Raw genomic sequence first — 72089 nt, 5'->3', positions numbered from 1 at the left:
CGAAAGCAAGATGTACGAAAATCACACCGTAGGCAAAAGCAAACCGGGGATCGACCAATGTTGCACGATCAACAAGTGACTCACGCTCTCAGGTGGCAATGAAAAATATAAGCTGTTGCAAAACATGCGGAAGTAAAACGGCAATAGCTCACTTAATGTATCACCCCGCCGAAACAACGAACCAGTGGTGTCCTGGGGCATAGGCGCTTTGAAGGGAAATTGCGCCTTATCCGTAACATCGCTTCCTTTTTCGCACCTAGTTGGTTTGTCGTGGCTGCAGCAATTCATAAGCAGGCTAAAGTCGATGAAATCCCGGAAACGACTCCTCTCACGTTCAAAACAGTCCCTGTAACGCATCCTTTCCCCGCGAGGAGGTACAGCCCTTTGCGGAGATAAGGCTCAAAGGCAACTTCCGGTATTGTCTTAAGTTCTACCCGAGTATAGGGACCAGAGTATAGTCTGGTTGGGTGGCGCCACCACTCGCCACTCCCTTCGTTACTGGAATGGGTCGCGCATTGGATTACGCATCCTTCCGTTGATTTTATCGTGTTTGCTTCGGTGATTTTCATGTTTAGGTGGTGTTGTGAGTGGATATATGCGGTGAAACGACGTCTACGCACGTGTGTTGAGTTCTTAGCTGCACTAACAGCTACGTATACTTTTCGGATGCTTCTGAAGTTTGGTATTGGGCTCATTGATATCGGCGCTTTTTGCGGCGCCGTACTGATGGTTCCACCCAGCGAATAAAATCATTATTATTAGTATTGATTTCTACGAACTTACTAGTCATCGGTTTAAATGACTGCGGTTTCTGTACAAGCCTTAATGGTTGGATACCTTGACACGTGTGCTTTTAAGGGAAATGCACTTACATACAAGATCGATCTCCGTGTGGCCGTGAAAACGTCGTGGCAGTTTACAATTTCTTTTCCTAACCGCGAGCTTGGTGTCTTTGGTTTCCGCGAGGGACAGCATGGGCCCCTGAGTCCTGACGCGGAACTCCCGCCTTTGTCGTGCTTATTTTATTGAGAGCCAAAGTAATTCACCCTCCCAACAGCCCAAGCTAAAAACACTCACCTCGTCTTTCCCGATTTCACCACTTTTGTGGAATAAAGGCTGGCATGAATAGACAGCTAAGGCGTTAAAAATGTGGCAGATGATCGGGTGACGTCAGCCTCTGTTTTTCAATGCGTAAGTATTCTTTGGCTAGTACCTCAACGCATACAGTGCCATGTTTTGTCAATACATTTATTGTCACAATATTAAATGAAAATCATTGAAACAAGCTACAAAAATATAACCGGACGAAACAAAAAACAAAAGTCACCATATTTGGATAGTGACTGCCAAATCACACGGCTACCGTGCGCTCCAGGAAACGCACAAAAATAAAATTATATTGAAAACAATAAGTCACGTTCCTGCATACCCACGCGTTCATACGTCTCTAAAAGCAAAAATATAAAAGTGCTGAGAACGAACTGCCTAAATCAACGTGTACTCTGGTCCCGCGCTCTCAAGCGATTAGCTGTCTAGATTTAGGCATTTAATGCCTCCTAGAAAGCGCATGGTTGGAGAAACGGAAAAACTGCGAAAGAACGTTTAAGCAGGAATAGACAACTCTCAATATGTCTGTATTTTGTAATGCCGTCGGCTTTGTTTGGTCTACAACTTGTGACAGCGGTTTCAATGCAGCGCAAGCGCCGCAGTTTTTGTTTATGCAGTTTAGAAGCAGCTTGGGGTCAAATGCGACCGCAGCATTCAGTTGTGAAACTAAGGGCAGATATTTGTCACAATCCTGTATATGGTCCTTTTGCCACGTGGCAATTGTTTCTAAAAAAACTATTACCCACTAGGCAGCAACCAAGTTCTATTACAGGCAGAAATGATAATAATTGTAATAATGGCTTTATTTTCACCCATTTGCTGATAGGGGATTCAAAAAGAGCGGGAACACGAGGTTGACGCGCTCCCTCCACACTAGCAAATACACAGGCGCCGAAAATCAAGAAATACGGAGCAATGCTTTTTCGCGTCAAGCAATAACTTTCTACTGTAATGCGGCACTTGTTCTTTAAACGATCGCCGAAGGCTGCTGTAAGCGTATTTGTGTCAAATTAGCCGTGTTTCTACCGTACGTAACGAAGTTCCGCAGCGTCATCCCTAAGCCTTTCTGTTTCGGGGTAAATCTCAGAAGGTGGCCCCCAACTTTGTCTTCCGTTCGTGCACGACGCCGTTTCTTCATCTACTTCGAAATGCCAACGGCGCAGCATACCTGGATCGGCGGCCAACACCGATTTTGCAGGAGCTGTCATATATTAAAAGGGCTAAGGCCCTTTCTGCGCTCTACTCTCTCAAACGCTCCCTGAAATCAGCTTCATCAGAGAAAAGCCGTAAGGTTTATTTTCAACAAGTACCGACGCCACGAATCTCCCACAGAGCTTCTCTCCCGTGCTGGCCTCCCAACTATCAGCAGTCGCGCTAGAATCCTGCGCCTAAAATTTCGATTTGTTCGTTTAAATGATGGACTGAGAATTGAAAAAAAAAACGCATTTCTTAACACCGTCTAATACCAGAATCACTAGAGCGAAACACAGCCGACATTTACCCGAAGATAGATTCCACACAGACACATTCAAGTTCATTTTTTGGAACGCGTTACCAGATAAAGAAGTTGCACGCAGAACCCTTGATGCTTTTATGAAGGCAGTATGAAGCCTGGCCCATGTCTGAGCAGTGCCCGTATAACTTATCTATTGTAGTTTTCAGTCTGTCATTTTTGTGTGCATGTGCATGTGCGTGTTCTTTATACCGTTCACCCGTTGTCATCTTTATCCCCCATGACGAATTTTGGTTCACAAAAATGGTATTTTGTGTAATCTTGAATAGTGTACTGCCGCAGCTTTCCTACATGGTTCTTATTTTTCATGTTTTACGTTTCCCTTCTGCGAATAGATTATTGTAAACGCGAAGTGCGCTTTGAATTTCTTTCTGGTATGTGTTATGTCATTGCTCTGTTTTAAACGCGAAGTGTGCTACGAAAAAGTTTAATTGACGTGTCCTATGTCATTGTTCTGAATGTATCACCCCATTCCTGCAAAAGCCTCCACGAAGAAGCTAGCAGTATGTTGAAAATAAATAAATAAATAAAAGAAATAATCCGATATGCGCCAAACTGCACGCAGGCAACAAAACTAGGGAAAAAATTGGCTCGAAGGAACACTCTCGCACTTCCAGCTCACCTTCCAGCATGGCACCTTGAGCATCGTCTGCGATTTTAATTGCTGAGTATTTGCGTAAATCACACACATGTCATACTCATAAAAATGGCCTTCCTCTCAAGCTTCACCGATCTGAATCCGTGGTTCTGGCCATCTACGATTTGCAAGCCCCACCACAGCAGAGCGACAAAAAGCCATGCACACGTACGCCACGCCGACCGCCGCCGGCATTCACTGACGAGCGGTTCGCCGCAAGTGGCGCTGCTCACTAAAGCGACGGTTGTGCCACACAACGGTCGTGTGGTCCCGACAGCGTATTTGCCTAAAGGAACGTCTTTGTCTACTCGCTACTCTCTTTCCCTCCTCCCCCTTCGACACAGATAACCTACGTTTGGCAGCGCGATGGTTAGAAGCAGTGCCCGCAACGCTCCGGATAGAAAATTGTTCGTGTTTTACAAACCGATATAGACTACTACAAACCATTGCCGATGGCAGACGATTATGGGAAATGCCACTTCCACCGGCCGCTGGGCAAGCTGGAACATAAATTTACCTGACAGAGTCGCCCAATGAGGCAACGACCCGCATGGGCTGTTGCTCGTGTGTTGTACAAACTGCTTTATAGAAATGACAACTAAAAAATACACTTAATATAAATTACAAACAAAAGCACGATTAAAAATTTTTCGCTATGAAGTTTTATCTCCAACCAAGCCATCTGTCTGCATAAGGTTTCGCCACGATGGCGTGGCGCCGATTTTCCTTCTTGGGACCACGGGCTAAAGACCATCATCAAATCTGGCAAGGCCAGGTGACTTCTTCCCTCTCGCCACCTTCCTTTTACCACAACAAGGTGGAAATTTGGGCTGGTTGGTACATTTTTTGATGAGCGAAAAACAGCGCGAAGAACGGGACAAGGAAGGACAAACGGATTCAGCGGTTCGTCCGTTTGTCCTTCCTTGTCCCGTTCTTCGCGCTGTTTTTCGCCTTTTACCAGTTTTGGCCTAAATAAAGTTCCTCCTTATCCTCCTCTTTCTCTCTCTGTCTCTATCTCTCCTGGACGACCCCGAGATGAAAAGGGCTGCAGGGTGTATCTGTCGTTGCGAGAGAAGATGTGTATGGGTCTGCGAAAGCAAATGGTCAATTTTGCTCTAATGCATGCTGCACAGTGTCGTTGGCTGCAAATGGTGATCTATATTTATTGCTGTTTGTGTCCCAACTTAACAGCTATCCACGATTATCCCCGACTATCCACGGTTAAACATGTATTCCCTATTCACAATGGGGAGCTTTCTGCCTGTCTTTTTAACATTCGTTTTGATTTCTTAATATTTACGAGTAATCCTTCACGACGGAAAATTCTCAGTGACTTTACAAAAGTCATTTTCTGCGGACGTCGTCTAGAAGGCAATATTCTTGGCTCCAATGGTGTCTGTATACTCGTAGGCACTGTTCCTGGAGATCAGTCTGTAAGGCATCCGGCTGGAAATGCCTGGTCTTTATTTGCAAGTCAGGCAGGGCTTTTTATTGCCACTGCATTCCTAAAGCGAAAGCTGTGCTAATTCTACCGATGACATCCTGTCACAAAAATTATCATTTTCCTATACACCGGTTGGTCTGCCGAAAAGCTTTGATAAGTTCTGTGGACCCACGGCGCGTAATGGAACATGGCTTCCACTGTGCTAAAATGGTCACTTGAAAATCGCGAAAAAGTTACGCTTCTAGCTAAATTGGACAACGGGCGTATTGATCATAAAAAAGCAGTACAACGGTATACCTTTGCCTCATAAACGAAGTATCGGTACACATTTAGATCGTTAGAGGATGCGTTTGGTTGGAGCGTGAAAAATTGTGGTTTGGGTTCATTCTTCATTTGCAATTTCGGTCTTTGAAAATTTGACGATCGATTGGGCGCACTTTCAGCAAAACTTTTGACGCACTTTTCAAGTATTTTTGATGTGAGAAAGCATTCGCGCTTCTCTCAATCTTCTTTAAGAAGGGATGGCAAAGTGTTTCAAATAACGTGTGCCTGCTTTCTCTCACACACGATGGCCGAATTGGCCAGTTTTTGCTGAGCACGAAGTCGCGGGTTCGAATCCCGGTCGCGGTGACCAGTTTTCGGACGAGTCGCGAAAAGCAAATACGCCCGTGTGTACGAGATTTCGGCGCACGTGAAACATCCCCAGGTGGTCAAAATTACCCCGGAGCCGTCCACTACACCGCGCCTCATCGCCTGCGTTGCGGCGGAGCGTTTAACCCTAAATCCATCAATTAGTCGGTTTTCTCAACTTGGCGCGCATAAGAAGATATTATCGCTTCAGCGTAGGCTAGATGGTCGTTGTTTACGTGCAATGCGGCACTACTGCTATACGGGTCAGGATCACCACTTGCGCCGAGATACCCAGAGAAATCGGCCTTTATTAGCTGGAGATACTCTCTGTTCAAGCTAATGTACGAGCGCAGTTCTGAATGCGCGTCATGGAGTGCTACGCAGGTAAGTCGGGTTGGGCCAGTTCTTTGTTTTCTAGGAAGAAAATATTTGTACGAATCTACATAATGAAAATAAAACCTGGGTGCACGGCGGACAGCGCGAAAAAATAGCAAAGCGTTTGCGCTGCCAAAAGCGGGTTGCAAAAAACCGCTGAAGCGTTAAAGCATACGTTCCTGCTTCATTGAAGCTTACAAAAATTCAATCCTCCTTGCACATCTACATTTTTAACGTAAATGTGTAAGCTGAAATGTGTAAGCCTTGCTTGACGGCAAGGCACAAAAGAAAACAGTAAAAAAAAAAACGAAGGACTGACAGCACTCTGTCAGCTTCAAATGTTCGATCCTAGAAATTCGTTATTTCGCGCTGTTTTGTTTTTCGATTATCAAAGTCAGCGAACTTGTACTGCACTCGATTTTTGCAAATACGTGTGACGTTTTCAGCGGACCTCTAACGTCATCATTGCGTGACAGGCTTTCCCGCTTCATCGACGCCTTGACGTATTCAAATCTTTGGATTGCAACACGAGCACTTTACTGGAACGGTTGCTTCGGTTGTGCAACGTTCGAGACAGTTTTAGCTTTTTTTGATGCAAACTTCAGTAGGGCATGCGTGCCCTTCGCGGCGTGACATCCATGTATTAAACAGAAGCATCCTCCCTGCAAGGCCATGAAAGAAACCAGTTCAAACTTTTCGGCTATACCCACTCGCAAGCATTAAGGCACCCATTGCCTGCCGGCTGCTGTGTTTTAATTCACTTTTGAAGCACGATATAGTCTTTGTTTGTCTAATTGAACGCGAAAATATTGGTCGGTCGGTTTGTCTGATGGTCCATTCAGCCTTCCGGCCAAAAGTGGATAGAATTTGTCAAAAAGATGTTTATATAGGCAGAATCGTTCCCCATTACTAACGATTCTGGTGCAGGTGGGCATGACGCCATCCTCAGCAAAAGGGGAAACCTTATTAGCACTGCAGGCAAAATACTACTTCTTAATCAGTAGTGTGGGCGTTATTTTACTTAAGAATATACGTTGGGTTAGTCTTTACAATAGCAAGTAAAACAACGCATTACAAATGGTTAGATTGCGCAGAAAGTCTCGTGCGAGGTAAAAGCAATCGCACAAAGAACGTACCTCCTACTGGTGGTGTTTCACGCCGAGCACGAAATAAAAGATAAATAAAAAATGGCAGTGTCTCCACTCTGTGGTTGACGGTGAGGGGGTGGAGTACGTGGACTCGAAATGACACCCAAGTTGCACCCCGACCGTCATTCGATTTTAACCATGACTTGCACCTCGACTATTCCCTAAATGAACTTGGAACTCACGGCTCAAACGGAATTTCGATTGATTTTCGCTTGATGGTGGTGTGCACACGGATGGACGCAGGCGGAGATTGGGAGGTCCTAAGGTACTCCGCACTATTACAGGTGAGGGAGTAAGCCGTTTGACTCTCGGGTACTAACTCACGGTCGTAGCCCAATGGGTAAGACGACTGACACTGACTCTGTCTGGTCTACCAGACACAGACTCGGATCCTGCCGGTGCCTGTGTGATTTTTGGCGATTGTAAATGCTACGCGCACAGACGCGGACGAATATTGTCCGGTCCTATAGGTACTCCCCACCTAAAGAAGATGCGTTTGTCTCTGCAGATGCCACACGAGCGCCGCGAAGGCGGGTAAATTTGATTGCATTGAATAACCTGCGTTCAGTTTATCACCACAGGAGCCAGTGCGGGAGGGGAAGGGCATGAGGATTTGTTGCGGACAGCTGAGAAGGGGCTGCGTTGCAAAGAAAGCTAACACACGAATACCGCCTTTCGACGGCATTTGCAGCGACGCAGGCAGATACCAGGTCATTTGTTTCGTCCTAGTTGGTAAACATTTTAACTGATCATTTCAAAAAATTGGCTGCATGTTTTGGCTCTTTGTATCCGTGTTTGTTATTTGAAGCTTTTACAACGTAACTAGTTGCGCTGGTTCCGAAAAAATGTTAAATGGCAGATGACACAGAAGTTTAGTGGTACTGTCATTTTCATTGTGGTGCTCAGTGGGTCCTTCTCAGCAGCGGTTGTTTCAAAGATAATGAGCCAGCAATGTATTATTCGAAGTTATCCTAAATCAGGAGTCGTGTAAACTACAAAGCATTGAAGCTGTATTTAAATGATACGTAAGAAGCATTTAATGAAAGGCGACAGTAAGCCAACTTCACTTGATACCACTGTATATCAGCGTAGAAATATTCACTTCGCGAGCAATGTTCGCAAAGTAAATTAGCTTGAAATCGTAAGCAGACATTTCTTGAAAACTCTCCAAAATTAAGTTTAGTGCCCATTTATCAGCTAACCCCTGGGTAGGAAGAACACTTCCGAAGTCCTACTTATAATGGTAAAGAAGGCTTCATTAAAGGTTGTGCTTAGAAAACAAGTGTGACCGTCTATGGTCACAGGGAATATTTGAGGAAGAGGAAAGAAAGTAAAATAAAACCAAAGTAAGGCTGGAGGAAAATGTGAAGTCTTTGTGGCAAGATTCTTTTTTTTTATACAAGTGGGCTGGTGTACCCGCGTGTGCGACCGATATAAAAAACTATGAGGTGGCTAAACACTGCTGTTGTCAATCGTCAATAATATTGCCGCCAATTCAAGTTCAAAATTTCTTTTAGCGAAAACCAATCTGTTACTACAGATAAATTGATGCAATTTGCATTGTTTCGCGCACGACACAGACGAAGAGAGATTGAGAAGGACAGAGCGAGAAACATTTTATTTTTGTTCTGAGCGAGCGCTGATCATTCTGCCCGACTAACAGAATTCCCGAAACCCCAGCCCTCCTCTTCTCTGTCGGTTACCTCTGTTCCCTCGCCACAGGCAAATTGCTGCTTCTGTAGACTTGAAGGGCCAAAAAAAGGAGCAAGTTGTCTTTTAATGGACTTTAAAAAACTATTTAGAAAATAACGACACTCCAGAAATGACAGACTAACTTCACCTCAGTTGCGTGTTTTTAAATCCGAAACATTGTATGACATTAGCCTGCCGGATTGTCTAAAATTACTTTATATTACTTACAAAACTTTCTTGCAGTAACTTTAAATTATAAAATATTGTACAGACAAACATTCCGCGGTAACAATTACACCATTAAGACTCACATGCATCTTTTCTGGTAGTGAGAATACTGTGTTCTTCAATGCTCTCGCGGACTTCTTTAGTAAATCTGTATTCAATAAGGACGGTCTCTTGTGCCGTTATGGAGCAAAGTTTAGTCCTACGTTGCCCTAGGTTCGCAGTCTATAACTACGTTCTGCTGGCCCGCTTTTCAGTTGCACTTAGAGAAAGACATCAACATGTTCTACGCCGAGCTTAGTGCGAAAAAAGATCAAATTGCAAAATTAATCCGGGAAGTGACCGGCTATAAGCTCGTAGCAATGTTTTCTTTGTCAATAGCTGTGGCGCCTGTACTAGATTATTTAGGCCATCAGCAGGCGGTGCTCATGTAGCTATTCTACTTCCTTTTTACGTTCCATTGCTGCTTTCTCGCCCCAGAAAGCTCTCTACCTACATATTCGGCATCAGACAAGAGCTTTTCAAGCGGCCATGTAACACCTTTCTTTAAACTTGTTTTTAAATCTCGAATGCTTTGACAACGTAGTCCAGAAACACATCCAGTGCTTAGAAAGGTGGTTTAGAAAGTACCTCTGCCTAAACTACTGCTAAATACCCATCAGATAATTTGGAAACTTGCTCAAAACATCTTTCCCTCCATCCCGAGTCTGGACGTTCCTTGAGCGCGGGAATTGAGTCATTACACGAACGTAGCGGCTATTGGCCGCTTTCTTTCTGTTGCAGCAATAAACACTTGCTATTGCCACTTTAGGAAAAAGCCACGAAGAAAAGCAGAATCGCAAGATTGACAGTTCTGCTGCTACGAGCAAATCCCGAAGTGCTACGACATGCCGTTCAAGGCGCTCGTTTTCACAACGCTTTTAGAGGCAAAGGAAAGAGGGAACGTGTTTATCGGAAGCGTTGCAGAGTGCATTTAAAAGGTTGTAATCATATGTCTAGTTAAGTTGTTGTGGTGTTAAACCTCATTCAGGAACCGCTTGTTGTGCTTTGTGACATACATTTTAATGACTCTATCACAACCACAATAACTTCAATGCGGAGAGTCATGTCAATCATCATCATCAAATCAAACACACAGTTAAAGCGATATGGTAGACGACAATGACGCTTGTAAGGGGCATTTGCAAGCATGTAAGTGCCGTTTAGACCCAGGGAAATATTGTGCGGCAAAAATATCAAGCTAGGACTGAGAATTCTAGCTTGGCGAGATTGTACCTTGAGTACAACACAACACAGAAGATCAGAGTACAGCTTGTGCCTAGTGGTGCTTAAAAAGTGGATGGTTCTTGCTTCTCTCGTACAACGAGAACATTGAAGAGCGTGCCTGAACTAACTCTGTCACGAGTGTTCCACTCTTTCCTTTCTCCTTATTTCGCCGGACGAACTGGGTCTTCAATTATATACAAATTTTCATAGATAGCTGCCGTTTCCTTAACCGCGGTGTTTATAAAAATATATGTGGCATGGCGGGCTTTTATCTCTGAATACGTTACAAGGTACCAACGAGAAAAAGGCAAGACTGGGCATAAAATAAAAAAAAAACCATGCAATTTGTACATAGTCAACGAGAAAAAGGCAAGACTGGGGACCAAATATAAACCTGTACAATTTTTATCTAGCCAACGAGAAAAGGAAAAGACTGGGTATCAAATACAAAAACCTTTTCAATTTATATAGCCACAGAAAAAAAGGCAAGGCTGGTTACCAAATTAAAAAACTATTCATTTTTTAATATAGTACTAGAAAAACCAAGGCAGCGCGAGATCAGTCACCTGTACGTTCAGCGAGATTATACACCATAAATACTGCGCTGAGTGAAATTGGAACATACCACCCCATCTACCAAAAGGATATAAACGGTATTAACATTAGAATGTTCCACCGATCATCGTTGCCACAATACTGAGAACTGGCAACTCCGGAAGAAACTTCTGTCTCAGTGGAACCCGTGCTGCCTGAAGACATGAATGTGCCTGTCACACCAGCATACCGTGTGTGTCTTGCACTCATGCATTCTTTCACCCATATGTGCATAATTCTAAAAGGAAGCCTGTCATGGTGCAGGGTGCGCAAGAACAGCGAAAGATGCAAATTCGGCGACGTCATTATGGAAGCGTAAAAACGGAACGCACAACGGAAGTCAGTGCCCAACGAGCTTCTGTTTACGCTTCGGGACAATATGTTGCTCTCTCGCAACGTCCACCTTAATTAGGGTATTCCTGCAAGAAGATGATAGAGAAAAAGGTTCTGCTACGGGAGAGGTTTTCACTGTGCTCCACAGGGCATTACCATAACGTGCTTGAGTGCGCCCACGAACGACGCGTTTTGTGTAGAGGCCGAAAACAGCCTTGGGAAATGCAGTACCCGGGTTGACATCGCCTCAAAGGCGATGCTGAATTATTTTATGTTTATTTTAGAGCTGTAAATTTGACTTATCTCAAGCTTTGGGGGTGTAAAAAAGCGCTCAGGTAGCGTCTAGTGACCACACCGAAGTCATAAATGGGGCTTCGATATATTTGGGGGTGGGCGGTTGCCTCACCGGGGCTGTCAGTCACGCCGCAGTGTGTGGAAACGAAACAATTAAGAGCCCCGAACGTTCTGTAAATCACAGAGAAATCTGGAAACACTGGCATTTTAGTTTCTCGTCGCTGGGAGCGGACGCCTGACCGCAAGCTCAGCAGCACGAGGCCTTAGCCACTGAGCAACCATGGCGGCAACAAAAGTCTTCGGAATGTCAGCAGCGGACTTGTTCCAGCTCGAATCCCATCCATGCGTTATTGCTTCAAACTTAGCACTGAGAAGTGGAGATGAGAAAAATGCTGGACCAGGAAATGTGAGGAGAAGTGAAGAGGAGGCAAGGAGTCCATGAGCAGCTCGGGAGTGCGGTCCTAAAGAAAAAAACGCTTCCCTCGGAAACAAACCTGGGTACACCCGCTATCACCGCTCATGGGCCGCTCAGCACCTCTTTTGGGTTCGTAGCGCAAGCAGAGGCTTTAAACTTTGACTGAGTTGAGGTGGACTTTGGCTTCGGACTTTGCAGTTTGGATTTTGGTCTTTAGGATGGTGGATTGTGGACTTTCATTGCACTCAGTGTGCATGAAGAAAGAAACCTTCGCTTTTTAACCACCTTTGTCTTAAGAAAGAAAATACCAATGAAAACCCGATTTAAAGCTAATGAACATCAGCAGCTCCGCCGTTTTCTCAATGTTTGCATGTCAATTGCGAAAGTGGCGGAATTTTCGTTTGGTCTTTGGTCTACAGTTTTGTTCGCGTTTGCGGAGCCATCTAAGATTTTCACACTGATGAGAGCCCGAAACCGCCTTTAAACGACCACGCAATGCTTGTGATAAACTATTTCACTCTTTTCTTACTGCCTGAAAGCAATGCAAAAGCAGTCATAATTGCAGCACAAAGCGGCACTGCGGGATTTGCTCAGGGCTATTTATGGCATTTGTCGCTGCAACTCAAAGAAAGCCGAGCAATCGCAGTAGTAAAAGTCCAGTGATGCCACTCAAGAGCGCAAACAATGCCTAGACGGATATAAAATGAAAAATACTTTTAGCAACTTTGCGCCTATAATGGTGGACGTAGAGGGGTAATTTGGCCTGGCTACTTTGGGACCACTCAGTCAAGTAATAGATACGATTGTTGACTAGGTTCTGAACTCATTCCAGATTTTGAAAAGAATGTGCACCCCTGTCTCTTCATATCCCGAAAGCGATTGCGCCATTATTAAAACGAACAGTCGAAAACGGAGACATATTTGCACGTTTAAACCTGCGATATTCCGTGTTGACAGATGTTTGAGAACAAAAGAATATCGACATCGAGAAATGAAAGAGTTGTGGAGGAGCGCGATAAGCCGTATTACAGGTAATCCTGCCCTGGCGGTCGTAGTTAGGTTTTGATTACTCTACAATATAAATACGTGCTCAGTTTTCGCGCTCTTATTGTTTAGTGTTCGCAGTTTCATACCGTGCTATGCCAGCCGCTCATAGCGGAGCCTGAATTTGGCGAACGCTGTTGTTTTCCCGTGCCTGGCCGCTTCTACAGAACAAAAACACCCTGGAGTCTCCTTACTGACAATCCACAGAGAAGGCGAATCACAGCGATGCAACCGGTAAAATATTCCGCTGCCAACACCTAGCGTGAGCTCTGGCTGACAAATTATATTCTGCGTGGTGGCATCGCGCAATGCAAGCACGGCAATTTGCATTGCACGATGCCACCACGCAAATCACATTAATGCGTCATATCATGCGTGGGCCCTCTTCGCAAGTGCGAGATTTGCTCCCGCGGACGCCGGTATTGGACGTTCAGGTGCGTTGAGATAAAGCAGATCCACAGACAATTTTTAAGGCGAAAGCTTTGTTAGTGAAAGCGATGACGTCCTGTCAAAAAGCTAATGCTTTCCCCAAAACAGGTTCGTATACTGAAAAGCTCTGATCAGATCTCTGGACACAAGGCGCGTGAGGCAAACTGGGCTGCAATTGCGTCGAAATGGTCACCTGAAAATCGCGAAAAAGGAACGGTTCTAGACAAGACAATGATACACACATTGATCATGAAAAAGCAACCCACGTCTCGGTACGCGTTTAGATCCTTTGAAGATGCGTTTACATAGTGCGCTAAAAATCGTTGCATGGGTTTGTTTTTGGTTTGCGATTTGGGTCTTTGAATGTTTGACGATCGATTGGACGTTCTTTCAGTGCAGGTGGGACGCACTTTTAGCTTGTGCGCTTCCGTCAAATTTCTTTGGGGAAAGATGGAGGAGGGAGGAATAAATGTTTATTCCACAAGCCCTGGTGCTGTTGTTAGGGCTCCCGCCTGGCGAGGGGCGTCCCTAGTCCGGGATGCCCTCGCATTGGTTGGCAGTCCAGGCCCTATTCACCAGTATGCGCTGGGTCCCAGGGTCCGGACTTTTCAGGCAGGCCACCCACTACTCGAAAGAGGGGCAAGTATTGGGGGTTAGGCCTAGGGTTTTTTGTACTGCCGTACTTGGTGGTATAGCGTGCCGGGCGAGGGACACAAATTACAGGTGGCCGGGTATATGGTGGGGTAGATCGCGTGAAGAAGGGTTCAATGAGGGTAGGAGGTAGTTTGCATTCTTCTCAGGCTGCTGGCTTCATGTCACGATAACTGGGGATGTGGAGCCTTGAATATTCTTCTGCTTTGGCGATAGTTTGCAAATTTTTTTATTGTATCGTTAACACTCAGCAGCATCTTGGTTTTCGCCACAAGTAGGCGGGTGTGCCTGCTTGAGTAGACCGAACAGCATGCTATAGATTACTAGCCTGCCGTGCGAGCGCGAGGATTGTAACCGCAGTAGAGCTAGGCAAGGGTGTTCCTGTATTATCGAGAAACTTTCAGGGTTTTGTCCAAGGTGGCGTTAAAAGGACCGTGATGCCTGAACCACTGCAACACGTTCGTGTAAAATCGTTGATACATTTAATGCGAATACATCTACCTCGAATCTGTCTATGGCTTGTTTGTGAAAATTTGTCCGTCCGAGGACAGAGTCGCGTCTACAACAATGTTTCACTTCGCGGGAAAGCCAAATTGCTTGTAATGGCCTTGTAGCTCTCAATGTCAATCTCAATCTATAAAAATAAAAACTTTTGAAATAGCGAAAGTTCCCCTCGTTCTCTTTAGCCGCGCAACCAGCCGACAGCACCAAGCGCAGCGCCCCTGCTCGGCCACCCGCCAGCTCCGGCCATGGTCGCCGTGGCCCACAAAATTTTGACAGAGACTGTACCTTCAAAACGCTAGAGGTGCCTGACGTAGTTTTTAGTTAGACAAAAACAATCGCTGTAGCGACGCAGCTAAACCAATAATTTGTTCCGTTGTTCTTGCGGTAGCGCCTGATTCACGTCGAAGGGATGCGGAAACTTCAAGGTGTCTTCGGGTGTGTGTTCAAAGTCGGCGACTGTGATCAAGTCACTTGCTTCTTGCGTTTTTTTGAGGAACCCTATTGCCGCGCCCTTGTTTAATTGCTGGTACTCTTCGGTGAAATTAGTGACGAAAACGTGGGAATGGTGTTCCCTGAAGCGCGCAATGCCTCTTTCAACAGAAACACCGCGGTCCAGAAGCAACCTTTGATAACTCTCTACGATAGCGTCGACGTCAGGTGCAGCATTTTCACTGTAGACTGTGATCATCAATCTTGCGAGGGGTGGCAGGGTGACATGATCATCGGCAATCTTTAGAGCAGGAAAATGTTCGGGGTTCGGTTCCGCCGTCATGGAGTGATCGGGGGAAAAAGTTATTGACTTGGTCTGCATATCGATTATTGCACTGTTGTCAACCAAAAAGTCCATTCCAAGAATTACGTCGCGGGAGCAGTTGGGCGAAATGACGAACGCAGCAGGGTACGTGGTGCCGTTTATGGTGACGCTTGAGTGTGCCCGTTTCACTGGGCGTTGCAAGATGGCCTCCTGCTGTGCGTATGGGCGGACCGTCCCATCTGGTCGTAACTTTCTTCAGCTTAGACGTGAATGATCCGCTCATGACTGAGTAGTCGGCTCCCGTGTCTATGGGGGCAACTACATCAAAGTCGTCGATGGACATAAGGACGTCGGACGCCACCTTCCTCGAGTTCTGGGTGCGTCGTGGCGCCGTATTTCGGCTTGTGCGTCTTGACGGTTTGGCATTATGCGTCGTCGGTATCGTTGTTCTCTCAACGGCAGGCTTGGTCATGTCGCGTACGCGTCGTGCCGTGTCGTTGTCGTCGTGTTCGGGAGTCACGTCCGGGTTATATCGGGCCGTCGGGCTGAGGGCAAGTCGTGAATCATGGTCTTCGGCGAGTCGTTGCGTCGTTGGAGGGTTTTCATTTTACCGAAGTTGTACAACTTCACATCCAGGAGTTGCTTCTTCTAGTTTCCCCCGCGTAGGCTGGGGGACCTTCCACGTGCGAACTGAGCATTGCTACAGCGGTTGGGTGACTGGTATCGGTAGGGCGACGGCGAACGGTTGAAACGGGCTGGTCCACGGCTGGTGGTGCACAGGTATTCTTCGATCTTAGATGTGTGCTGGCCAGGTCGGGGGCGTGGTGCGTCGACGGAGAATGCTTGCAAACCGAGCCTCTTGTAGATGCAGCGACGGTAGATGTGGTCGGCCTCTCCGCAGTGGTAGCACAGCGGACGATTGTCGCGCGTTCGCCACACCTCGGTCTTCCTTGGGGCGGGGGGTTGCACCGCAGGTGGTCGGGCCGACGACACGGGACGACGGTACGGAGCCTCGTCACGATAGGGCGCAGGTGGGCGAGGGCGATGGAGAGCAGCCGAGTAGGCGGGTTGCACCGCAGGTGGTCGGGCCGACGACATGGGACGACGGTACGGAGCCTCGTCACGATAGGGCGCAGGTGGGCGAGGGCGATGGACAGCAGCAGCGTAGGTCATCGCTTGCAGTTCGCGGGGTGCGTCTGGCATCGTTGAAGTTCCCAGCGCTGGCTGCACTTCTTCTTTAATGACGTCGGTACGAGAAGCGACTTGTGGTTGCGGCGGCGTTGGGAGAAGTTTCCGGAGCTCCTCCCTCACTATTGCGCGGATAGTCTCGCGTAGGCTATCTGCCGAAATCCATATACTGTCGACGTAGTTCGCATCGGCCGTGCCGACAAAGTTGCGATCGTACTGCTTAGCACGCATTTTGATGGCCTTTTCAATTGTGCTGGTTTCGGTCACGAATTTGGCGAAGGTTTTGGGCGGATTGCGGACTATGTATGGGTTTGTTTATTAGCTTGTTTGTTCACCGCCCGGCCACGCTCGGCTCTGTTAGTTGTGTCCCAAGCGAAGCGCGTCGTCCATTCTTTATTTTTATGCTGCCCGGTTATCTCATTGTTCTCGAACCAGATCCGTGCTGAATCTTCAAGGTTGAAGAACTCTTGCTTCAGTGTCTCCGCGTCGTCCCATCGGTTAAACAGCCTGACCCGTTAGACTTGCTCCAACCAGTCTTCGGGATCCTCCGAAGGTGACCCATGGAATGATGCGGGCTCCCTGGGTTGCTGGAGAACCAGGGCAGGATTGGTAGCGCAGGTCATGCTGCCAACGTTGATGATGGTGGTGATAACGACGTCTTCTTTTTCAACTTTATCTGGAAGCAGTCCAAACTCCGGCTGAAGACCTTGCTGTCGGCGGCTGACACGAGTGAGGCTTGCTTGTGGGCTTGACGAGGGCTTAGGGTGCATTTACCCAGCACCTCCACCAGATGTCACGAAGTCAAAGACGACTCAGTTGTCTTCAAGGAAAACAAGTTTATTAGAGCGAACTTGTGCTCCCCTAACAACTCAAAGAATACACAGGCGGTGAAGCAGCTGTCAATAAAGAGACGTGTGCAGGCAACTCCGGCGATTTGAATGCCGCCGCGTCTGCTCTGCGGGCTTTTATCTTTCGGCGCAAGCTTTTCTGGAACCGTCGATTTACATCCAGAACATTGTAGATCAAAGAAGATAATTCTGGGCTAGTGACGTTATGGCGAAAAAGTCTGCTTATCGGAATGTAATAGGCCGTGCGGCATAAAAATAAAGAATGGACAACGCGCTTCGCTTGGGACACAGACAACAGAGGCGAGCGTGGCCGGTGAGTAAACAAACAATAAACAAACCCATGCAAGGTTCGCGGCAATTTTTTTCCCCTACTTGGACAATGTCTATCTTGTCTGGTCATCACCCTTCACACGTGGAAGGGCGCAGAATTTGTCGTGATTTTTACAAGATCCTGGTCTGCCCTCCCATGCAAATTTTTGCCGTAATATATTTCCGGGACGACTGTATTTTGCGGTGAGTAAATCGTGGGCAGTGTGAACATCAACCTCGGTGAAATTACGCTACGAAGAAGCACCTGTGCTATGAGGTGCACCATAGGGGGTTGTAGAGGGAGGTGTAGAGGGAAGTGGGGGTGTAGAGTTTAGATAAGAATACGCGACCAGACTGTGAAACTGTGAGTGCATTGCTTGCATAAAGCAACACATTGTATCTTCTCCTGCGCCAGCCATTCTCTTCTTTTTGTATTGCTTTTCATTTTGAGGGTTTTACACGCCGAAACGCGCGCGTTGATTTGGTTATTAAAAATATTACAGGCAGTTGCGAGTACTATGTCGTATCACGCGCCCTCTTAAGTGCGGAGCGTTATAGAGGCCCTTGATGTCGTCCGTCGAATGTCGTTTGGCCGTGACGCTTCCATGCTGACACCCAAACTTGTCAAGAGAGAGCGCCACAGCTGGTCGGACTCAGCAAGACTATGTAGTCCGCGAACCTAAAATGGCTCAAGTGTTCTGGTTTACTATTAATCCTTCGTTTTCCCCGTCAAGCTTTCTAAATATCCCCTCCACACTGGTTGTGAAAAGTTAGGGCCAGGTGGTATCTCCCTGCTTTATTCTTTATTGGATCGGAGATTTATCGCTTTACTTGCCGAGGATTATCCTGAGCGTGCATTCCTTATATATGTAATGAGAAAGTCTTAGGTAGGTCTCCTCTATTCCCTGGTATTTTAATGTTTCTGGCAAGGCTTCGCTGAATACATAATCAAACGATTTCTTTTAATCGATAAATGTCATGTACAGGGGTTTAGTGTTCTCCGCGAATTTTTCGATCACATGATTGACGATATGCATGTTATCCATGGTTGAGCAACCTTACTTAAAACCCAGCCTGGTCTCTCTGTTGTTGACAGTCCAGGCTGTCCCGTATGCGACTAGCTATTACTTCGGTAAAAAGCTCACCCAAAATTGAAAGTAGACTGATGGGTCTTTATTCTTGAGTTACTTGTTATCTCTTTTCTGTTAAATCATAATAAGGGCTGCATTCTTCCAGGCTATGGGTACTTTGAGACTTTAGGCATTTCGAAAAAAACTCCGCAATCTTTTCCAGTACAATATGCACTTCACACAATATCCACAATATCTATTTCCCTTCGGCTAGCTTGCATCGTATGCTGACGTGCCGTATGATGCCGCAACCAACCGCCCCCCCCCCCCCTCCCCGCCCTTTCAAACACCTTCCACAGAATTCAGGGAAGCAGCACTGAGCTGTTCTGCCGCGGAGACTTCGGATTGAAAGAAAATTTTAAGCTCATATATTTGTGTGTGCGCTCTTGAATTACTGTACGGACGTGCAGACATGTTATAATTGTGGTACATATATTCATATCTGACAACTGAGATATTTAGTCTGTTTTTTGTACGGTAAATTTAGACTTGGACGGCGCGGCATGATTGCTTTGATCCGTTGCGCAAAGGTATGACGATGTCGTTGTCGTTGTCAGCATAACTGTCACCATTGTATTCTCTAGGAAGTGCACGCTCCCATAGTTCTTCACCAGATGATACGCCCAATCACGACCCCTAATTCGTGGGTGGGCTGGGCACTGTTTTCCTTCACAGCGGCCTTGCACAATTAGTGTGAACCACGATATACACTGATATTGGTACTTCGAAGTGGGCCTTTAGATCCTCCATTAAAAAGTGCCGACATGCCCCTTTAATATTCTAGAAATATATATTCCACCATCCCTGATATTCCAATTTCCCCCTCTGCCCAACCGGTTTACACTTCCCCAATAAAGGGCTTTACTATTACAACATCATCGTAAATCGTCGTTTGCACCATCGCTGGGCCGCATAGCTTTCGCTGCATTCGCCATAAACGAAGGGTTGAAAAGCCGACAGTTGTTTAACTTCAGGAGTTAGCTTACGCGACGTTCCCAAAGTAGCTGGTTTGACAGCTTCACAGGCATAAACTCAAAACCGTCTCACGGGTAGTACCAAGGGGCCTTTGAGTTACCGCCCCTAATAACTACGCATGAAAATTACCCTTCATGAAACCGCGATCGTCACAAACCACAGGAAGTTTCTTTCTTCTTGCCTTAAAGCGGCAGGAATGAACCGGGACGCAGACATACGAAGATAAAATTACAGTAAGACGCGAACAAAAGATAGTGTTCTCCGTACATGCCCAACATACATTTTTGATGAGTAGGACGAGATGCGATATGAAGGAAAGACGGTATTTGGACCGAGTTAGTGTGCTTTGCTCCATACAGTTCTTAGTGTTCTTGCAGTAGCTGCCCATTCGGTGCAGCCGGAATACTTCCGTTTTCCGCAAGTGCTGAAACCGCATCGCGTACGAGGCTTTGAACCTGAGCACCACCTAATCCTGGAACTGGCCTTGGGAAGATCCACTGAGTTGCTCTTGCATCCCTGAAAGAAGCATTAAACATGCTTATCTAACCTTGAATCAATGCCACTGCTAATAAATATTTTTTAGAAGATGTCATCAAAGCTGGGATTTCCGCGTGCTACAGTGCAGGACACTATTTTTCCTAGGGGCCACTGTATTTTACGAAGAGAGGCGTCTTGTCCGCTGCTGGGAGTTTTCTAGCCCGCAGTACTAACGGATGAGTGCTGACTCTCTTTGATTTTGATACGATGTGGTATCGCTTAGGCGGAACAATTGCTGGCGCTTTTATACCAGAATAAGTGCGCCTCAACAAACAAAACGCTGCTGCTACTACTGTTACTACTAGCAACCAGAATTCTCCTAAATCGCTTATGTAAACAGTGCGGCGTTTTGTCGTCTCGAATGTTTGTTTGCATAAAATGCTGAGGGGTCCTCATGCGCGGAAAATGAAAGAGGCCAATGTGGTCATCATATTTGGGAAGCGCGTCTGCGTCTTTGTCCCCATCAATCAGGCTTTTCTTGAATGCGCCTCATCTGATATTCAAATATTCGCCTTCGCGGCTCAGTGGAAAATTTCGCTACGTGATATTGCTGCATTTTAGTATATTTTCCCCAAGGGCATTGCCGTCCGCGTCGTGTTCTCTTCATGCAATAGCGGCACCTTTTACGGCATTCGGGAACGCTTCCAGGACGCCGTTATTTGCCTTGCAGGAAAAGTGGCACCTGTCAAATGCCTTTATATGTTTCGATCGGTCTTTGGGGGCTTATTCACCTTGAATTCGTAAAACCTGCCATAAACGAAATTGCCGGTTTCATGGCTGAATATAGGTTCAACGATAAGCATACCTACAAAGACGCAAGGTGGAATTTGCCACGACTCGTACACTGGACAAGGTGGAATTTGCCACAACTCGTACACTGGACATACACTCACCAGTGTAAGAGCTGTTCAGGACTGCGGCCGTCCTTTTTTTGTTATTGTTTCGGGGCGGAGCATTGTATTTGGCCTGGATAACTCTGATTTTATTTTCGTATGCATTGAGAGAATGCGGCGGTGGTCCGGGGTAGAGACGTTTATACAATTATTCCTGCTAATGTTGGTGGTGACGTGAAAACTGTGTGGCGATACGTGTGACGTAATGTTAGGGAACCTCCACATTTGGGTGTAGTTCCCTTTTTCTGGGAAGTTGTAATCTTTCTTCCCGCTCCGTATATGTTACTCCTTTTGACTCTCGTCTATCATCAATAGCTCATATGCTATTACAATTTCTTGCTCAGAAGGGTTCAGTATTTTCTCTGCCCTTCTAGCTGTTATGCACGACTAAGTGCTTTATTTTTGTCGCACATAAAAGCATCTCCAGCTTCCTAATCTACTGTGGGAGTCACGAAACGTGAGCACTGCCTTGTGCAATGGGTTCTTACGGCATCTGCCTCCCGCACCCGCGAAACCTGTCGATAGGATTATATTTCTAAAGCCCGCCAGCTGCGAAAGGCAAGAAGAAAGCAACGAAAATCCCGCGCTATCTCCGCTAACGTGAAACCTGGTGAGGGTCAAAGCACCCAGTGTATAGGCGCATTCAAATAATTTAAGTCTCTCCCTTGCCATTCGGTGCGCGCTGTTTGCGGGCCGGAGAATCAGTGGTGGGAGAAGCAATCGCGCGCTTGCTGAGGTGGTGACGCCCTCTCTTGGGTTTAAGAGGATTTGATAAATTTGCATTCCCCATCTGCCCTTGTTTTGGGGAGTGGCAGGGGTCAACGCGAGCACATTGCAATGCCCACGCCTTGTCCTGGGGGCTCGTCCTTGGTGATCAATGAGGCCCCGGCACCAGGTAAGTGTGGTTTCTCTTGCTTTGGCCGACCACCCGACCAGAACAGGGCTAGCGTCGAGTGCCAGTGGGTATTTGAGTGTAACACAAACCCGTGTGCAAAAAGCTTCTTGTGCTTGGCGATTGCCGAAGCCGACAGGTAGCGTTCCACAAATCTTTGAATCATGTTAGTTAATTTTGAACCGGTTTTATTCATGATACACTTTTCGTTTAGTACGCGTTCCGTTCTAACGCGAGATGTTGGACAACGAGTGTCCGGGTGCTTTAGCACCATGACTACATGAGACGACCACTACAGGAGATGATGACAGCCCTAGCCCTTGAGGGGCTTCGCCATTTACAAAGAAACGAAAAATCGGGGGTTTGTAGCGCCTTGTAGGATACGGAACAACGCGTCCTGTTGTCTTTATAGAGGGTGTTGGCTCATCAATGGCAATCCGACGGTAACAAATGCTGCAGAAGGCTCGAAAATCAAGTATGTTTTGTGTATGAGCGGCATCGGCATGTAGCTTGTTATGGTGCGGTATGCGCTGAGAATGTGGTTGAACCAAACCGCTGGGTTTATTCTTCATATACATTATGAGTCACTTTCCCGGCTTTACAAAGCCTTTAAGCGGTACTGGGATTTCCTAAGTCCAACCTCGATCATGAGAGGAAGGATGACATCAGTTCTCCGGCAGGGCAAGAACCTCACAATTCGTTTGGTCATAAAATATTTGTCGTTCCCAACACCTTTCTATGTCGACCTACAAGCCGGCAAAAATGTGACGGAATCACATGGTTCTTCTTACAAATGATGTCTCGACTTAAACATCATTTCATTACAGCCTCTGGGAATTCATGCAATTTTTTTCTTTGTGATTTCTTTATCTGAACGTTTTGCATGCGATGTTCGCTTTCTCATTTTAATCTAGTTCGACAAGGAATCTCTATTTAATGAAAATAATAATTTAAGTGAACATTCAGACTCTTCCTGATGTCCTTTGCAGTCCACCTAAAACGCACTCAATTCAGTTCAGTAAAACTTCATTGAGGTAGGGGAAGGGATTAAAGGGAGAAACTTGTGTGGAGTCCTCTTTCCAGGGCTCCAGAAGCTGGTGCCCCGGCCCAGGCCCTGTCGATCAGCTGGCGCTCGTCTTCCAAGGCCTCGCTGGCCAGAGTCGCCTCCCACTTTTCTAGCGAATGAGGTGTATTTTCTCTGTTTGCGATATAACTGGGCAATTCCATATGGTGTGGAAAAGGGTGGCTTTTTCATTGCATTGATAACAGTCCTCACTAAATCTGTCTGGGAAGATAAGCGCCAGCCTTGATTTGTGAGGGAATGTGTTAGTTTGTATTCTCCTCGGTGTTTGTGCATCGTGGGCGTTTAGTGCCATGTGAGGAGCGGGTAGCGTTCTCCTTTCAAGTGTTTTTCTTTTAACACGTTCTCAGTAGGATTCGTATAGTGGAAGGGCGTAGCAGTGGTCCTCGTCGCGGACCGGGCTCCTAACTCTACACAAGCCGAGGCGATTGCCGTAGCGCTCACCGCCTCGGACCCGAAGTCAAGGACAATAATCACGGACTCTCGCCGAGCCTGTGAAAGCTATTTAGCGGGCACGGTACCACCCTTCGCCTACAGAATTTTAAAACGAGTGGTGCGGTTCGTAGACCCCGCACCTAAAGAAATTGTGTGGTATCCGGGGCATCAGGGTCTGAGAGGTAACGAGGCCGCGCACGCGGCTGCCCGAGCGCTCACCCACCGGGCGCCTCACCCATGCTCTCCCGGCTCGGAGATTAGCAAACCACTTCTGCGGTTTAGAGAAATCGTAAAACATCACTGCGATAACCGCCGGCTTTACCCAGCCCCTGCAAAGCGTCTGAGCAAGGCCGATGAGCGAATACTGCGGCGTCTGCAGACGAACACATTTATGTGCCCTGCAGTAGCAAAGCATTTCGACCCTAAAACAGATGGGCGGTGCCTGCACTGTCCGACACCTTCCACATGGTGTGGGCATGCCAGCGCAACCGTGCGTTATCCCACAACCCTTCCCCTACCAGAGAGGCATGGGAGGCAGCCCTGCTCTATTGCTCGGGGCTGGAGTCTCAAAGGGCTCTAGTTCGACGGGCGAGAGTGGCGGCCTTGACCAATGGGGTCCCGGAATAGGGACTGCACCTGTGCGGAGGGCCACAGGCCCTAACTCTCTTTTATTCTGATCAAAATGAAGTTTCACTCCTCCTCCTCCTCGTCGCCGCGGTTCGTAAGACTTCTCGCAAGCGAGCCAGCGCTCTCGTTACCTTCCAAGCCTTCGTGCGCAGGGCACCATGTAATGTTGTGTACACGGTTCAGCTCCCTTGGGATGATATGTTTAGAGCCAACGGGTATTACTCCAGCAGTGATGTTTTTGATGGCTCTTGTCGAGTCCGTTATGATGTTTAAGCTCCTGTCATTTGCTTCTCCCCATCTGATAGCCATCAGAACAGCACTGGTTTCGGTTTCATCAGTGTCCTGTTTTCTAAGGGTGGCGTAGTCTATGGGGGAGCCTTTGAAGTCGACAACTGCTGCAATGGAAGAGCCCTGTGGCCCCTTACTTGCGTCAAGGAACGCCAGTTTTCTCTTACGATGATGATTATCGTGGGTGAAGTGAAGAAAAACAGATGGCACCACCGCCTCGACAGTTGTCGTCCATGCGCGATCTCGGCTTGCAGAGCAGGTCCCCCACCCTGTATATGCACCGATAAACTACCACACCTCCGCGGGGGGCCTTGGAGTACGTACGCTTACCGCGGCGAGTGGCGTTGTGAGCGACACTCTCTCCTCCCCACTTCACACTCCCTCCGGGAGGTGGTTGCCAGCGTGTTGAAATCAGCTCCACTGTATTAGCAGATTTTACAGGAGTCGAACTCGCGTTCATTTTTTAAGTCATTAAATTTTTTTTACATTTTTAGTCGACGTCTTGTTTTTATTAGCCTTAAGCACCGATGGTGCATGCTCTAAATTCGTACCGACACTAGTTATTGGAAGTGCTTCGATCCCCTGGGCTAGCCGGGGTGCACTTCAAAACGAAGCTTTCTTACCCTCATGAATAGGCAAAGAAAGTTTAAAATAACCCTGCCCTTAATGCTTGCCTGGATAAATGAATGTTGCCCATCTGGCAAAATTTCCACGGAAGCGCAGCTCGCCCATGCGATCACTGGAGAATAAGCCTCGTTATTCATTTTGCACGCTCTTTAGGTAAGCAGAAATGTTTCGAAGCTTTATCTTAGCTTTCACGTCAGTGCATGCCTCCCGCTAGCGAACGAGGAAGCAACAGTCAGCTGTTGGATTTTCATGGCCCTTTAGCAAGGCACGTGTTACATGTTTTTGAGTGGAAATGGTTGCAACAGCTCCTTGCGGATCAAGTACGGTTCCAGTGGGCAAGGCCGCCGGAAGAGCACGTACATGTGTCGAAACAATGTCGGCCGCCACCGTTGCGATAATTAAGGGCCTTCAGGAAAGTTAAAATTGATAAGTGCTTGCGAGTTAGCAATAACGTCAAAGTAACGCGTTCCCAATAGCTGAAAATAACACACCGGTAATCAATAAGCCGCCAGCATGCGAACTTTTATGCGCCCAGCACCGACCCACACCTCCAGACCCTTTTCCCCTTCCCCCTAACCACTAACGAGACGATGGGATGGCCGTGCGGGGCGCGATGTAAACTCGTGGGTCGGTGCACGCGACCTACTTTGAAGCCACATATAAGCACAATAAACTACGAGACCTCGGTTGGTCAGCTTTGAGTACGCACATACCGTGACGCCTGGCGGTGTGAGGGGCCCCATCCGTTGCGTTAAATGGTCGCCAGGGGCCCGACGTCAGATCCACTGTTTCAGCAGGTTTCATGGGCATAGAACTGGCTGTAATTTGTTCATTTTTACTGAGCAGTGAAGTTACCTTGTCATAAATGTCGAGGCTGTCGGGGATAAAGTTTACTGATTTAGCTTGCGTTTTACGTCTTTTTTGCTTAAGGGAATCCACCTTTACATAAAACACACTTGTGTGGTTTAATAAGATTTGAACCCCGATCTCCACGGTAGCCGTCCGGTGTACTACCACTACCCGACGCGGTGGCTCAGTGCCTAAGGCACTGTGCTGCTGAGCCCAGTGACGCGGATTGGATTCCCATTCGCGGTGGGTGCTTTTCTTATGGAGGCAAAAAGCAAAAAAGCCGGTGTGTCCAAAATTTAGCCCGCGTTATAGATCCCAAGGTGGCGGCGCCCTCCACTACGGCGCGCCTTGTTGGCCAGGGTGAGTTTCGGCGGTTCAAATCCACAATCACAATCAACCGATGCACCACGAAAGCGCAATCTGTGCACGTTGGCGGTGCTAGAACAAAAGTTCTCACAGTTGTCGTTCCTTTCTTGGCATATACCAACTTGTGGAATCAGCCAGAATCCGGACATTTAGGCAGTTGACGTGCGCGCTTCAAAAATTCACAAAACTATGAACTGCACACTCTAATGTTGTAGAATAGCGGGCGCTGAGTGACACCTGAACAGGGAGACAGGTGAGTAGGATAAGGGAAGCTGTGGCGTGTGGCAGTCTGCTTGCGGACGCTATTTCCACCGTAAGAAGAAGAATTGAAACCGATAAAGGAGGGTCAAATTTGGTGTGGCAATGAAGTATCCGGTCGAAGTAATTAGTGGCAAAACAATGAAGCAATCAAACAAAAAACTACACACAAATACCGTGTAGCCGTAACGACGTTGTTAATAACCGTCACCAATCTTTCTTCTTCAATGAACGTAAGCATTCTTAAGTGCCTGAGGAATTTTGTGTTGTTTCTTGTGGGCATGGGCTGACCGCAGAAGTGTGCTCAAGCCTCATGGTCTGGGTTGTAGAAATAACACAGGTGACTTAGTACAATTCGCAGTACTGAATATTCTACGCATCATGAATACCTTGTTTTGCAAACGGGAGTTCCGGAAGTGGACGCCTAGGAGTCCGAATGGGGAACATAAAATGAAATAGGCTTCATTGTATGCGATAACCCTGGCGTCGTGCGGGATGTGGAAGTGCTCGGAAGAGATAGATGTAGTGACCACCGTAAGGTTAGATCTAGAATTAGGCTAGATTTGAGGAGGGACCGTACCAACCTACTAAGAAAGAAGCCGATCAATGAGCTCAGAGTAAGGCGGAAAGTTGAGGAATTTAGGATCACGCTGCGGAACCCATATTCAGCTCCAACCGAGGAAGCATCGTTTTCGACACAGGAAGCGAGCGGAAAGCTTGTACGCATTTATCGCAGAGTGTGCAGTAGAAGTCGGGGGTACGATGGCTAGACTGGATACTGGTAAACGTTCCCAGGAGACGAAATATATAATTAGGAAACGGCAAATCATGACATTCTCCACCCCAGCAGACAGAATAGAACTACCGGAGCTTTCAATGGTGCTCAATAAGCGTAAGAAAGCAGACATACGGAAGTATAATATGGAGAGGATTGAGTAGGCTGCAAAATACGGAGGCAGCCTGAAAGCAGCGAGTAGGCGTCTAAGCATGGGGGAAAATCAGATGTATGCACTTATACACAAGCAAGGCAATGCCATCACAAATAGAGATAAGATAGTTATACTAGTCGAGGAGTTCTATAGACGTCTGTAGAGTAGCTGCGCTTTCCCGGATAATACCCTACGAGAGAAGTAGTTCATAGAGCTTGACATCGCACCAGTAACGACAGAAGAAGTAAGGAAGGCTTTGAAAGAAATGCAAGGGGGCAAAGCACCTGGGGAGGATCAGATAACAGCAGACCTCTTGAAGGATGGAGGGCAAATCGTACTAGAGAAACTGGCAAACCTGTATACGCAATGCCTAGTGACCGCGAGTGTGCAGGTTTTTGGAAGAACGCGAACATCATCCTAATCCATTACAAAGGTGACATGAAGCACTTGAAAAATTTCTACCACTTTAAATTTCAGTTAACCTAATGAACAAGCAGGGTTGCGCAAAGGCTTTTCAGCAATGGACCACATTCACACGATCAACCAGGTGATAGAGAAATGCGCGGAATATACTTAAACCTTATTTATTGAATTCATTGATGATGAGAAACCATTTGACTCTGTCGAAACCTCCGCAGTCATTCAGGCATTGCGGACTCAAGCTGTAGATGAGCATTACGCACGAATCCTAGAGGATATTTAAAATTGACCCACAGCTACCATCGTCCCACATAAAGAGAGAAGTAAAATACTTATATGGAAGGTCGTCAGACGGGGAGCCAAAATCTCTGCGATGTTATTTGCAGCATGTTTACGAGAGGTATTCAGGACATCGGATTGGCATCGGGTGGGCGTAAGTGGTAATGGAGAATACCTGAGTAACCTCAGCTTTTCTAATGACGTTGTCTTGCTAAGTAACTTGGGGAACAAATTGCAAAGCGTGATAATCGCACCGGACAAGCAGAGTAGAATCATGGGGCTGAAAATGAATATGCAGAAAACTCAAGTAATGCTTGATAACCTTGGGAGAGCAGAGCGCTTTGAGATAGGTGGCGAGGCACTAGAATTGGTGAGCGAATATATTTACTTAAGCCAAGTAGTGACTTCGCATCCCAACCTTAGTCAGATATAATTAGAAGGATAAAAATGGGGTGGAATGCACTCGGTAGGCGTTCTCTGGTAGGGAATGGCAGCCAACCAGTGTTCGTGAAAAAGAAAGTGTATGGCGCCTACATATTACCGGTACTCACCTACTGGGCAGAAACTTGGAGGCTCACTAAGAGGGTTCAACTTAAATTACGACGAACCAGCGAGCAATGGAACGTAAGATGATAGGTATAACATAAAATACAAGAAGAGGGCGGAGTGGGTTTGGAAACAAACGCGTGTTAAGGAAATATTAGCTGAAATAGAGAAAAATAAATGGACGTGGGCAGGCATGTAAAGGGAAGGTAAGATAACCATTGGTCACTAAGGGTAACAGAGTGGATCCCTAGAGAAGGCAAGCTAGAAAGGGTGGCAGAAGTTTAGATGGGCAGATGAGATCCGGATGTTTGCGGGGATAAATTGGCTGCTGTTAGCACAGAACCGAGATAAATGGGGATCTATGGGGGAGGCCTTTGCCCTGCAGTGGGCGTAGATAGGATGATGATGATGATCATGTTGTCTCTTAAGCGTCATGGTATAAAGAAAGAATAATTAAGAAGTGGTGTGCAGCAGGAAGTTAGACCACCGCTGTGGACGAAGAAGCATACACTGCCGTTTAGACAGGGTGCTCGGGATCGTCTGGCCATCCATTTTATCACCGCCTTATCTATCGTGGTTTGCTGCATTTGCCGCTGCTGCGGACCAATGTATCTAAAAATAAAGTTTTCTCTTCTTCAGCTACTGATATAGCCAGTGGAACCTGTCTTGTAACTCGCGTTTATCTTCCAGAACGTAATAAAAGGGACACCAAGAAACCTCGGTCCGAATGTTTGAAAAGACTTAAGACACTGCATGTCCGCTTCGGTATGGTTGTTAATGCTCTCTTGCATAAGAACGCTACTCCTTTGATCATAAAACAAAGAAAACTAACTGGTTAGAAAACAGACCGGAATGAGCAATTTCCAGATATTCGGTGCTATCGAGAGATGAGACACCGCCGACACCACGAAACCGAGTAATAAACAGCGCAGCCGATGACTAACGAGAAAAATTACGCACACAATGAGAGCAAAACGTCATCAGTGGTGGTATTTAGTCCTAAATAATGCCACACAAACTAGCCGAAAAATGCAGTTAGTCATTCTAAACAAACACCCTCTTATACAAAAAAAAAGACCGAGAAACACCAGGCTACAAATTGACCCGAAGAACTCGATTGGCACATTTTGAACTCTGAAACACTCTTTAGAACGCGAAAAGGAAGTGATGGTAAATCAGGCTTCCTCATTTGAATAGCATGGGAAGAGGGGTTCCCAGCACATATAACAACCAACAAAAAAATAAAGGTTTTCTTCGGCAACCTTGACATGTTACCCATTCTAAAAGCCACGATGACTCATTTCTTGAGTCGCGTGTTCACCGTCATTGTTTTTCCTTGCGAACCTTACCACCTATACCCGCTCATTTCATTCGGGAACCCAAATATTAGGGAGGCGAGAGACCACACTTAAACGAGATGACGTATGGGGTCGACACGAGAACTTGATTGCGCCGCAAAGGCAGACGATTTATCTGGGACAAGAACTACTGCCTACGTATTTCTTTTTTTGTGCGTGTGGGTTCGTTTTATTTTACAGTTGGCTCTTTATAACGAACACGCCCTTCACTGGTACAGCCAGTATATCTTGCCAGCGGATGAAAACCAGTGTGTCAGTAAAGCCTTTATACAACGAAGGAAATTCCGGGCAGTGCATTCGCCGCTGGGCTGAACATTAAAAATACTACCTGGAGAGAACAGCTGAGTTATACCCAGCATTGTGTGAATGAAGTAAAAGAACTGAAATAACACATCTAAACCCCTTTTCTGTTTTCACGTATCTTGGAATTTTGGCATTCTTAAGGTGTCTGGTTGTGAATTGTATTTAGGTCGCTTGGTTGCCACATTTATGTTGTATAGTTTGCCGCGAAGAAAAGTGACACAGAGGTCGCTTGTGGCGCCAGCTGTGTGTGAAAGCTGGTATATGGAAGATTCATCAGTAGGCGAAAGAAGAACAATCATTCCCACAGCGCTAACAGAAGAGCACGCAGAATGAAATAAAAAGGCTGGATTGTTTTGCTTTTTCACTATAAGGATCAGGGCGTAGCAAGAGTAAATGCCTGGTAATGGTGAGTCTTCGAAGCGCAGTCTGTCTGCCCGCTCGTGCGACTGATCTTCAGCTATCGCTCAAGATTTCCGTCGTTACTGGGTAGCTCGTGAATTGAAATCAAAATGTTGTGGTTGTGCAGCGACTTTTCGGTTCAGTGTAGGATGTATTTGAACCAGAGTGGATTGTAAAGTGATGAACAAGAAGTGGGTCAAGGTTGAGGAGCACAAACTGCAAAAAATATGTATATATATATATTGAGTAGTCTGTCTCGAACGTTTTCTTTGTTAGCAAAAAATCGACTTGCCGTCCTACTCGTCTTCCTCGCAACGAATTGTGGCGTCACAGAGTGTGAAATCTGAAAACCGATTGTACAATTTTCCACAAAGTGTTCTTGAAAACGCATCCAGAGAGATATGCGCGCACATTCAAAATAAACGTTTCCCGTAATATGTCTGAGCGCACATCTTTTTAAACACAGAGCACAGATTTTGACCCCTTGAAGTAGCCTCCTTCGAAAGCCCAAACCGGCAGGAATATTTGCGTTTTATTTCTTCTGGTTTTGTTTCCTTTGGGGAGCGATCCAGTATAAAAAGTAATGTGGCGGAGACAGAGCGAATTGTTGATATCGTGTAATGAGTTGAAACCACGCAGATACAGCCAACTAATCCGGTTTTATAAAAAACGCGAATACAATGACGCATCTATGAGAGCAAAGGGCGAATTATTCTATGACAATTTTTAAACATAGAAGTTCAGCCTGAATATTTAAACCTTTTTGTTAGGTATGTCTTTAAAATTAACATTTTCGTAATAAGGCAAAAAAATGCCCCCCTGTTTCTCTTTTGCTTCTGTTTGTTTTGCTCTGGTTTGTTACCTCAACTCAATTTGAACTCTAACAGATGGAAGCAGATGGTTATTGGAGATTGTTAAAATTTGTTTTCGACCGTGCTTGAGAATATTTAGAAAAAATGTAACTTTTGAGATTATTCCTGTCATTTCATATTGTTTCTAATAGCAACGAGGAAGATCTTTATATTTTCTATGATTGTACATCGACCTCGACTTTTAAGTGAATACAAACTGCAGATTCCTAAGAATGGTCATTGGAAAGCCTTATCTCCATAGTGAAATACATTTCCTTCATCGTAGCTGCAGTGAGCGCAAAAAAGTGAGCGTTATTTTAGACGAAAGCTACATGCCCTGCAGTTTGTAGCCACAACGTCTTTGTGTGGTTGCAAAATTCCTCACAAACGACCACTTGATTCATGCTACTAGCGATTACGTAGAAGAATAATTCGGCGTTTCTGGTACTTACGGGCCGTTGATTTTTTGGAGCTCATAGCAGGCTTCTTTATTAAAGCCGTATTCACCCTCTCTGGCACGGGGTACCCAGTATACGATACGGTTTTTTAAGGGAGTTTGCAACGCGTCAGATGAACAGTTTGACTGTTTACTTTGCGTCTGGAAACACTGTGAAAGTTATCGTTATCACCAGCACAGACCGGCACTGCGTGAATGGCTTGTTGCAGCAGATGCGCCTTTCGTTTCTGACTTCCTTTTTTTCTTTTTTTAAGTGGCTATCGACTGCGCTTGCTGCAACCGAAGAAAAGGGTCAGTCGCCGCCACACCACTGTAAGCATGTAATTACAGCGGTCGAAGAACACAAACACCAGGAAAGAAATAAAACCTGTTTGAGGAAGTTTTTTAATTCTTTTGATGGATATAGAGACGTCATTGTTAGCTGAGGCACTTTGCGACACCCTAATCTAAGTACTGGATGCTTTGTTCGACTACGTTTTGTAAGCACGTAATATTTCAAAAAAAGAAAGTAAAGAAACTGCTGCAGGGTAGCTTTAACGCCGACATCACGTTTGTCTTCTTGCGCGCCTAACAAAAGTGTCAAGTTAAGCCTCCTAGCTAGTCTATTGCAAAGCTTCGGGCACTGCTTTACAGGTAATACAATGAGTGCCTTTGGTGCCATGGTGTTTTATTTACAACTACCTAAATAAACAATCACGAATGTTTTGATTGGAGCAGGATTCTTAGCTTTAAAGGCGAGACGTAGCTTCTGATGGTTATTTTATACAAGGTTATTTTTATACATTCGAGAATATATTTGCGCTTTCACAAAACGAACCCGTCGGGTTTTCCAAAGCACGGCTTCCTCTTGCAACTGATTCAATTTTCGCCAGACCCAGGCAGGAACTATGTTTGCGTAACTTGCTGTGGAAGCTCCCAAATTCCATTGCACGCTTCCCATGTCCTTCAAACCTTCTCGCTGCTTAGAAGTAAGCAATTCATGTTCTGAAAAGCTCTGATTCGGCTGCTTTTGCAGCTCGACACGCGCGCCGGCAGAGCAACGGTTACCTTGTTATGTCATCGCGAAAAGTAATCTTGTTATCGTGCTGAGTAAATATATGTGTTGGAAGTGAGAAGGAATAAAAATTCTAGGGACGCCACCGGGCGCAGTGACGGGGCAACACAGCGAACACATACACACAAAAATTAATTACAGAGAAACACTCGCGAACGCCTGTGCCTTGCGATGTTCGGAAATGAACATGGCAGCATTGTAAGCTGATAAGAAAAAAACAAAGTTGTTGCTTCTAAGGTGCCCGTGTAATTTTAGGTTTCTGTCTTCGAGCAGATCCCATGTATTACCATTGAATTTTTATCAGCAAATTCTCGTGCAGATCACGTTCGAGCATTTGCACCGAGTCTCCGCACTTTCTTGAAACTAGCGGCACTCAGTGAGGTCAGGGAAAGGGGATACTACAGAAACGGGCGTTCTTTTACTCTGACTGGGGAGGGCACATTCTGTTAGGGACCGTATAAACTCGCTTAGTTTCGTTGCTTTTTTTGGTCGTTGATATTCGTATTTGTTAACCCGATTCATTGTGCGAGCTCAGTAATGCGCTATCATTTCGCACGATTTTACTAGGAGCTTCCCGCGTAAGGACGTTTTTATGTAATTGTGACCGCTGAACAGACTTATCGGCGGTTTTATCGGCCTTTTTGAAGGCATTCGCGTAAACGTTTGCGCGAATATGGTTGCATCCATTTGTAGACTGAGACAGAGTGTTATTGCTGCGGCAAGAATAAATGTAATATAAGATAAACCTGAGGTATGTGGTAAATGCTTATTGTGAAAGACTTCCCGGGTAACATTATGCGGAGCGGAGTTGGGCCACAAAAAATCACAACGTAGATGCACGTAAATGCTGACCTTGTCTTTGCATTGGACGAACGAATTAGGCCATCTAGCCGCCTCGGTTATAATGAAGCAAGCCATTGTGTTGTTTAAAGCGAAGCTTTTATGCCTCACTGATGGCGATGTAGTTACGCCCAATCGCACTGCAGGAAAGCCTCCTTTACACAAAGGGCTTCCACCAGGATACGCCAGTCATACCGAAGCCAAACAATGGGCGGTCTTTAAGCACAGAACCAGATACGGTACATCACTGCAAGACATATACGCCTTGAATATAAAATGGCTGATGCTGACGAACCTTTCATTATCTCCTTGGGGTCACTGAGTGTTTCGTTTGGGTTTGTTACGCGGGCGTTGGCTTTAAACGTAGGCAGTTTGGATTTTGGGCTTTGACAGCGTGGATTTCGGACTTTTAGTTGACAGACTGCATAAACAAAACTTTGCCGGTTTATTATCTTTCCCTTCACAAAATTCAGGGAAGCTTGCACTGACGCGGAAGACTTGAATTGCGAAGACGTTGTAGGTGATCATTCACAAACAAAGCTGAGTTTTAGTGTCGTTCTGATGTTGCGGGTGATGTTGGCGGCAGGACATTTCAATGACCTTACGTTGAACAAGGCCATACTGAGGTCGTCGTTCTGCTGGACGTTTTCGTACGCCACTCTGCCAGGGCGACGTATGGTGCTAGCGGATGCTTTGCTCGCCGAGTCTCTCGAAGGGCGGCTGTTCCACGGCCGTTCGAACTATCCCAGGCCGGGCCACGTTGAGTCAGTGATCACCAACAGCAGCTCCGGCATTCAAGCCGCGGCTCTTCTACGACACTGAGCGCATGCGCACCACGACACGACGACGAATGCACGAGGGATGTACGGTATGACGTGTCTTTCTCGTTCCGAGAAAGTGTTGCATGATAGGGCGAACGCTTCAGCCTTTTTATGGGCAATGCTGCCAATCTGCCAAAGTGGCCATGCTTGGCTTGAAGAACGAGCGCTGGAACGCGCGGCGAAGACTGTTTTCTTGGAGGGCCAATGTTGTCCAATCTCCCAGAGTGAACATGCTTAGCTTGAACGTGGGCTCGAGACATGCGTGCACGATCGCTCGAATTCTCTTGGTATTTTTAAATGGGGACACCATACCCAAACGATTTCTTCAACAGCTTCGCCGTTAAAAGGGGTTTTATTTTCTTAGTGTCACAGTAAAACTGAGTAAAAATTTACAACGAAGCGTAGGTCAGAAAAACGACTTCGAGGAGAACCGAGTAAGACGGCATGGCGTTCCACTGGTAAATGAGAATTTAGTGATACAACACAATACACACGTAGTGAAGAAAAGTTTTAACACCCAGTCGAAAAACACAACAGGAATTTCTGTCGCACAACAGAAATTTCTGTCGCACAACAGAAATTTCTGTCGCACAACAGAAATTTCTGTTGGGACTACAGGATAGTCTGTCGTGCGACAGGAATTTCTGTAGTACAACTACAGAAAATCTGTCGTAAGACAGGCATTTCTGTCGCACGACAGGAATTTCTGTAGTACAACTACAGAAAATCTGTCGTACGACAGGCATTTCTGTCGGGACTACAGGATGGTCTGTCGTGCGACAAGAATTTCTGTAGTACAACTACAGAAAATCTGTCGTACGGCAGGCATTTCTGTCGCACAACAGGAATTTCTGTTGGGAATGCAGGATGGTCTGTTGTGAGACAGGAATCTCTGTAGTATGACGACAGAAGGTCTGTCGTACGACAGAAATTTATGTAGTACAACAGACATATCTGTCAAGCGACAGACATTCTGTAGTCCTACTACAAAAACCTTTGTAGTAGAACTACAAAATGTCTGTCGCATGAGACATTTCTGTTGTACTACAGAAATTTCTGTTGTGCAACACGCTGTAGGCACTACGCAAATTTCTGTTGCACCACAGACTGTCCTTCAGCCACCACATTCAGCATTCCGTAATTACTATTATTATCTGCCATTTATGCGACAGAGCATTTTGTACTCCCTTTTTTGTAGTGTGAAAGAGAATTTTAGGATATTGCATAGTGCCAACAAAATATGATAGTGGATTAGATTGCATAGTGCCAACAACAAATTGGATAGTGCCAACAAAATAAAAATTATTTTTTTGGTGTAACAGCAACATAAGAGGACAGTACAAGCCTCTCCATGACAAAAAGAACCCAATGCATGGCATTTGTCCATACTCGATCCTCCCAGTAAATTGCCATAATATAAATCAAGAGAAAAATAGCACTTTTGGAAACTGACTGTTTTATTCATTACTGTGCTGATTGAAGTCGAGCTTGATGAATGAGTGAATCGTTGGCATTTGTATGCTCAGCAGTTATTCAGCGTAGCGCTTCGCTGCCCTTACCACGTCAAAGAACCAATGGTCACGGCCGTCTTTTTGTGTGATCACACCATAAACATGGAACACAGCAGCAGACGATAGCGTGGCGGTGATAACGCAACAAAGCTTGCATTGAAGCAGAGAGCTCAACTACATTACTAAAAGCAATTGAAAGAAAGAAATATATACGGTAAAAAAGATTGTCTCTAGCTCAACAAATTTTGCTACCTCTTGTACCGTTACTTCATCGCTTTGCGGTGTTGATGCCAATTTTAACCTGAAGAAATGTTTCCCTTACCAGCCTGAGTTTGTGCGGTGTTGATGCCAATTTTAACCTGAAGAAATGTTTCCCTTACCAGCCTGAGTTTGTTTTTATATCTTTTGTGTATAGTACCTTGGTTGTGATCTTTGAGTGAAGATTCAAATTTCACTACATGTTGTCATTGCTATACGTGCATTATGTCACTGATTGCTTAGGTTGTGCTCCTACAAAAAACATGGTGAATTCACTGTGAATTTGTGCAGTCGAGAATAGGGCCTCCAGTTGCACTCTGGAACCAGTTTTCAGTCTGTTGTTTGATAGACAATATTTTGGTTGTGATCCCAAAAGAGGCTGAAAAATAGTTTGCGGGGTTTTCTGGCAGCAACCTGAAAAATAGGTAGCTGTACGTATTTACAAGAGAAAATACCACAGCTTCATGGCGTCTTGCTTTATAAATACTCAAGTTGGCCATATTTGAGTGAAGCATACTTTTGGGACCACTATACTTTTTTAAATTAGGGAACTAAATTTTGTATAAAAACGAATGTATACAAAAAAGCACACAGTACCCAAACGAGTACCAGTGACAAAAAGTGTGTTATTTGCCCAATTTGTTTCTTTCTAGAAATAATGTACGTAGAAACACTTTTTACGAGTGTACTTAATCACCTTATTTTGGCTGTTTACTCCTCAAATGCTCCACTCAAAATTACAACCTACCGTCAAAGAAACACCACAAAGCAAAGGAGGATAGAGTTTATTTTGATTGCAAGAAAATAAGCTGTATTCATATGATCGATGACAAGACTTGCAATACGCTTGGCTAAAATTATGCACATAAACAAAACAAATATCAGCCCATTAATAAAACCAGGAGGGAAAGTAGACCCCATCAATGTCACATACATCAACAATTACGTCACAAAAGTTCACTTACAGAACCAAGCACAATACTAGTGCTTGAAATTGCCGGCATTTGGCTAAGCAAAGGAAAAACACAAAATAACTTTGGTCCCAAGTTCCTTTAAAAAAAGCTCATCAGTTGCAGACATTTCAAAATAGTCGCACTGGGGCTAAACAGTAGAGGACTATAAAACTGCTCACAAACATTTTGTTGCGCAGGCTGTTTGTCTGCTTTAAAGGTACGCGGAAGACATGCTGCAACTTTCTTTCACTGACGAGATTATCACAACGGAATAACATCACATTGGCAGACTTCAATCAACTAAGTAATACACTCGGGCATACAGAAGAAAGGGTGGCCATCCACTAATTACTTCTCACCACTTATGATGTGATGCCTCTCTACTTGGTAATACTCAAGATGAACCGAAGGCAAACAGAATGAGCAGCTAGCTTTACTGCTATTCCACTTTGAGTGCTGAACTGTTGCCAGAAAACTTGCCTATTGCTATGGCTCCTGTTTGTTGCCAAGGTCCCAAATGATATTTAACAATCCTTGACTCAAACCTTAAGTGTTGCCAGAAAACCTCGTAACCGAGAGGTTCAGACTATTTCTTAAAGTTCTTCCTGTCCCCTGAAATGTTCTGTTCACAAAAAAAGGCAGAGCAAACATACCTCCCATTAGCAACACATCTCACTGGAAAAAAGTGCACAAAAGTGCACACAAAAAATGTAATCTGAAAGGGGGCATGAAGGCAAAATACAAGTTTGTTTCATTAAAACGACTGCCTCCTCTTGATTTACAAAAAACGTGATTTATCACAAACTACAACCACATTTATCGCAAACTTCAAACGATGAAGATACTAAAGAAAAAATATGACCCCCCTCCACCCCCCCACCCCCACAGCCACTTTCCGACAATTTTAATATCACAGTTTTGTTCGTGTGACTAGCGATCACGGAACTTAGCCTTTACCTTACAAAGCACGTTATTTTGCACACACAACACCAGGCTACCCACCTCTGGCGTGCCCTGCATCGCTCTCTCTCAAAGCTCTTCTCCAACACCACTGTTTATTGGAGCGTGATCCTCTGCTCGCGCTGATTTTTAACAGCGGAACTGTTGTTACTGGGCGTAAGTTCACCACTGCAGGAAAGAATGGCCTGTTCAGATGCAGGGGACCTGCCCTACCTTGTGGCACCTCCTGCAGCATGAACTAATTTTCTAGTCAATTCTAAAATTGTGAGGTACATCACTTACATAAGAGACATCTGCTTCCTGTATATAAAAACACACAGCAGACACCTCACCGGTTGAGTACAGACAAAGATTTTTTCCTGGAGGTGGTCGGTTACACTTGTGTATGTACTTGACATGTGGGAAGCCAGACTCGGAGATAACGAGCTCCTCACAAATGAACACCACCATTCGCACGTCGAGCAAGGCAGAGCATATATGGGTCACCAGGCAGTACTTCCCATCATTTACTTTGACACAAGACGTGCACGTTTTTACTGGTCTTGCATAGTGGTTTGTGTGAACATTGATGCCATTTAAACAAGCACGGGCATAGAACGTTATGCTCGGAAGCAGCCCGTACTTATCAACAAAAAGTTGTTGCACTAGGCTGTCAACACGCACTGACAACAATGGTGCACCTAGAACTAGAACTTTCTCTGGACTGAACTTACGGGCACTCACAATTTTATTCTTCCTGCCTTCTAAGAATGCACCCAGCGTAACGAACTTTGCCGCTGTGGCCAACCAGGATTTCATCACACATCGTTCTGCAATTTGCAGAGGAACACCTTGGGCAGCTTTCACCTGCTTAAGAAGTTCCCCATTCGCACTTTCAAAAGGAAATGTGGAGGTTCCCCATAGAGGCCCAACCATTTCAACACTCTTCGACAGGTGAAGGAGCTGGTGAACGTTGTAAGTAGCTCCCCCTGGGCCATACAACGTGTACATTCTAGAGACAAAACACACAAGCAACTTCTCAGCCTCTGCTATATCCCTATCATCAACGGATTCCTGCATAAGAAGAAAAACTGCCTGACAAAGCAGAGCAAAGTGCGTCAAAAAACAACTGGCAAAACACCCTTGAGGCATGGCAGCGAGTAAAAAAGAAGCCAGTAAAACCAATCAGATGCTTTCCACTGAGCTCGCTCCTTAACAGGCCGTGGAAGGCGGCAGAACGTGTTAGGGGGCTTCAGCGAAACAATGCGCTTGTCTAGGACTTTCTCATGCTGCCCAATGTACCAAGTATTCCCTGTTGCAGTCATCCATAAATCTAGCAACTGCTGCGTGACACCTTCAAGAACACAGTGCATCACATCTGGGGGCATGCAACACACCATGTTGAATCCCTTGAGCTTCATTAGCGGTGATGGGCCCCTCATCCCACGCACATCACGCTCCTGGCTGTTGAATGCTGCTTGCATGTCCTGCACCATGCTCCTATGCGTGCGTAGTGGAGCTGCTTGTCTGGAAGGAATCCACCGAATCGTGCCTGGAAAAATACACATCGCAATTAGGCTGGTAACATTTACAGTTTAAAACTCTCATAGCACATAAATGTGTAATCTGTGCCCATGCAAAAAATATATTTGCTGTAAATACATACACACACACCCAGACGTGCACGTGCATGCATGCACACACACACATACACACATGCACTCGCACACACACGGTAGAAATACATGCATGCAGTAATAAGCATAGACTCCGAACGGCCAAGTTTGCCGGGAAAATGTGTTAGAAGTGGAGGACCTGCACAACTTCAGAACGGCCGAGCCACGCCGCCGCCTTAAGCGTTGGTGACCGCTATTTTGCAAAGGTGAGTGGCATAACGTCACTTACACACATATCTGCTAATAGAACAACAATAGCAGACACAAATGTCATTTTAAGAATCCTCTAACAAAACCACGTGCTGAAGCCAGCATATCGCCCTTGCTTATGAATACAGTACGGTGGCACAACTACAAAGGGTGTCGCCAAAGCTGTGCATTGTTTCGTAACTTTTTTTTATTTAAGAAACTCATACCGGGCGAGCGTATTTTTATGCTGATGTGAAATGCAAGCAGGCTGTTAGCAGGCTATTCTCCGTGTTTGGTCGGTTGAGCAGATTGCTGTAAGATACACATACCGGGGGAGCAATGCAGTATGCTGGACTGTACAATATTTGGCAGGACTTATGAAACAAAGGTTGGGCCATGCAGCAGTGATAACCAAGATTTCCGTAAATGGACTGCTGCACATGGCTTCACTTTAGGCAAATGAAATAACGGCTGATGAGCAATTACCTAAACACGTGTAATTCAACCATTAATGAAAATTTTGAACTTACGGTCTACGGGAGTCCCCTCTTCAAGGCACCACGGGCAGCCGTAGTAGGCGTTGTATTTCATCATGTTCAACATCGATGCTCTTGCAGGTGAGTCGACACAGCAGCATGTTACAAAGAAGTTTGACTTCACAGGAATTCCCTCATACTTCCACACTAATGTTCCAATCCGGTTGAAGGCTTCGACAAAAGCTTTCAAGAAGAGCGACGCTGGAGGGTGCTCCTTTGCAAACCAAAGCCCTCCGATAAACACTTCTCTGAAACGAAGGTTAAACTCCAGCTCGTTCATCATCATTAAAATGGGCCACACACTTGCCCTGGCCGACTTAAAGACAGGTGCACCATCTGTATTGAGGGTAAGTGTAATGTCACTCCACCTCATCTGCAGCTGCTTCCTGATGCTGAGATAGATGCGTCCATGGGTAATGTCTCGGTATACTCCACCCACAGGTGATGCAGCACTCTTCAGCCTGTTGTAGAGGTGGCAAGTGTGGCGTGATATGACGTCATACAGCTGCCTTCTGAGGTCAAAAATAAGAAAAAAACTTCCCTTCTTCATTAGCTCTTGGTCAGCGCTTGATGTCCGGCATATAATGCAGTTGAGATCCTCAGACCTGTTCGGATTCTTTTCACCAAGGTACGCTAGGCACGTTTTGCAGTAGAAGTGAATACCAATGGATTTCATGCGATCTTTCCACAGTTTCCTAAAAAGAAACTTCGAATCAGGGACTACATTGCAGCCGCAGAGAGTGTTAACGAGCTTCAATAGCCCCTCCACTTGAGACCAGGACAGCCCTGCGTAGACAACATATGACAGGATGAGTAGAAGGGCCTGAGCTTTTGATATTCTCTGATTCGGCAAGGTTTCCTTTGAACACTCCTCCAAATAGCTGCGAACATCTTCGTCGTTGAGGTCCTCACTGCACTCTTCAGCAGGTTGTTCACAGCCTTCCGAGTCGTCTCCGTCAATCCAGGAACCATCTTCAGCATGTGCAGGTTGTTCACAGGCTTCCGAGTCGTCTCCGTCATTCCTGGAACCAGCGTCATCCACACCACGAGCTGCACAATCACCGTCTGAAGCACCGACAGAAGCTCCGGCAGTGCACCCTTGGTTACCGCTGGACGCCTGCATCTGTTGCTGCTGCTCACCGTTCGTGCTGCCACCATCGCAGTTGTCAGCGCTGTCATCTTGTCCTCGCTGTTTAGAACGCTGGTTATGGAGCGTCTGCCTGGGAACCTCACGCGGCTGACCGGGCTCCAGGTAACGGCGGTACCGCTTTCTCGGTGCTGCGCTCATTCCTTCAAAGTTCAGCTGCGTGCCCGAAAAAGGACTGATGCGCACTTGCCTTCACAGAAGCGACGAACGGAAAACAGGGGTTGGGAATGGAGTGATTACTGTAGTGCCTTAATCCAGTCTCAGGCAGCGTAATTACAGTTGTTCACAACGCTCAGCAAGCAGGAACGCAAAAACAAAGCACCGCAAAAAGTACACCATGGCGGAAACAGAACCTCACTCCAAACGAAGCACACCACAAGTTCAACTGGGCTCACATGCCATTCTGAGTAAATGTGAAACAGTAAAACAATAATTACGTGCGAAACAAATCCTACGTTGTATGGGTACAAGATAGAACGCGCGCACGCACAATTCAGATCGCCAGCACGGTTGAGATCGGGGTGGGGTGGTCCGCAGTCAAGGCATAGCCTCAAAACAAGAAAAAAAAAGGGATAGTGCGCCAGTTGTTGTTAAGCATATTGATGTAAAATTCAAAAAAAAAAATTTGCAGCAAAGTATGAGTATCGAAGTACGCATTTACACATTTTAATAAAACACTTTCTTTAAATATACTTTTTAAACAACCCACCGCCGTGTCGGTTATGGTATGTTTTTTTTTTTTAAAATTACATGCAGTTTCTTCCACTTCATGGGACCGATTGTCACTAGTTCGAATCGAGATCGTATTTCGATTCTTTTTTCTTTTTTTTTAGTGGCTTGAAGCCGGTATTGCCGAAGTTCAACCATCGCCTCAATGCAGGAGACGATGCTTCAACCCGAGAAATAGAGCCAGAGCAACTTGATAACGCTGAATTTGTCTTTGTGTGAAAAGTTGGTGGCCGCTGTTATCAGCCCAGAGACCTCTTTTTCTTTTTTTCTTTTCTAACGACGAGGCTTCCTGTCGTGGTGTGCCGGTGCTTCTCTCTGCTTCACCGGCCAACTTATTTACACACGATGCAATGGTGTACCAGTGCTTTTTGGGGTGCCGGGCCAACGACGGTTGGATGGGCCCACAATAATTTAGTGTGGCCGCCATGTTTGACGACTTTCTCTGTTGGAGTTGCTAAGCAGCTGCCCAACATACGGTAGCAATTTTTCAACTAAAAAGGTTTACACGAAAAGGGTGCGGGCCACAGCTACACACGCGCTACTTAGAGAGGCCCAAATTTCTGGGATATGGAGTCACGGGTAAAAAAAAAAGATCGAAGGTGGTCCTCGTGTAAAAATACACGGTTCGTTTAAGTGAAGCAGAAGTGTCCTGCATAGCTGGCTCTCGTAGCTCGTCCATGCATGATGAAAAATTAATGAGCGACGACGATCAAGCGTAGTTCAGGAAGGAATTGCACAACTTTTACCTCTTGCGTCACATGAAAAACGTGGCACATAGCTTAAATGACAACCTGCACTTTGCATTACGTCTGCACCATGCGGCCTTCCTGGTCCTCCAGGGTTTTTTTTTTTTTTTTGCCCTCGCTTGAATGTTCATTTTTGTTGATATGTAGATAGTACCGCTCACACGTCTTGTCCACATTCACCTATTCATCAAGGAAAACACCCTTTACGCCGGTGCATTTGTGCCTCGCAAGCACAAGTAACTTCATTCGTTTCCAAGTGCTGAAGTACGTACGTCCACCAATCGTTCGTCAAACGCAGAAGGGTATATGAATGGCTGAATGGCTTGTTGGTACACTGTAACTCCAAGAAAACAGCTCAGACGTTGGGATTAAGCAAGAAACTCACAACACAGGTGCTGTGTTGCGTGTTTCTTGCTTAGTCCCATCGTCTGTGCTGTGTTCTTGAAGTTCCTCAAACAGTTTCTTTAGCCCTTCCATTCCTCTACCTTTTTATACGTGACACAGGCCAATTAGTGGCACAGGGCAAGACAGGGCAAAACACCGTCCCACAAGTAGGCTGCCGGGACAGCGGGACCACAGCCGCAAAACCGGGACGGGTCCCGCCTAAATAGGGACGTCTGGTTTACTGCACTCGATACGGTATGATGGAAATGAGTGAAATTGTACGCCTACGTAACCTGGAACAACGTGTTCTTAGAGTGCGTGTGTAGAGAACGAACGAGTGATTAACATGAACACTGCTGTCTGTTTAGATATGGATACAAATCGGACATGTACGTCTCTAACCCTGGCTACATCACGTCCGTGACGTCCGTGCGGCATGTTCGGCCGATTAATTCTACAAGTGTGACAATTTCTTTTCAGGTGCTTGCACGTCGTAGCCACAGATTGACGAGCTTGAAGGAAAAAAAACATACAAGGCTTTCATATGTTTAAATGCTTTGAAAAGTTATGTTCTTGGGTTGCAAAGTAATTAATTGAAGACTTGCTTCAAGCTTGATGATCTCATGTTGGGAGGAAGACGGACTTAAACATTTTCCGATCGTTTATTCAAGCTGCAGTGTTATTATGCGTGTAATAAGGCAGGATAATTTCATTCCGTGGTGTTTTTTTCAAAAAATGAAAGGGGCAAAAAACTATACGTTATTGAAAGATAACCTAGCGCAAATTTTAATTTGGGTGAGTAACAATGTGCACACAATGCCTACATGCAACGAACGGCAAGGTGCGACGGCGCCTACAAGTAAATCTCTAGAATGTATCACTCCTCCGGACAGCGCAGCAAATATTCCTGCACCATGATTATTTTGTGTTATCTATACGCGTAAGCATTTGATATTATAATGAAATTACATCAGAAACACCTTGTAGTGCCCCAGTTTATTTTTATTCAAGAAAACTACAATTCCCAGCGAACTACTTTCCACGCAGCGGAAGATCAAACTGTGTGGGGGCAAAGGGGTGCGTGTGTGTGTGTGCGTATGTGCGTGGTGTGTGGTGTATTGTGTCTGTGTTGTTCGCGGGTTAGTCGTGGTTAGTCGGTTTCTCGACACGCAGCCATGTATCTCGCGATACAATATGAGGGCGAGTCCGAGAAACACGTGGTAAAGCATGACACCGTCAGTAATTTTGAACCGACTGACATTGACGACTACGACAAAGCCAAGTTCTAGGAGGCGTTTTTGGAGGGGGACGAAAAGACGCAATGCGGGTATTACCGCTGCAGGATTTTGTACATGGCAGGTGAGTTGATTTTCGTTGGCGTTACTTCGGCTTCAAAGCAAGTGTTTTACTTTGCATGCAAGTGGATCCTTGTAGTCCATGTACCACTTTTTTTGCACTTTTGAAGGTGCCAGACTAATTGCAGTGAATGAGCCTATAATTACCGTTTTGAATAAATTATTGGCTGGCGCAAACGTCGAAATCACCCGCCCCTGTTGTACCTAAGGCTGGGGCACTTCGATTTGCAGTCGCGGACTCTCCGCAGACTCCGCGAGAAGCAGTCCGGCGTTCGATTTTCCCATGTATCCTTATGGCTTCGGGGAATCCTCGGTCTACACGCGGCCCGGCTGCCGCCGTCGTGGTATGCGTGCCGTACTCTTGAAGCTCGCCTACAAAATCGCGTCGGGAAATTGCTCGCTCGTTGGCGCGCGTACCGTCTCGCGGCCCTAACTCACGTCCTCCGCCGCGGTTCTATATTTCATCCTGGCACAGTTCCCTGCTCTTTAGAGTAAAGTTCATGGCGTAAGTCATTGTCCGTCAACGATAAATGGAAGTGCATTGCTCAGTCCACCCCTATTTCTTATGGCGGCTGAAGCAAAATACGTGTTCATCAGTCAGCTGGACTCGGCCAGAAAGGCTGTTTCTGTTAGAGTTCGCCGGCTTTTTTTTTTTCGTTCAGTCTGTGCAGCTTGGCTATCCTTTTCTAAATGTGTCTTACGCATGCAGCTACAGTTTAAAAACTGACGATAAAGATGGGCCACATTTGAAAAGGCGGCTTGCTTTCTAAAGTATTGTTTTTTAAGCAGAAGGTCGACTTCCTACGAAAAATGCGTCTGCGGAAGATGTACTAAAGAGATGAACTTTCAATATTGTGAAGCAAAAATTGCCTTGCACTGTGCCTTCAATGTCATTGTTCATCTTTATCACAGACACCACACGCGAAGTTGAGCTGTGGATTGAGAACCGCGGCAAGAGCCGCAAGCGTGTAGGACAGGGTCCACTGCCAGCGACGAAAAAGGTGAGGTCACCGTAGCTGCCATGTTTGTGACCCACAAGCAGGGCGAAAGGCTGCCCACTTATCTGGTGCTCTTATCTTTCGGAGCCCTTAAAAAGCTGAAAGTGGGTTGCAAGAAAGAGTCGTGATGATGTCAGGTGTAAGCTATGTATAGTCACAGAGGTGGGCCTTAGTGCTGGCAACGTTTGTCTTTTTTATGGGGCCATATACATAGTGTTTGTGTGACATAACCTCTGTTGCTATTGCACTTTTACTAATCCCTGGGTACCTAAGCATGCCCGTCACGTGGTTCACGCACTGCAGCTCATGCTGGTGTGCTGTGCAAAAGAGATGCTCTATAAGAACTCTGATCTTGTAGACAGCCATTTCCTGCAGCCAGGGCTCCAAATCATACATATAGCATTATCCAAAGTAAAACTAGAAAATGGGCCTTGTGTGGATGTTACAAGTCTCCCTGTCTGCATTATTCATTAATAGATGCGCCGAGACAGACAAGAAGGAAACAGATTGCTGAAGCATCTAAGAGCAGAGGCAGCACATGAAAATGAGGGAGACCTCATGTTTGGAGCATACCTGCAAAATGAGCCGGACCAAACGGAAGACCCTGACCAAGAAGTAAAACTACTGCGGGAAGCGGTGCAGGAGCTGCCAAAGCTCAAAAGGGACCTCGAACAAGCACGGGAGGAGGTGGAGACGCTGCGCAAGTTGAACAGAGATCTGCAGCAATTGCTCTGCGAAAAACGTTTTCACCATGGTACGCAAGCGATATCTGGCCTAATGTTTGTTTTTGTGCATACTGTGATTTTCTTCATCTATGTACTGACCTGGCTAGTGCTGGCTTCTAAGTAGATTTCGCTGTTGTCTACGAGAGCACTAAGTTCGTTACTTGCGTTGCTTTTCATTCTAAATAATACAGACTGTTCAGGCCTTTTAGACGCGACGCTGAGAGGAGCATCTCTTGCCGGCGGCCCTGTCCTGCGTCTGTTGTCGTCGTCCGCGTCCGCACAGCTGCGTCTCTTCTCCGCTCACCCACTCTCCTCTCGCCGTGATAGCGCGCCCTCTCCCCAACATCTTTGGCGCGCGCAGTGTGGCGCGCTCTCTCACTCCGCCGATGGGTGGCACTGCGCGGCGCAAGCGCGCTGTGTGCATGTGCAGCGCCCTCTCTTTCCGCGGTCTCCTCTCCTTCGGGCGCGCTGCGCATACAAGCAGAGTGCCGCGCTCCGGCTGGTCTCTGTCGACGGTCGTCCGCACTACGCTCTCTCTCTCTCTCTCTCTCTCTCTCTTTCTCTCTCTCTCGCATTACCCGACGATTGCTCACGCAATTTGAGTAATCGACCCAATGGAAACGCACAATGGAACCCGCTTCAGCGTCGCATCACACCAGGGTTCCCGCGAGGGGAGGTGGGCGTAATTTTTTTTACAATTAGCTGTCGGGAATGTGTGAAGAGTTTCAATGTATGTTAGTGTCGCTGCATTAATGTTTTATCAGCACTCTGGCGTGTGACACATGGGCTTTAAATTAAAGAAAAGCATGAGGGGGAATTTCAAGTTTGGGTTTTACGTATTGAAGCTATTTTGGGCTGTAAGGTTCATGTATCATAGTGCAGGCCTGTAAATTACTTTGGACAACATGCCTCAGGTTCTTCACAGAGTGCTGAAATCTTCCACACTACCGTCCTGGTTCTTGCCACCAACAGAAAAAAAACAAGTCGCTTTAGCTGGCAATGAACCACCATTATTTGTTTTGCTGTGCCTTTTGCTGGTGCGCCTGGTTATGATCAGAGACGGAATGATGAAGGTATTATGAAATAAGCATACAAGGATTGAGAGTCTGCAAAAGTTCATTGTTTGGTTTGGATTGGACATTGTGATAGCTGTGCACTTCAGAGAAACTGCAGAGTACAATCTGCTCAAGCAGTATTGTACACTGACATTGCCCATGTTCCTGCTATGCTTCAGTGCGCACTATTACCTTCGACGAACCGGCACGTGTCACTGACAACTCGAGCACCTCTGGCTGCATGTCAACCCGGCCGAAGGAACCCACCAGCAGCACGGCACCTTCTGCACTGACTGGTAAAGTTGCAAATGCGACTTTCTGTTTTTGGTCATCAGGGGGAATTTGTTGCCTTGATATCTGAGAATGTAATTTGAACCTAACAAGATTTTGAGTGTGTTTGTTCAGTCTAAGTACAGAAAGGGCATTTTTAAAATGGCCACAAAGACAGAAAAAAAGTTAGTTCATTAAAAAGTGTTTTATCCCAATAACAATGATGCCACTCTTATCGCAAACTTCAAACAAATAACCTAGATTTCGGTAAAATATATGCAGAAGTTTCAACTCCCCATGTGGCGTCACAGAAAATTGTTTGTTATTGGCAGCTGCCTACCTAAGCCTCTGCTAGATGTGCAAAATATGAATTTTGAAATGCAGAAATGAAAACGAAACCGATGTAAACTTTGTGAATGGTCCCGTTGCAACATGGCCTAGAACGATGTGCTATGGCAGCTAAACGGCCTAAAGTCAAAACCTAACTTTGCAAACGGGCGCTACTTAATATTTTTAACCAAATTTACTAAACATTACTGGCGCAGAGCAACCTGTCTCCCGGTTCAATATTGGTGCCATGATAACTGAAATGAGACGTGTATTTGTGAGCAGCACAAATTATTCTCCAGTAGCAGTGACTTGCGATGACCACTCACCATTTGCTCACACAGTTCATGCAAGTTAGTCCCAGAAATTACATTTCTGTTTGATAAATGAAAACGAAACGTTTTTTAAAAATTCATTTTTTAAGCTAGCTCAAATAGCTTTACCTGTTACAGAAACGCCATGAACAGTATGAAAAAGGGCGCCAAAATTGTCGTTTAAATGGAACGGTTTTTCATAGCCGCAGTAATGAACGAGTGAAAGCTGGGTGTTTTCGCTCAGTAAATAAACCTATATGACAGTGCAGCTCTGAAAAAGGTGACCAGCAACTTGAGATGCGAAACGACGGAGAGAATTGCTTTATTTCTTTGAAAGCTCTTCATTTTAAACTTCAGTAATGCGAATACATGGATAATTAAAACTGTACAATTTGGTCCGGCCAAGTCTCCATAGAAGTCTATGCATAAGGAAGCCTGTTAATTTGAACACAGGCAGGTTCTGCCACGGGTAATTGGAAGTACGGGCCATGGTGTCAGCGACTTGGCATCTGACACATGGCAGGGAAATGCACTCGCTGCCTATGCACAAGACTGTGCCCCCTAGTATTGTAATTAAGGAAGAAGGAAGAGAGAAGATGAAATGGGAAAAAACAGATTTTCCAGGTAAAATTGGGTAAAATTCTAGTCTTCATTGCTGATGACATGGCTGTGGACAGAGTGCGCTGGTGTGGTGTATTGACAGATGACATAATTGCTCAGGTCAGAAGCACCTTCTGCCGCCACTGTATATTTATTTGCTTGTTAGATCACAAAGTGCTGGATGTCACCTTCAAGGGCAAAAGGCAGACACCAATTACGGACCTAAAGGAGCACCAACACGAAATTTCAAAGCTGAGATAACTACTTAAAAATGCTTCCTCTTTATCAGGAGATATCTCCCAGCAAGTTTCAGCAGCACCCGCCGCGGTGGCTCAGTGGCTAAGGCGTTGCGCTGCTGAGCACGAGGTCGCGGGTTCGATTCCCGGCCGCGGCGGTCGCTTTTCTGATGGAGGCGAAAAGCAAAAACGCCCGTGTGTACGAGATTTCGGCGCACGATAAAGATCCCCAGGTGGTCAAAATTAATCCGGAGCCCTCCACTACGGCGCGCCTCATCGCCTGCGTTGCGTCGGCGCGTTAAAACCCCACAATCAATCAAGTTTCAGCAGCAACCGTTCGGCATAACATATTTTAAATCCACTTTAATCTTCGCCCGCACAAGAAAGCCCAGAGCGCCCGGGCTGACATGACATCTGCTACTTGCCCCATACTGTCGATGTCAAGGCTCCCGTGACGAAGCCGACGTGCTGGCTGTGGTTGGTGCGCACTGCTCCGGCGTGTGTACACGTCATGGTTTTGGGACTGGCGTCATGCTGCCCGGGCATGTGGGGACGGTGAAGACCTCGGCTGGTCTGGGTGCACGCGTGCGCTCGCATGCGCGTCCAGAGGGGCAGCGGTATGGCAAGAATGGTGGCCGCTCGGTGTCCGTTTTGTTGAAACCGAAACTGACACGAATAAATGACGCCGTTAATGAATGCTTCTGCTGCGCTCGACCGTCTAATGTGTCAGTATATGATTAGTGGTCTGGTAGGCGAAAAAACGTAATACCAAAATTTCGTGTTGGTACTCCATTAACCAAGAAATTCTTTGCCTTTCTGCTTCACAGTTGCAGTTGGTTGTATTCAAACTTTGACGGCTTCCCTTTACATTTGAATGAACAAGCTTTCACTGTGTAAGCGATGGTGTACGTGCATTTCAAAATTGGAACCGAGAGTATGTAATGAACGCGAAATAGTGCAAGGTCACTACAAATTGATAGCTGCAGCTTACACCTGCCGTACTTTACAGTGTGAGCATTGTCCGTGTGCTTCTGCTAAAGTGTGTGAAAATTTTCAGGCACATCTGCTGCAAATGATCGTGGAAAAGGTGAAAGCGCAAGTACACCGGCAGAGGCAACATCAAAGAGAGCAGCATCACTCTCACAGTTTGGTAAGATTATGAATCCGAAATTTTTTTTTTTGTGAAAAATTAAATTCCCCTTATATCCGATGCGCCTGCTTGAACCCAACAAAGTAGGTTCTATCCAGCTCCACGAAAGGTGCGCTCGTATAGAAACACTTCAGTAGACGTTGGCTGTTGTGCTTGTTTTATTTTTTAGTGAACAATCGGGGCAGGAGGAAACCGGACTGGTTCATTCTAGAAATACTGACATTTGCAGCTTGAAAATGTAGTTTTTCGTGAGAAGGTTGGAGGGGAAGGCATTGCAAGTCTGGAATGGTTGAAGTGATAATGTGCAATTTTTGCAGCATTTTATGCACGTGCCACTGGAACGGGGGCCGGATTGAGCCGGAATGTGTCACCACCCGCTGTGCCACCACCAGCTGTGCCACCACCGGCTGTGCCACCACCGGCTGTGGCACCACCGGCTGTGGCACCACCTGCTGTGCCACCACCGGCTGTGCCACCACCGGCTGTGCCACCACCTGCTGTGCCACGCAGTGATGAAACAGTGCCTACACCATCTGGTAACATCATTGCTTTGTCTTAGTGCACCTGTGCTGCTTTTCTAGAAACTATTGTACCGAATGCTCAAAGCCAATTAATATCAGTGTTTTTTTCTATTGTCACAAAATGGATAAGTGGAAATGTCGAACAGAACTAAGTCAATAGTGCCATTCGCAATCTGTGCTTGTGGCTTTGTATTTTTAGTTAAGGGTGACGTCAGAGTTGGTGGCTGCCTAGCTGTTTCAATGCTTTGACCTAACTAGCTTTGACCTTACCTCTAAGTAAAATAACTGCTCAAATTCCATTTCACCGTTACATTGAGGCTCGTTAGGTAACCCCTTTTCAGCATGCATTAAGCACCATGAACCTCACCTCAATCTCTCTTCACTGCTGTCTTTACCCCTAACTTGACCTCACCTCATCCTCCAGCACCAAATTGGTTTTCTCCCTGCAAAAACGCAAAACGCGCCCCGCAAGCCACAGGCGCGCTGACGCAGCCGCGGAGACCACCCGCGCGATGCGGGTAGCTCCAGCGACCACTTCTAACCTCTCGCTGAAACGCAACTCGAGGGGCATATGAGAGGGGCATGCGAGAAAAAAAGCGGATAACGTGGGCGAAAATTTCATTGTAAAACGTGACGCGCCGCTTACGAAAGCGCCCAACAAATATCCTCCGTGGTTGTAAGCCTAATCGCCTCTGGCGTTGCCGCCGCAAGCCGCCGCTTTGCACTTCGTTCGAGTTCGCTCATGCTTGTTGGGTTTCGTCGTCGCAGCAAGCATTTGTGAATCTTTATGAGCCTTGCACGCGCGTTTTTTTTCACACCAGCGTCCGCGATTGCGTGCCGGCGGCGGGAAGTGACTCGCGCTGCGCGCGGCAGCCTGACCAGTTTCGTCATGGTTTCGCCAATGGGGAGGCGCGAACCCTATGGCGGGAGCTTCGAAGCACTCGGGGATGCCGGCTGGCTAGACGATAAGGCCGCCGCTAAGGATATTTGATGGGCGCTCTCGTAAGCGGCGCGTATGACGGTTTACATTGAAAATTTAATGCTTTCCTGCTCACCTCATGCTGTTCCGCTCCCGTCGCACTCCTCCCATGATAAACACACTAGAGGTTTGCTCAAGTCAACGTAAATTTACCACGGCACCAGGCCGGGTGCCTCAATGCCAGCACTGCCGTACAGCAGAGACACGCGTGGATCAAGGCGCCCTACTTCAAACGTTTCCCTTTACCCTTGTGCATTCCAAGCGAAACATGGAACCTTTCATAACTGTTGCCATTTGATTTCTTAAAATGCTACCAGAAGCTATAGTGGCAGGGGCGACAGCAGGAGATGGAGTGAATTTATAAAGGAACACTGTAAATATCACTTATGTATTAATTTTTTGCCTCATATTTGCATGTGTTCTTGTTCAACAATGTTGACAAGTACAAACATTGCCACCGGACTTACACATTAAGTTTTGGCTGTGGGTATGTAAATCTATTGCACAGCTTCTTTTTCATTTTGGCCGGCTGGCTGAATCGAGTCATAGGCAGACAGGCAGACCAAAATTTCTGCGTTTTTGGTAGCCCAAGAGAGACTATTGTCTTTGCATAATTCAAAGCTTTCTTGAATGACAATCTGACAGTGGCATATGGAAGTGGGAAAGGACCCATCATATTCCCCCCCCCCTTCCTTTTGAACTGTTTGCTAAAGGGGATGGCTTCGTGACAAAAAAAAATATGTGTGGCCTTTAGGCCCTAGTCAGCTATATATGACAAACTGCGACATCTCAGCCTCCGAAAAGTAGTCCTGGAGCATTCGGGATTTTCAACGACTGCAGTGTTCTTTAAACTGAGCCGTGCGGGTGCCAGCGTAAATAGCTTAAAAATGCCCCAGTCAACACCATGACGGAAAAGGGCTTTTATTATTGCACAGTCAGTTTTACTGTTTTCACTAGAGATGTCTGCACTTATCACAGCATTTATGTTATTTTCTCAGGATCAGCACTGGCTGCTTCATCCAGCTGCACAGTGAGCCCTGCTCCCACAGCAGGAAATGTGGCGGCAACAGCCTCGGCTTCAATTGGTAAGATCTAAAAGCCTACTTGGAGGAAAAGTGCTTGGAATGTTCTATATTCAAGCCTGCGTCGTATTACTCAAAAATGATCATGGCGTGCATTATAAATATAGTATTTGCAGCAAAAGTTTATTGTTTAAAATGGTCTAACGTTTTGATTCTTTGGTACAAACTTTTTGCGGTGCGGAAATTTTACCCACTTTCTGGCCATTCCTGTCCTCAACTATTTTGCCAGTTTCTAGCGTCGCAAAGGAAAACAAGGAAAACTTATAGGATATCTATTTTTTCTCTTGCATTCTGCTTGCAACTCTTTTACCGTTGTTTGAGCTGCATGTGAAACCGCTAGAAGCATTCTCCTGGGTGCAGGTTTTTTGCAGAAACCTCCAGGGTTTCTGCAGGTTTTGGAGAAAAACAGTCCCTCATGCCTCCTTTTGTTTTTCTATCGCTACAAACAGCACAGTCCTTGCTGCTTCAGCCTAGGAGCTTGTAGATGAAATGGCTCGTCCCATCTAGCCTTTTCTCGCACCTCATACATGCACATGGGCCCCGCGTTTTGCTCAAACCCTCAGATTACCCACCAGCTGCCAATTCAGGCTGCGGCAATACTGCAAGTTTCGCTGCTCTTTCTCGCCATGATTCTGCAGCTCTGTGTGCCTCCAAATAAAGCTGTTGACAATCAAAACCTCTAGATGACAGGAAAAATGCTTCTATTACCATTTTATTGTCCCTCTACTAGATGCATAACTCGCAGAGTAACGATCCGCATAGGGCTGTCTCCCACCACCGTCACAGGTCTTCGTTGCATGCTTTTGTCGAATAACTCGCCACTAACTGATAATGGCACGCAATTCTCTCCCTCTTAGAAGTCATTGTCGCCTTTACTAAGTGCACCCCTGTAGAATGCACGCAACGAGAAAGTGGCCATGCTTTTCAGTGAACAGCGCACATTTGAAAGCGCTCTAAAATCCAAAAGGCCCGTTCTGAACATTGTGCTGCACTCTAGTGTGAAAAGAAGAAATCTTCAACAAATGTCACATATCCCTCAAGAGATGGCACATCATGTATATAAAGAATGCAGGCACATCACAGCGAGAAAAACCGTGAAACTTAATCTTGAACGCCCAAGCCAGATGTGGCCCGACAGCGGACCGCTACGGCCGTAATGCGTTCTCGGGCAGGGCCTGACAACAAACTGCAAAGGGTTAAGGACCATCTATTTCTGTTATAAACTTTACAGTGATGGGGCTGTACTTGAGCTTGGATGTGGTTTTGTTGTTGCTTTTGTGCTGCACGTACTCCAAAAAAATGTGCACCCATAATAAATTCTTATGGGTCGTCGTTTTAGCATCTTCAAGGCCGCATGTTATTTAGTATCTCAAATGTAATTTGTTCTACTTCCCCACCCCCATCTTTTGAAGGACTTGGCACTGGACTGAAGGCCCCTTTGCTGTCAAAGAAAAAACAAACAGGTATGGGCAGCACATATTCTTTGTAGAAAACCCCACTTTTCGTTGAGGTATACACACATAGGTAATTGGCAAGGTTAGTGGACTGCTTGCAGCCTGGGTGGCTGAGTTCAGTACCTTCCCATCTGTATATGTGCCCAGAATGCTTTTTGCGGCTCAAACTCTTTCTGTTCATTTGTTTACGTAGCTTTGCTACGAAGAAAACTTTTTTTTTGTGAAAGACGGTGCCACATTTTAACTAAAAAAGCATGGAGCAGTAGTGCGTTATGCTCAATCAGCCGTGCTGTTGCCTTTGAGGCTTCCTTCTTCCTTTATGCTGCCTATTTTAAGCAGCCTGATCTGCATATTGAATATCACTGAATGTTTTGTTTTGACGTACATGTGAAAGTTTCCATTTTCATGCCTTATGGTGGCATGGGGGCAGAAAACTCTTGAACAGAGTGTTCGTAATGCCATTGGTTTGTGCACACAGATAGCTGGGCTACACAATTTTTTATCACTTCTGCTGCTTCACAGCGTGATAAAGCGCTCACATGTAGTTTGGCCGGTGCTTTTGGGTTACTGCTGAATTTTGGTGGGCTGTACGGCCCTTGATTTTTAAATATCATGTGAGCACCAACCGGCAGGTGATCAGTGCCTTATCACGGTGAGCAGCAGTGAAATGAGTGAGAGTATTTCGCGTGTACATAACGATCCCGCCAGTGCATCAGTCGTCTGCTAGGCTGCTCCCACAAGCATAACACAACCCCTTTCTGCTGGTACTCAGGTGGCTGTGTTCATCATCATGAATAAAGTTCACGCATTTCGAAATCGTAGTCATCGCATAGCAATGAAGATTGTTGACTAATTATGACCGCCGAAGCATTGAATGGCAACCTACACATTGAAAGTCTTTATGCCTGCCATTGCTTTCACTCCCAACCTTCTTTGTTATTCACCTGGTTTAGTTACTGCATAATATTGTATATATAACCTGCTGTATATGATTTGTGCCGCGAGGGTTTGTTACTAGAAACTCGAAAGTCTGAAATTTTCATTTTGTACTTCTGTTCCCTACAAAACAGATTTCTTTCTTTTGTGGTCTGCTAGCAGCTACGTTGTGTTAGAAATGCCTGTGTGTATCATGCTAACAGTTGCTGTTTTTCACTTTGCAGCTTTGGGAATTCCTGATGACATCGACAGCCCTTGTGGGCAAGTGAACGAGGCTGGTGATGTAAGTGTATTGTTGGTTCCGATGTGTTTCCGTTGTTTGAAATGTATCAAAGTACCTATTAAAAATCTTAATGGGTGCTATGCTATACCTGACTGCTTATGCGAGCATCTAGTGAAGTGTGTTGGCATGGACGGGCTTCAAACTGGGGTGGTGCTAGGAAAATTTACTTTTTTTTTCTAAACTATTTTATTCATAAATTCAAGGGTGGTGTGGGATATTAGGGTGTTTTTATTCTGCTGGCCCATATGATGTCACTCCTGCCCATAGAACGTCACTTAGATGCGAAATATAAGTGTGTTAACACTCCTCCCATATTTTCAGGTAAGTGCCGTACTTGGTTTGAATGGAGGTGGGTGAGGTACTGGAGCCTAGTTCTTTTAAATTAAGCAAAGTTGTATTTTTCTTTTATGGTCCCTATAACTTGTAGCTAGGGTTCGCAGTGCTTACGAATAGTTATGCCTGACTTGGTACGTCTTTGTTTTTGCAGTGGATTTGTTTCATTCTTGTGACAATCGTGTGCACCGCAGTTTCAATTCATTTATGGCATCCTTAAAGGCCTGAGGGCATTATATAAGTTCCAGATTACTATTTGTGATCATACCCGCCGCGATGGCTCGGTGGCTAAGGCGCTGCGCTGCTCAGCACGAGGTCGCGGGTTCGATTCCCAGCCGCGGCGGCCGCTTTTCTGATGGAGGCTAAAAGCAAAAACGCCCGCGTGTACGAGATTTCGGCGCACGTTAAGGATCCCAGGTGGTCGAAATTAATCCGGAGCCCTCCACTACGGCGCGCCTCATCGCCGGCGTTGCGTCGGCGCATTAAACCCTACTATCAATCAATCAACTATTTCTGATCATGCGTTGACAGCTGCCTGCAGGTTTGGAATTCCTTTGCACATATTGAGCCACTCCTTGTTTGCAGGTACACCTGGGGCACGGGGTCTACATCGGCCACTCAACGTGGGTCAGCCTTATGTCCACACCAGCGGACAGTACGTTTTGTAAACGGCTTGCAGTGGCTCTTTGGGGACCGGAAGTCCTCGCAAAGAGGAGCCTGACGGGCAGCGCGTCAAACAAAGCGGTGTCCAAAGGCAACAAAACCACTTTCAAAGCCCTCTCGCCGCTGAAGCTGGCTGGGATGTCATGTAGGTGTATACAATTTTTTTTTGTGTTAAAAATATGAATGTTCGCGCTGTGTCTATGTGCACCCGTAGCATGCACCAATTCTCAACTTAGCACCAATTAAAAATATAAAATAACTATTGTTTTGGGCATTGAGCCAAGTCATGCTGGCTTTGTTTCTTGCTTACCAGCACTTAAACAGTGAATATTGCATGTGCATGTTTGACGGGTATTTGAATAATTTTTCTTGTGTCTTGTGCTTACATTGACTATGTTGGGATGGTTTTATTGTGCCCCTAATTGTAAAGCACAGTTAAGTAGAAAAATTTAAAAAAAATTTGACGCTGATTCTGTGGCGTGTGTGCAAAGCATTACACCGTGCACCTGGCAGAAGATATCTTACTTGATGCACGCAATTGTACCAGCAAAAATTCTTCGTCCTTCATAAACTTTCTTATCTAGCTCCTGCTGGAATTAAATATTCAGTGCCTTGACCTTCATAGTTTTGAATGCGAGGGGCCGTTGGTTCATTCGCTGCTTATTCGTGAATACTACGTGGAAGTGTTCGTGCTCTCAACAATGTTTATGCTAAGGGCCAGTGAAACCTTGCGTGAAAATATAGGTCTGCTTTATTTACGCAAATCACGTACCCATGTCTTCGGAACATGCACTGACAAAGATCTGCTCTATATGCAGTTGTACCTGTGGAAGTATACCCACTGAAATGGGGGGGTGGGGCAATTACAGTAGAACACGTGGAACAATTGGCTAAGGTATGTCCATGAAGGAATGGGCATATCAAAATTTATTTCAGGATGTATATGGATTGTTTTGGATTAGGTAAAGTTGGATTTCGGGAGGAGTTCGTTTCATAGCAATGCTGCTGGTTGCTTTGGAGCCAGCTTCGGTGTGGCGCCCAATAGTAATGCAGGCACAAACTTGAAGGCTACATTTAGGAAAAGTGGTGCACATTAGAATCATGCAAATGCAGTACATAGCTGGCGCTCTGTTTTTTGCTTGCTTTTTTCAGCGGCTTTCTGGACCTACCTGGAGGAACAAAATTGCCCTACCGAGGAGCGCTTCAAGCGGCACAAGCTTCTGAGCCGGTATCTGGCTCAGAAGTGCTCGGACCTGCGCCGCTAAGTTGGTAAGGAATGCTAATGCCCATGGTGTTTCTTTTACCAAAAGTGCTTTAACATAAACTGTTATGGCGGGGAAGCTTTATGCGTTTTAATGTTTCTTGGTTTCACTTTGTATTGATTGTATTGCTCGTCTTTTTTTTAAGTAGCACATAGTGGGGCAGTGTAGTTGCAGAAAGCGGCCCTTGAATGAGCCGCTTTTTGCCCAAAAACCGTGTACCACTGAAAGTCATTTTGCACACCTTTATGGTTAAAACGCTTGTTTGTTTTTTAAATGCAGGGTTCATGGTGCAAAACTGTGCTCGACAAGTGAAGCCATGGCAGTGCCCAGAAACTGTTGTAAAGAGTGGAAAATAAAATGAATAAGTACCGCAAACTGCTTTTTTTTTCGGACTGTGATCAGGCATGTGCAGTCTGCGTAACATCTAACTTTTGGATTGCATGCGTGAATGTACCACTTTTTGCATTGCTTACATTGCCTTTTGGTACAGCTTCCTGAAATCAGTTATTCACTGCAAACAATTTTAAGCTTCTACCAGAAAGGCGAGAATGCCCACAAAAGCTTGTTTCTTGGACATATTTTTATTGAAATTGTTACGCATATCCTGCATACTTCAGGTACCTAATAGAAAAAGCATCATGGGAAGTAAATTTCTTATGCGAAACAAGTTGAAATTCGAGACATGACAAGATTTACTACGAAAACAGACATGACAGGATTTACTACAGGACAGGATTTACTACAGACTACAGGACAGGGTTTACTACAGACTACAGGACAGGATTTACTACAGACTACAGGACAGGATTTACTACAGACTACAGGACAGGGTTTACTACAGACTACAGGACAGGATTTACTACAGACTACAGGACAGGATTTACTACAGACTACAGGACAGGATTTACTACAGACTACAGGACAGGATTTACTACAGGACAGGATTTACTACAGACTACAGGACAGGGTTTACTACAGACTACAGAACGTCCCATTCCCTCACAGGATTATTGTGTCGTATTTTTCTGTTGCGTTTTTCGACTGGGCAAAAGAAAAGAAACACCTTATGGCAGGACTGAAGGTCCCTACACGTGCCAACCGGTCATTTACGTATCATCCAGGTAATCCACTTTCAAGTTTTATAGTGATGGAGGGAGGGCCTGGTGTACCTGTACGAGGTTTCCGCTATATGAGCAACCTTAACAGTTTACGTATCTTCTAGGCTGTGTGTGAAAGCTTATTGGAAGTCTGCTGAAAAACAGCCGGCACTAAAGCAAAAAAATCTTGCACCCCTCCGTCTATCGACGAGGATGGTTGAACTTGAAGCTTTCTCGTAAGGTATTCCTCAGTTGTCGTCTCAGTGTGGACTTGCAGATGATTAGGCCGGGTGTTGAGCAGCTTTGTACACGTTCCTCTAAAACAGGAACAAAAGCTCGTTCCTCATTCCGCCAAATTTTGAAAGGAGTTCCCGTTACAAGTTCCTTTTTTGTGAAAGGAACGCGTTCCAGTTCCACTTCGAACATTGGAACGTGTCGTTATGTGAACATGACATTACATTACAAAACCCGAAGATTTGTACACAAACAATCACGTGATCCACCCTGTCACTCTCACTCAAACTCCCAGGTACTTATCGAAGAAAAGTACAAGAAAAGTTGAAACCTATTAGCTAAAGCAACTCTGAACGCTATCCGACGGCCTTTGGGCGGCCTCTTTCATGTATTGTCTATACGGCGCGCGATAAAATTGTGCCCAAAAATGACAAAATTCCTCTCCTTTATTGAACACAACTGTTGGGAAAGTTGGTGCATTATGATATATCAAAAGCGCGACTTGGACAACGACACAAATGAAGAAGGGTTGGACAAGCGCTCACTTGCAACTAACATTCATTTAACATCATCTCGTATTTAAACATGCATCACTAGGAGCATGCGCACTGGAATCGACTAAATGGAAAATTCAAACTCTGTGGCACGGAAACGCACAGATGTGTCGCTAACCACTTGTCGCGTTTTTTCTTAATGTAGAAGGCTTGCAAGAGCTCCATCGCTGTGCACTATCACTTCTGCCGAGAATTCGAATCTGGCACACATGTATAAATTTGGCACACATGCATACATGTTTAAATACGAGACGATGTTTCAAATATTGTTAATTGCAAGTGAGCGCTTGTCCCATCGTTCTTCATTTATGTCGTTCTCCGATTCGCGCCCTATTTTTCAATCATTACTGTCCTTTGTCAACACGACGCGTGCAATACAAAATGACCTGGCGCTCCCGTCGACCCATTCCCGTCAGACATGCGACAGACCGCGCCGTGACGAACTGCGCGCGTATTCTGTAACTTCGAGCAGGACAACCTCCCGAGACACTGCGGTGCGGCTAGTTTTATTGATTGCCAATGCCCCTTCGCACGACCTCACAACAAGCGCAACTCCCCCGACAACAACACACCCGCGCCTCGCGCGCACTAACGCGGTAATTACCCATGACAATATACAGACACGATGGTTTCACAAGGGAGCGCGCAGCGCCGCTCGGACTACGACAACCTTTCCCGGGCAGGGAAGAATTCCATCGGCTAGACGCGCATCCTGGCTTCCAAAGGCCAACGATGAAAGGTGAAAAGCATCCTCGCGGCTGCGCTATTCACCCTTTCAAACGCCGCGTAAGCTCAACCGGCAGGAAAGCAAGCACAAGCTGCCGCCCGCTGTGTGATTAATCTTCTGCCTTTGACCTTCGAGGAAGCACATTCCCCTGAAGGGCGGGCAAATTGGATAGGTTAAAGGAAGAGAAACACAGCAGCGACTTGTTGATTTTTGTGCTTGAACCTTGGCATCAAAAACAGCCAAATCCTAGCGATTTATTGTTTGCAGAAAGAACGCCATTCCTGAGTTTCCTTCATAAATTTAACGAGTCACCGTTACAGTTCCACCAACCCTTGATGGAAAGGTGGCGTTCCTCCGTTCCTCCAAAAAGGAAGTAGTTCGAGGAACGCCGTTCCTTGGAACGCCGCTCTGTACAACACTGGTGTTGAGGAGCTTTGACTTTTTCCCACGCGCATTTCGGGCGTATGATTGCAACGTCCTTGACTGCGACTCCTCGCCATTCGCTTTCGCGCGAAAACAATTTGCGGTCAACTATAATCGTCGTTTAATGAGGATTTGCATATTTTTTGTCTAATTCGGCGCCGTCGTGCACTCCTCCACAAATAAAACTGCTTAGACTGTGTCAGGATGGCGCAGTCGGATGTACATAGGCTTCATAATGCCAAGGACCCTGGTTCGATACCACAAGGGCAAGCGTGTTTCTCTTGACTTCCCTCACGATCATCACCGTCATCGGAGAAAGTTGGTTTTCGTCAACTGCATTTTGTGGTGCGCATGGGCTCCATCAATTAGACATAGATAGCTTCAATTCAATAAATGGGCCACCAAGGCACCGTTGAGTCTCTACTCTTTCGTCAGTTCTTTTGAATATGTAACTACACTGTTCGCAGTTGGAATGAGATAACGTCGTTTTTCTCACGACGCGATGGCACGGCCATGTCAGCGGCGGGGTTACTGAGTATACCCCATGAGCAAAAGGCTAACAGCTTGGCTGGAAATGTTTTTTCGATAATAAGGGTAAGAAAAAAACAACGCAACAAACACACAGGGCAGCCCGATTAGATAGACTTGGACGTTTTATTGCAAAACACAAGGTTTTTCAGAGCAGAAGCACTGTGTGGCGCAAATGCTTCAAGCGGGTTTTGGTCACCCACCACCGGCAATCAAGCGCATGTTTCACAAACACCCTCAATAGCAGGAGAATGTTCAAATCAAAATTCAGAGGGCATATCGCCAGCACTGCATTTATTCGTGGTATTGTGCGCTCCTTAGGCAGGATTTATAAGAATTATTTTGTCAATCCATCCCTTACGAGGCAAAGTTGTTCCTCTGAACGTGTTGTATGGAACAAATGCAGGCTGCTACAACAGCGCCAGAGAGTAAAACAGTTGCCGCTAAAATTTTGTACAGGGGGTGGCCGTGGTATTCATTCACGAAGCTGTCAGCTGCATGTAGCGAGCCTTGATACTTGAACCAGCCAGAATCGAATATTGTCTGGACTGAACGTGCGCACCACCTGAAATGCCGGAATCATTGGCGCACTGATGTGGGTTCAAGAACGGTAGACACTGGTTCGTCACTTTGAACAGCATCCATGCCAAAGTGGGGCTACAATACACACTTGACCTTTTTTAACAGCGGCTGCAAGGTTTTTTCCAAGACTGACACTTTTCAGGCAATCTGAAAGTGTGAAAAGACCAAGTGTTTCGCAGGAATCATTATCATTGATAGTGTATCTTACAGAGCGGAATCGTTCAATCTTGCGCTGAATAATGATAAATAATATGTAAAAATTGGCGCAGACACAATAAGGTTTCTGTCAAACGAAGTTTCAATTTCACGTCTTCTAACCACTGGCTCGCACAAATTTCTTCGTACCTATCTGTACAGCAAACGTTGAAAGGAACCGGAGTCGTCATTGAAAACACCACCCTCTAAAGAATCCGCCAATGTATGATACGGAAATGTAACGTTGGCAATTTGTTGGCACACATATACAATTCACAGGAACCCACCGTCTCTCCTTCTGTGCTCTTCAAAAACATGACACTTTCAGAAATTATCTCATCTTACGCAACTGCCATGGGAAATACCAGCCTGATGTTCACTGAACAAACATGGGAGGTATACCAGTATAAAACATCTTACCTATCCTTACTTTCTGCCACTTGATTGAAAATCCTTGTTGTAGGGATTGGTAAAACGGCCACCCATCCACTGTAAGTAGTCTATAGTGGACCTTGCGTATTCGCAAAAGCTGCATAGTACTTTCAGCTTTTGAAACAGCTTTAGTTGCAGTATTTCAAGCAACCTATCAAGAGGAGCAATAAATTTAGTATATAGGCTCCTTGAAAGACTGGCATTGACTCACTCGCACAGATCTACATATCAAAGAGCTATCATGCTCACGTACGTAGTTCCCTTCGGCCGACGTTTAACTCCTCTGGTGAACTTTCTATGGCGACGGTAGCATCATCGGTCAGCTTACAAGAACGTAGGGATTCAATGCACACGTGCTGAATATTCTTGTAGTCCAAAAGCGGACAAAATTTCATTAATGCGTAATCATATTCTACAAGAATCCTTTGCTAAAAATTTAACATCGGCGTAGTCCCACTGCAATTTAAAAACAGTACAAACTTTTGAAACTTCCGATAGCATTTGGTTCTGATGCGTACCATTCCTTTCCGAATTCCTCCCAATCTTAACCGTGTGACTCCTTGAATTTGCATAAAAATGGATAATTAGCGGGGTTGAGCCATTTTAACGTCATAGAACGTAAGATAATTGACGGAAAGGAGTAAAAAACGAAAAGACTTAAAAAGCGAAAAAAATGCGAACAGGAAGTAAGCAAAAAATGTCTTTTACACCACCCCCGAAAAACACAGCAGAAATTACGTCTGTCAAGAAAAACGAAAACACGAATAAAATGGACAACGTGCGTAGCGCCCTGCATGTGCACTAAACATGCGTAGTTAGTTTAGTTAACACACACCTAATTAACCATCATAATATCGTGAATGCAGGTGGTTGGTAGAAGTAAATATTTCAAGATCGTGCATCTGCGCAAAAATACAGTGGTGAAGTTGCCACATAATCGGTATAATTGTGTATATGTACGTCATCGGCGAGAAGCAAAAACAAACGTACAGTAATAACGTGATACAACGCATTTGGCTACTGATGGCAATATCTGTCTATAAACAAATCCCAATGAAAACAAGGTGCGTAATTACGGCTGCGCCTTATTACATTGCTCGATTGTAGTGGTTAACAAGTCGCGACGCAGTGGAGAGTTCTGGAAAAATGTTTTACCATATACAGGGGATCTTTACACTACGCCAAAACCACGACACCCAGGGGTTTTCGGTTTTCTCCTCTATCAATAAAGCATCCACCGCGACAAGGATCTTCCCCGCTTCCTTGGGCTCAGCAGCACAACGCCTTTACCGCGGGTCCATCGCGGCAGGTTACGCATTATTGTGGATTCACGGCATTTCTCCTCATTATTGCTCCAAGCTACTTTTTAAAAACTGTGTTGTTTTGGCAACCAGACCTCCAACTGGGAACATTTAAGAGGTTTAATTTCGACATCTTGTGGCATCGATGTCCCCTTTGTTTCCTCCAAAGATAATCTCGGGCGTAATTAGAACAAGATGTGAGTACATAACTGGGAGGAGCTAACTTTTTTATTTGAAGAGTACTGCGTGAGTTGGGTTTCGCGATATCGCTCGAAAATATAACGGGTTAGAAATGACACAGATACTCCAAATAAAAGCAAGCACAAGACGACCGGTGTTCACACTCATTATGTTCAAAGTAGGCCTAGAAACAGAAAGTAAACGAATGATGCACGCTGTCCCAACAAATAGTGTCCGAGTAGTGCCAATGCGGGAAAATTGAATGGGTATAAAGAACCACTCAGTTATTCATGGCATGTGCGAGATGGGAGAGAAGGGAAGGCGGGGAAGGAGTGACCTGTCAGTTCTGGCAGACCAGTCTTCTGTCGACATTTGCAATAAACCTGCGCCCATATTATTAAGCGCTGGGCGGTTTACAGTATCCGAACTTGGGAATAAGTAGTGCAACCAATGACTTAACGGACAATGGACTCGCATGGGCTGAGCACCCAGTTTAAACCGCTAATGGTTTTAAATAGTTCATGTTTATAATATGCAGCTAAACAAAATGTCAGTGCGAAACGGCACAAATATCATAAACCAGTACACGGCAGTTTACCGTCCCCCTCCGAATATCCAACTCCGCAACCTTTCTAGGAGGTAGTGCAATATATGGCTGACGAATACATTTGACTCCAGGGTTAGTAACTGCAGCCTCTTCTACGATGTCGCTGATTAGTATTGACTCCATGCGGGTGCATCCAACTTCATGCGGGTCAATGTTGGTAAGATGGATAGACATTTTTAAAATAGGAAATGCGCGAAAAACTAGAAAAAAAAGAAACGAATACTACCGACAATAAGCTCACTCTTTCGCCTTTTCTGTCCGTTTTTTAGGTTTGTCGCCTCCGTTTGGGTGCCGGTCAGATCCCCCAACTCACACAACAGACACGTCGTATTTACATTACAAATAAACGGCTTTCCCTTGTAATACTGCTTTGAAAGGGCGCAAAAGAACGCCTGACACGTATTATGCCATTTCGTCAATGGTTAGTGACATCGGATTGGCCCTAACACATAACGAAAATAGGAGTTTGCGGGCAATTTTGCTTCTTGTACCTAATGTTAAACGTATACAGCTGACCAGTTGTTCGCTGTCGCCTTCAAGAGCCAATTGGTTTGCTCCTAAAGGTTGAAGAGAAATTCTGTGCTGAGATACAAAAAAAAAAAAACACGACAAGACCACGTTGGTCAGCGCACTTTTGCCAGAGTAGGAAGATTAGTCTAAGCGATCCAAAGGGCGCCCTCTAATTCAACTCATTACTTAAGCCTCGTTGCCTGCGGAAGTTTAATTAGTTCTCCGTCAAGAGGCTCACTCAACGGTGTGGGAGCATCTCGTCGTCGCCCTAACCACTGACCAGGAGACGCTTCCACTAAGAGTGAACACTTGAAGGACGCCCTCATGGTCAAGAGGCGGCTATGCAAATATCCCGCATTGAATGGTGGCAGTACTCAACGCGTTGCTTTATGCAGCGTACAGAGCTTTGGCCTTAACTAAAACGTGATTAACCGTCTTTAGTAAGAGTTCTGTTCGCGTTAGCTGACCAGGATAAGTACCGAGTTCAAAAAGAAGCGTCCACTAGGACGTTTTATTAATTATTTCTCTTAAATATTGCAGAATATAGTCTTGAAACATAAAAGAGGCGTCCTCAAAGCTTGTTAGTGGCTGATTGCTTAGCAGCCAGGTTAGTCTACAGTCGACAACTATGCAGTTTATGAAAAACAAAAATGTGTTGACAAATATTATGCCCGAATAACTGTAAACGTATTATTTACTTTAAATCTGACTTCACTTATGTATCGATTTCTTCATACACGCCCATTCATCAAAGGGTTACCACGGGGGCATCTCATCAACACTTATAACACCTGTTTATTCGCTAGAAACAATTTCTTGACACCTAAAGTGCGCACGAATTACGTTGTATAGACCGCCATATTACGTTGTATAGACCGCGTGTCGACTTTGACGGTACCCCAAAAAATTACGTCAAGTTACACTTTACACTCATTTCGTAAAGTAGTGAAGTTTAATCTACTTAGAGGACTATAGGGGTTCACAAAACTATTTTATATCGTTTTGCTTTGTATAATAGCTGTTAAAGGTATAATAATGTAGTGAAGGAAGTGAAGGAAGGTAGTGAAGGAAGCGCCATTATTGGTCCTGTTTCATGATTCGTTTTTGCTTGTCTTGAATATTTTTCAGGATGTTGCAACCCTCCAAAACTGCTTGCAGCATTTCTTATATTAAAGTGAGTGATGTAGCGAGGTCCCCCCGAAAGCTCTCAACTTCGGGACCGCTTTTGCTTCTGTACTTAATTATGTTATATTCTTTTTGCTGTTTATAACCCCTCCTTTGCATTGGTGAGATGTTTGTTATTAGTCCGAGTTTATTGTATATTAATGTGGCACTGGTTTCACACATTAGTATTGTGTATTGCTCTGTTTCCCACCTTTCTCATTGCTTTATAATAAAGCATGTAAGGTACTTTTAAATAAAAATGTGTGAAGTAAACTTGAACAAGAACGATAAAAACTAAATTCCCAACAGTTGCCAATTATCCAAGGCTGTTGCCATCTTTCGGTTAAAATTGATTTCTTGTTATGCTGGTACCTCCAGTCATAATTTCTTATTCGAAAACGGCCTTAAAAATATGCTGCGGGTACCATCTCACCCCAGGCTCTAAAACTTGTCCTTCAAAACCCACCTACTACCCAAATTGAGCTGATTTGGACTCCTGCCCACACTTGGCTTGGAGGTAACGAGGTGGCACACACGACAGCCCGAGCACTCACCTCCTGGGCTTGCACCACCTCTGTAGCCTCTCACTGCGCCAGATCAGCCCGAGATAGCCGATTGAGCTACAACAGAATAACCACTCATTACCGCCGCTGTCGCCTCAAATACCCACCGGCCCACCCTTCACTGACTTACACAGAAGAACGACTATCGAGGCTCTGACAGACCGAATCCCTTCCCAACAGGGCCCTCCTCCATCACATTCATCCCTCAGTTTATCCCTCTCCCTTATGCCCACTATTCGGAGACAAGGCCACGGTGACACATCACATGTGGGCCTGTCCATATGATACCCTCTCTCAAATCAATTACTCGGAGCTCTTGGAGGCAGCACTGAGCTGCTCTGACCCGGAGAGACAGAAGATCACCATAGCCCGGGCTACGAAGGTCACCGCTCAGCTCCAGCTGCCAGCCACCTGCCTAGCTTAGAGGTCTTCTTTGATAAAGTGCTTCTCTCTCTCCAAGCATTGATGATATTATGTTAATGCTGCAGTAAAATTAAGATTTAGTGCTGATATATAGGGCACTACATTGTCCTCGTCCGAAAATGATCCCAAAGCAAGCCTAAAAACCAACCGACTTTTTGACAACCCTCGCTGAAACGCCCTATTGCCGCCCTCAAAATCTTCCAACCTGTCTGCATGAATAAGACAAAGCTTACGCGCTAGCATATCAACGATGATTGCCGCCTCGTGTATTACGACGCCCCCCGCCCCCCCACCTAATTTTATATGCACGTCAGGGTGATTTGGCGCCAGCACTCAGTTTATGTAGGTAGCTGTATATAGAAGCAGGCCGTCTCCTCGCTACCATAATCGTGGCACTGGTCACGTGGTCCCTCGCACTGAGAGCCCCGACAGGCACTATTAGGTGGTTGCACACATGGATTTCCCTACCGCTGCTCCTCCGTCATAACAGGCACCGGGACGGTGCTTCTGCGGCCGGAGTGTTGTGTCGCAAACCTCGTTCATCAGCGCCAGGAACTGACGCTAATCACACCCGCATATCCACCTACGTCCAATCTGTCGTTATTGGGTACGTGCTGGTGCTGAAGGACCGACGGAAAGGAAGAGAAGGGAGACAAAGTTGGAGTTTCGGCTGGACTGGGTTTGCGTTTGTAAATACACCTTCCTTCTGACAACGTGTCTCTGCGTTGTCACGTGACATTATTGCACGTGGCTTCTTCTGAGTTAATGAAGCTACGATTAAAATGTGTTGCCTTTAAGCCTACCTTATATTTTAAATGTACTGTCATGTCGATGTGTCAGCTCAGGCCAAGTTAGGAATGTATGTGGTGCTGAAGGTTCTTTCAAGCCTGTCAGTACACCATTTTCCCGGCTCGGGAGAGGATAGTGTTTCGAGGCTATTGAAAATTTCCCACATTTTTAAGTATTACTATGCTTACATTTCAAATAAAGGGTACTGTAAGGTCCACTTATGAGAATAGCGGCCAGGCGCCCCGGCTGCGCGTGAGAACCCGCCACTCTGTCTGACGACGTAGCACTGCCAACACTGCAGAGCAGTCGATGCTAATTCGCCACAGCGCGCACGGGAGACGGATCGTCTGGCCCACCGCATCCCTCAAGGATAATCCCCCATTGAGAATGCAAACAGCACCGCCGGATTCCAGGAACGTCTGCTCGACGTGCGGAGGTGGTGGGATTACCCGCGTGTCTCCATTGTTGTCGCGCCCTGGTCAGCATGACGTACGGTCGCCGTCTTTCGCTTTCACCACGCGGGGTCGCACGACCTGCTCGTTTGCGAGCGTGCCGTTGACCCGAAGATGGCGGCGCCTCATTGAATATTCCGTGGCGTGCTGAGTGACAGCTGTCTACGTGAATTTAGGCACTACCTTGCGCGTACGAACGCTACAGGGGCGTTCCCGAGAGAGGGTGATCTCAAGGTTTAATAATGCCGAACTTGGCTGTTGAAAATCGTTCTCGTCTGAGCGCCGAGCTGGGCAGTTCCTGGCGGGACAACGAGTCTCGACCGTTAAAGCTAGGTTGGGATTTGCGAGCCACCTAGTCGAGGTTAAGATCGCGTCGGAGGTTAAGGATACAGCGCCGTACCGGGCAACTAGACGGATCTTGCGGCGAGACAAAGTCTCGGCCGTGGTTTCTCGAGCGGTTTGTGTACGCTCCGAGAATAGGAGAGTTAGACGATGTTGAGGAGCTCGAGTGATTTGTGCGCACTCGGAGCTTGTGCGCATGATGTTTGCGGGGTTGTCGTGGGCTCCCTGGTACGTTGTTTCCGTGCTCTTATACGTGGCACATTCGCTGCAGAAACATCGGCTGCAGTGAGATCACGAAAAAAATTTCTCCCGTCGCACTTTCGGGGTCACGTAGTCACGTTTCCCCGTCCACTGTTTCGAGGCTTCTGCCGGCTCCTGCTCAGTTCTCCCTCGCGTCCATATTGTCTCGCATCGTGCTTCAGAGAAGCGGCAGCCATGATCCCTGTTTGGGGAACGCGCTGATAGATTCAAGGGTGCGTTCCCGTATACTTAATTACTTTTCCAGGTTTGTTTACTTTATTTGGTGTTGACCTGTCAAGTCCATTTTGTATTTTTAGAACGTGTGCGGGTGGTAGTGCGTCGTCCCAGTGTCAGCCTGGTCCGCGGGTTAGCATTGTCACTTCTCTGCTGTTCGCACTCTTGCTTGCGAGAAGTAATTGCGCCGATCACTGGAGCAAACATTCCTGGCGGAAATGAACGGACGGCACAGCGAGGGTGAGATTATTAATGAAGAATGAAAGAATGGCGCAGAAAAAAGGGAGCTAACACAAAAAGGCCCGGTGACTCAGTGAGTGAGTGAATCAGTGCGGGACATAGACTACTCAAAGTGCCCAGGTAATTAATGGTGCAGTTATTTACAAAAACCTACGCTCTGCGCGTGCCCTCTTCTGTCAGGTTCAATATTTGGAGCGGATGGTGATGGGTTTGTCCTGCCCTAATGTTCGGTTCGCCCCTGCACCCTTTGGCCGCGTTTACCATGTTTTATGAAATGTCATTGCTATATATATGTACGCCTGGAGTGATTTAAGGAGAAATTAGTGTGAAGAATTATTGTCGCTACAGCCAGCATGTATCTACGTCACCTATAGACCCCCAACGTCGTTCAGTGACGTCCAGCGGTTTCTGTTTCATTTGTACCTACTCGTATTCATAGCCATGCTTGATTTCAATTTAAAAATACCTAACACAAACTGCTGGGCCCATAATCGAACCTAGTTTAGTCTCATTACATAAATATAATAAACAGCAGCGAGCATTAAACATGTTAGTCGAAAGATATAACATACATACAATGCACTGAAATCAAATTTATTGCGCAAAACTAAGCAGAACAAAAAGAGCGATAGTTCTGCGATGTTCAATACCTAGTACCCTTTTAGCGTAAATACAAAGTTTTTAGCCATTTTTATTTCTGAAAATTCTGCTGTTCATAGGATTTGCTGTTCTGCGACCCGATCGCCAGGAATATTCACGTTAAAATATACAAATTAACTGAGAGGTGTGTGAAAACGTTGCAAGGAACGTCTATGTTTAGGTCTTAAATTGTGATACCCTACAGCATCCCTTCATCGGCGAGTAAGCGCTTTGGAACGGGGTGTTTCAATGCTGAAGGTGACCTGAGAGTGGGAGACTTGCAGCAACGGTTTCATACGCCTCGGCAGACGCAAAAAAATAACTCCTCCAGTCGAACACCCACCTGGAAAAGAACGATCGCCGCAGCATGGGCAGGCGTGAGCCCTGATGAAGTCCCGTATCACCTCGTCCTCTTCTGCCGTAGGATCATTTTGGGCGGGCCTTCAGGTGCGCCTCTCCCTTTTCACACTCCAGTTGTCACTGCGCCCCATTCCAGCCGCAGGCAGAAGTTCACTTCTCGTCGCCGTAGTCGTGGATTTCAGTCGGCGGTGTTGACGTTGGTTCCGCGGATGCCTGAAGAGCATGGGCGATGAGCAGATGCACTGCGAAGGCTCAGTGGCCACGGAAAATTACTGAATGTGCCAAGACACCATCGCGATAAATGTATTTTGCAAGACTACCGATAAATAAGCTCACTCCTGATTTTCTGTGCCTGAAAGTCCTGAAAGCACTGCGAAAGCTGCGCTTCCATCACAGCTTAGAGCAGCATTGCGAGATAGTCTCGTCTCAGCAGACATACCTTCCATTGTCTGCTTGCTTTTGTTGAGCGTTTCCTTAAAGTGGCTGTTGACTGCACTCATTGCTCCAACAAAAAAGAAGCCAACCAGGCCTGGGTACGCGGCTTTTTTCAGCATCGGCCGATCCGTCTTAACCGTCAAGGACATCAGCCCACAACGTTCGACCTCGATACAGGAGTCCCACAGGGGTCCATTTTGGCTCCTCTCCTTTTTAATCGCGCAATGAACCTTGTGGCCGGAACTGTCGAGCAGGACACTGCCGCGTGATTCGTGCTTTATGCGGACGATATTGTGGTATGGACAGAAGCCCAGGATTACAACTCCAAAGAAACTATGCAAACAGAGTTGCAGGCAGCAGTCCTAAGTTTGGAATATACGCTGTACCAGTTCCGGCTACAGCTATCCCAACCAAGACAGAACTGCTCAGCGTGGATGGTAAATGTGGCACAAATAAGGAACAAATTATATCCCTTCAAGTGGGAGATACGCTGCTCGAATACCACAATGGTACCATTCGACTGCTCGGTGTTCCCGTCAGCAGCTGTAATAGCCCAAAACAGGGGATAGCCTCACTTAGGAAAACCGGGCGTTCCAGCTTACACCTAGTTAC

At 45.9% G+C, this 72089-nt stretch overlaps 1 protein-coding gene across 1 annotated transcript; it reads left to right on the top strand.

Moving 5' to 3' along the window:
- The first annotated feature begins 46594 nt into the window (after positions 1 to 46594).
- Positions 46595 to 58599, top strand: LOC144143274 (uncharacterized). Its single transcript, XM_077675048.1, has 8 exons — positions 46595 to 46790; positions 51031 to 51249; positions 53212 to 53298; positions 54708 to 54758; positions 55910 to 55968; positions 56887 to 57109; positions 58117 to 58233; positions 58506 to 58599. Exons 1-7 carry the CDS (start codon positions 46595 to 46597, stop codon positions 58227 to 58229), a joined length of 948 nt encoding a protein of 315 aa, XP_077531174.1. The 3' UTR covers positions 58230 to 58233; positions 58506 to 58599.
- The last annotated feature ends 13490 nt before the right edge of the window (positions 58600 to 72089 follow it).

The sequence above is a fragment of the Haemaphysalis longicornis genome, unplaced genomic scaffold (genome assembly GCF_048455015.1).
Source record: "Haemaphysalis longicornis isolate Haplotype H1 unplaced genomic scaffold, Haemaphysalis longicornis Haplotype H1 scaffold_6, whole genome shotgun sequence".
Taxonomy (NCBI): Eukaryota; Metazoa; Arthropoda; class Arachnida; order Ixodida; family Ixodidae; genus Haemaphysalis; species Haemaphysalis longicornis.
This window is presented reverse-complemented; position numbering and strand designations above follow the sequence as displayed.

Bases quoted from the DNA above. Each gene is read 5' to 3' on its own strand.
- LOC144143274 (XM_077675048.1), top strand. From the start codon at position 46,595: ATGTTTGGAGCATACCTGCAAAATGAGCCGGACCAAACGGAAGACCCT. The intron at 46,791-51,030 runs GTACGCAAGCGA...CAATTTTTGCAG, and splicing joins CGAAAAACGTTTTCACCATG to CATTTTATGCACGTGCCACT. The intron at 57,110-58,116 runs GTAGGTGTATAC...TGCTTTTTTCAG, and splicing joins GAAGCTGGCTGGGATGTCAT to CGGCTTTCTGGACCTACCTG.